A 72089-nucleotide genomic window follows, 5' to 3' on the forward strand; every position below is an offset into this window, starting at 1 on the left:
ATTCTCTGTAAGTTTAGGGTAGTTCACCAGGGGGGTTGCTTTAAATTTGACCAAGATATTTTGTTCCTGCTGTGCCATCTCTAATCATAACGTTGACTATTACATTTTAATCACAAATAAAATTCTATGACGCTGGATATTTAAGCATGTTTACGATATCCGTAACCAATTATTACATTAATATCGTAATAAAACAAGCAAGATATAAGGATATGTTTTAAGGTTTATCAAAATGCAAGCCACTGCGAACACCAATCAATGGCCATCCTACCTCCCGGGGCCACCACGACTTACATATTAAACAGAACACGTGCTAAACTGTTATAATCCTTATCTTATGTATTGTAAGGTTCAAAGTAGAATTTTAATAAACTTAAAATTATTTCAGACAGTTGAAATTTGAGTTCTTATTTCTATACGTATAAAATTCACTTTTGAATAAGAAAAACGCGTGCTAGTGCATTGCTCCTGGACACCAATGCATTTAAAATATCTACGAGATTTGAATTCGCTTGATGAGATGTTCTTTTATTTCAAGTTGTCTTTCTCGTTTCTTTTGTCACGTAGATTTAATGGTTTCTTGGTTATTTTATACATTATAAGCGTTGCTAGGGATTTTTCTCAATTGTCCATGCTTTTATAGCAGTTTGGTGGCACAGGGAAGGAATATATTATCATTCATTTTTATTTCTTGTTCACCACTGTCACATAGAAGAGAATATGCAAAATATAAAACTAAAATGTGTATTCCTAAACCTCTACAATTAATATTTAAATATATTTTAAACGAAAAAGGTCAATATTATATTAAAAAATATAGACGTTTCACAAACACTAACGTAACGTTAATATTAATATCGTAATTACTTGATATCTGTATGTAAATTAAATAAAGGTGTTTTTCTATGAATGTATGTGATTTATAGGAAGTTTAAATCGTCTGCAACAGACGGACTAAGGCCAATGAGAAACGTTTACGAATAATAATATCTTGATTCGTTTGACTTTATTTTATTTTTCAGTTCAAAACTCTCTAATAGGACTAATAGAGAGAGTAGGAGAGTGAGAATGAATTTGGTGAAATAGGACGTTAATCTTAAAATACAGAGCACCTAAAATATATGCTTATCGCCGTTTGTAAGTACTTACTTCATGTAGACAATTGCTACGCGTGTATTATGTACATATGATACAAAAGTAATAAGACAAATTATAAAAAAATTATGTGGTGTCATTGGACACCAGGTAGGAACGAAGTTCCTTCGGATAGTATAGAAGCAACACGATTTGAAAAAAAAAAATGTTGGATTTTGGATATACTTATTTTCTAGTTCTTGATTTTTTTTAATTTATTTGTTTGGTCTTTTATAGTAGTGTTTTATATTTTTATATTATGAATATTTCTGAATATCAATTTCAGCCTGAATACTTTTAACGCTATCCCATTTAATATAAAATAACTTTGCCTTTTTATAAAGATTCTCGATTATTTATTTATTTCTTTCGTAATTCTGTACCTCTGCTAATTATTAAAAAAAATATTCAACATATTATCATGTTTTGAAATAATTTCAACAATATTTGAATATAAAATGAATCTTACTCTCATCTATGTATTAGTTCATTCATTTGCTATTTGTGTCACTTTACTATTACACTATCTTATTTTCTGTGGTCGACTTCCGTACTTACGCCATATTTGTTTACCATTTAGGAGACTTTTAAAAAAGGAATATACAAATAGACAGTACACCCCAACGATAGCTATTTTAATTCATTATTATACCAAATAATTGTATTTGCTCGCAAACGAAAAAAAAAACCGACTTCAATTACATCGACGAGTAACACAACGTAGATCGACGAAAAAACAGTCAAGTAACTACGCGTTATCAAAGATTACTCAAAAAGTAGTTAACAGATCTCGATAAAATTTATATGTGACCACATGATAAATATCAGCTTTCGATTAAATCAAAAATTATCAAAATCGGTATACCTAGTAAAAAGTTCTTGCGGATTTTCGAGAGTTTCCCTCGATTTCTCTGGGATCCCATCATCAGATCCTGGTTTCCTTATCATAGTACTAAACTAAGGATATCTCGTTTCTCACAAAAAAAGATCAGATAAAGAAGAGGAAGAGAAAAGAAGACAAAAGAAGAAGAAGAGATATTAAAATCGGTACATCTAGTAGAAAGTTATGCTGTATAATACAACGTAGGTCGACGAAAAAAGCGTCAAGTAAAAACGCATTATTAGATATAACTCGAAAAGTAGTTGTTAGATCTCAAATTAATTTAAATGGGACCAATTGACACACATCACCTTTCGATTAAAACAAAATTTGTCGAAATCGGTCCACCCGGTCAAAAGTTCAGATGTAACATACATTTAAAAAAAAAATACAGTCGAATTGAGAACCTCCTCCTTTTTTGGAAATCGGTTAAAAACGCCAAACATTTATAGCGTTAATGTTAAATAAGTTCGGTTTTACATACGTCATATTATACAGTTGTGTGACTGATATTACGTCACTGCCGTTATATATTTTTCTTACGGTTTTAGTCTCACATTTTTTTCAGTTCGGTTGCCCAGCCAAATTTCAAGCCTGCCGTAAGGAACTTCGGTCCAATTATATTTTGCAAATATGTATATCGTCGTATAAATAACAAGTTGTTTACACAAAGTATGATTTAATCTTGCTTCAAAACTTTGTTTTAAGTCATTAAAATATCTCGTATAATACGAGGTTAAAACAAAAAGTATGCAGGCTGAAACCCGTAACGATCTTAGGAGACTTTACTGACTCGCGTCGGGATCTTAAGTCATGTTCACACTTTTAAAACTTCACACAGACATTATTGCCATATTTTATGGACTTTTTTTAATCAATTAGAATTTTGTTTATTTAGATTAGCATTGATAACACTTTAAATAATCATTTGGCAGAGTATGTATTATTGTATGTATGTATGAGTATGTATTATGTATATATTATTTAATAAATCATTTATATTAAATGTAAGACTTTCGCCTACGGAATGTAGTTTTTGTTGAAAAGAGTCGTTCATCATTTCCGATTTTCTGATTTCTGCTGTGTGGCTACGGCACTAAAGAATTTAGCCACCCCCTCTCTTCCCGTGGGTGTCGTAAGAGGCGACTAAGGGATAACAAGGTTCCACAACCACCTTGAAACTTAAGAAGCCGACCGATGGCGGGATAACCGTCCAACTGCTGGCTTTGAAATACTCAGGCCGAAGACGGGCAGCAGCGTCTTCGGTGCGACAAAGCCAGTACTGCGGTCACCAACCCGCCTGCCCAGCGTGGTGACTACGGGCAAAACACATGAGTTCACGTTATTTTTGGCGTAAACTTGTGGAGACCTATGTCCAGCAGTGGACTGTATAGGCTGTAATGATTGATTGATGATTGATTGATTGATGATTGATTGATTATCTGTCATATACAAAGGTTATTTTTATAAGAATTTTCTCTCTAAGTTTTTAGTATTTTAATGTATTTATAAGTAATACCTTGTGGATAATGATGATGATGATGATAATCATCTCTAAGACCAAACCGAAAATCAACCTGTTTTAACCGACTTCAAAAGAAGAAGGATGTTCTTAATTCGAATGTATTTTGTTTTATGTGTGTTAACTTATAACTTCATACTGGGTGGACTGATTTTGGGGTTTTACTTAATCAAAAGGTGGTGCATGCCATGTTGTTCCATTTAAATTCGATCAAGAATTGATAAGTACTTTTTAAGCTATCTCTAATAATGCATATATTTACTTGATTACGTTTTTGTCGACCTACGTTGACCCTCGACCGTTGATACCTCATAACTTTTTACTCGGTGCACGGATTTTGATTATTCTTTTTTTAATCAAAAATCTGGTGTGTGTCATGCAGTTTCATTTTAATTTGAGCGATATCCAATAAGAACTTATTGTGTTATACTTAATAATGCCTATTTTTTACTTTTTCTTCTACCCACATTGTTACTTTTCGATGTAATTTGCGATCAATTAAAATTATACTTTACATATATTTAAGTTAACTCACGTGTAATATATGTGTGTGCGTAACACGTAAATTGTGATATTTAGTAAAATACTGAGATAAATAAAAATAAAGGTGTACGACACCAAGTATATATGTAGTCTGGTCTATAATACAATAGAACGCTCACACATATGTATGTGCTAGTAAGAACTTAGGAACAATATCAAATATTAAGACAAATCTAATAATTAATAAACGTAACGAATTTTCCACACACATTTCTCTCAACCCCTTTATTAAGTAAAACTTAATATTCATGCAAAGACGCCGTTTTAATTACAGCAATGTGAAAGCACCTTTACTGGAGCGTTACAGGCGCACGGTGTAGTCCTGATGAGGTTTTAATCGACTCTCAGATTTAATAAGTATGTACGCGTTAATTATTTCTTATAAATATTAATATTGTAAAATATTTTTTTTTTATTTCGCTAATAATGAGCACAGAATGAAATGTATTGTTTAAATATTAAACTGCTGGAGATTGGTGTAAAGTCGGCAAAGTGCTTGCGATGCTTCTGCTATTGCAGGCGTCTATAAGCTACGGTAATCGCTTACATGGCATGTTTGCCGACCCAGTTGTATAAAAAGAATAAACTTTTTAATGCACAGTATGACGAACATAAACGAAGAAATAATCCATAAAGCTAAAACGGCTAAAACCGCATGGTTTGGCTTGTATATAAATCTTTAATACCTAAAAACATAATGTCCCAATTATATCAAACTCGATCACTTCAAGCAAAATTGCACCCTAATCAGTGATTATAGCATACAATTTACATTATGTAGCCTGCAGTCCATTTATAAAATTCATTAATCACCTAATATAATGGCCGTATCTGAGGGATAACAATAATGCAACCTTTAGCGACCCCTCCAAGGGTACACGTGATACATTTCATCGAATGGTACAATCGGGTATAAAAGTCTTTTTGTGTTATTTTCAGTCATTTTTTTTAATTATTGACATTTTAAAATCACATTTGAGTTGTATCCTGATGTTCACATCCACACCAGTAAGAACCGATTGTTTTGTTCGCGGGTTTCCTCGTTGACAATTATTGTTTGTATTGACCATGGATATGTTACATGGTTTGATTTTCCACATCTTCGACACAAAATTCACATCTGGAATGTACACGTTGTACACGTTTAATTAAAAAGGTAATTTATTGTAAATAATGTTCATTCATATAAAATATAATATGCAAATCGAATCAGGGGTTAAAAAATGTTATACAATTTTTACAAACATAAAACTCCACAACGCGACTGTACTCATATTTGCAACAATGTTCCGGTATAACACCGGAACATTGTTGCAAATATGAGTATGACTCCGGCGATGTATTACGATAAATAATGTAATACAATTTATATGAAAAACCATTTATACTGAGTTATTTCCAATCGCAACAGATGATCGAATAGTGAAGAGATTCTTATGTAGCTGTATTGGATAACTTGCTATAACTGTTTCTTGTGTAGATGTAGAAATGCACAGCTGCATGTTAGAACTCACACCAAGCCACGTCTACTCCTGGCCTATCTTGCGTATCTATCACAGAATTCGGCTTTTGACTAATAACGGTACAATCAATTTATAAATGTTAAAGCTTAACACCGTAGACCGTTGAAGAGTAACGTTTTGTAACCGTTATTGTACGCGAAAACCTGATCAAACTGAAACCAGATCCTCAGTTTCCAATCCAAATACTTATTCTGAAGAGATAGAGGTTCATATAAGAAATGATTAGAGTAGCGGTGTTAAGTGCCGTGGGTTATGGCCAGTTAACACCATTTCCCGACTTAAGCTACATCTGACGCATACACATACAAATAGACAAATCCACGACGTTGCTTATACAAGAGCTGAAAAACGTAGTAAGATGGTATTTATGGGCTATAAGAAACTCACAGAGTTGAATGATACCAGAACTTTACAGTCAAGCTATTGTATGTAGGCACTACAGAGTAAGAGACAAATCAGCGCAAGACGCTAATTGGTACAAGACAATCTACGACAATGTTCAAAATAAACGGGAAGCGCTTTCTTGAAGAAATAAACCCTAACAAAAGCAGCTATGTTTTGACGGAGTTCTGACACAATTTGTCAATTTTTTAAAATCTATCTTTAATAAAATGTATCTTGCCTAAATTAATATACAATTCTAATTTAAGATAAAATAAAATGTATGATTGACAAATCACAAGTACCCGCTAGTATTGTTTCTGTTTATGGTTGAAGGTTAGAAGAAATTTTCACTATGAAATTTCCTGTCACATCCATTCAAGGATATCGTTACATCGGTCATTTGCCATTCCTTACGTTTTCAATGTTCTGCCGACGAAGAATCTAACATAACATAATGTATATTGTTCATTTTATATACATAGTCAAACAAACATATAAGATGTGGGTATGTTTGTATGACTATGTATGGACTGTGTGATAAAATGACAGATAGAATGCTTTATTTCTTTATATATATTCAACTTCTTTTTAATTTTAACGCCATTAAACATTACTCCATTAAACATTACACTCAATATGACAACTTATAAAGAAGTAGTCTAATTGACATACGTAGATAACCATTGAAAACCATAAAAAAAAATTATAAAATTAATCAAAAATAATCTAAAATTTATAAAAAGATAAAATATAGAAATGTATGAGAAACGTCTCGATCGGTCATAACTGGCAATTTCGAAGCGGAGCTATATATTATAACAATAAAGAGAGTCAGGTCTTGAGAGATCGGTGAGATAAATTACACTGTGTTGCGCGCCGGGGCGCCCGCGGACTAACGTTGCCTCTACGGATTCGTCGAATTAATAAAAATCTCAATATCTCTGGCATATAACCTGACCTTTGCCAATCAAGATCAATGTTATTAGGATTTCCAGAACCGGTCTATTTTTGAGAACAGGGATTTTCAGTTTTTGCACGGAACCGGGATTTCCCGATTGTTTCGGTCCTTATTATTATTTTAATTTTTATTATATAAAATAAGTGTTATTATTTATCGTTGTATCCATTTGTTATAAGTATTCTTTGACGGTTAGCAGGAAAGTGGACATAAGGTGCCAATCAAACCACTAATTGCAAATTCATGCGACGTTTCGATCCTTTATTGGACCATCATCATCTTTCCTGCTAACCGTCAAAGAATAAGTGTTATTCTTCAAAACTACACTTAAACATGAATTGCATAATTAAATTAAAATTCTCGAAAGTGCCGAAAGAATTTTGACTGAAATTTAATTTCCCGGATCGTTTTGACTGACCGAAGAACTGGAAAATCCTGGTTCTTTCGGTACGGGGATTCTTGGTTCTGAACTCTATTTGTTACGTAGGTATATAATATAAATGAATGCCTATTATTTTTGATCATAACATAAGTAGAATCAAATAAATATGAATAAGAGTTTATTAATTTCATCCACCTTTTTTTAAAAGTTCTCTAATTGTTTCTGTTGAAGGTTCTTGTGTAACGAAAAATTTAAAAAATTGCGCACAAATTTTGAAAATTTTTCAAAAATAACGATTGTTAACTTCAGGCGATTGATTACGTTGTTAGGTTAGGTCAGCTGGTTCTACCCGTGATTCGGTCCGATATCCCTAATCTCTAATAATATTATAAATGTGAAAATTACTTAACCGATCATCATGAAACTTTGTACACATACTTTGAAGGTATTAGAAGTAACACAAGATTCTTTTATTATTTATATAGGATACTTTTATTATTTATATAGGATACTTTTATATTTTATCTTTATTTTATACTAGATAGGACTACTAGGAGAGGAGGAACTTCTGTTTTTCTACATATTTAGAATTAAAATATTCGCCTTAATTGCTATGAATAGAAACGCAGAAACTAAAAATAAATATCTAAATACCTGTATGTACAGCTGTGTAATAATAGTCTGGGTCAGTTTAGTTTAATTCAATTTATAAGATAAGGTCGAAGACAAGGCCGTGAACATTTATTGTACTAAGTGGATTTATCAGAAATAAAAGAATACTCATAGTACAATCAAAAAACTGCATCTTCATAACCAAAACACACGCAAAGTCGCGTGTATCTTCGCTTAAGCTAAATCTTTCAACTGTTTCATTGTTCTGAGAACAACGTTGTTTTTGTCGCTTGTAGTGAGTGGTCTAGAAATATGATTAAAGTTTTTATTTAAATGTACTGTTCATTTAATGAAATAATAATGAGATTACTAATATATTATATAAATGTATTTATTGAAACCCTAGACAATGAAGGCTTGACCTTTGAGTTTTGTTATTTTATACTACGAGCATTTCATTAAAATGTAAAAATATTTGCAGTAATATTGTAAGTATTGTATATGTTACCAAACAAAAAAAAAACCGCTAACAATTTACATCGACAAGTTATAAATTAGGAACATCATTAAATACGCGTAATTAGGACTATCTCAAAAAACTACTCGTCAAATCTCATTTGAATTTAAATAGAAATACAGGATAAACAACTGCTTTCGAATTAAAATATCATCGAAATAGGTACACCCGGTAAAAACTTATATGCTAACTCACATAAAAATACAATCGAATTGAGAAATTAATCCTTTTCTAAAGTCGGTTAAAAAATAGCAACAGATTTTAAAAAGCAGTCTCTTGTATTTAAAAGAAGGCTTCAAACATTTTTTTTGCGTTTCTATTTTCATTGCAAGGAATAACTTCACAAATTCAATGGAACGTTTACGTTTAAGCTCGTTTGTTTTGTGACTCGCGCCAGTAACTCACCCGACATTGTATTTAAAATCTGGAAATTGTGAGAGGCGGTGACTTTTAATTATTTCTGAACTATGGTTAAGATTTTAATGAGTGAAAATTAATGAGTCAAAGTTTAAATGTTCATAATATGGTTAATATTAACAAAGATAATTTTAATATGATTTATACAAATAAATAAAATTGGAGTGTCTGTTGGTTATACTAAAATAACCGCTTTGCACCAAATTCATATGTATACACGGTACATATACCAAAATAACATTTTTTTTATATAATTTTTGTCTGTCTGTCTGTCTGTTTGTTCTAGCTTATCTCTGAAACGGCTGGACCGGTTTTGACGGGACTTTCACTGACAGATAGCTGATGTAATAAGGAGTAACTTAGGCTACTTTTATTTTAGAAATTGAAATTCCACGCGGACGAGGTCGCGGGCACAGCTAGTGTTATATATTTACTTGACAATTTCGCATCGTTTCGTGTCGCGACGTGTCGTTTACGTTGCGTTATTTTACAAGCCCGTTGCCGTTATTTTACAAGCTTGCTGTGACCATGCCCCATACTACAGAGCTTGTAGGGTTCAATTCTCAGCCGAATTTGTCACTTTATTTATTTAAACATCTATTATTTACCACAAAAATATGTATATATATATACTGACTGTTACATAAAACACAGGTTAACTTAACTAGGCATTAAAATATTGTGTCTATTTTGAATATAATTTTATATTTTACCGTTTAAGCCAGTGTCGGTAGTATGAAAAATTTGAGCTTAATCCTACTCAACTGCGGATTGGCGGGTACACGTCTCGAAATTTCTCTAGAGATATGAAACTTTCGCAGAAGTTTTCGTTCACCGAACGCGTGATGAATTCTTAAACAAATTTGCACTTGAAAGTTTGGGAATTCAAATTTCATCTACCAGATCATATCGTACTATGAAGTGTACTTCTTAAAACATTTCTTGTTATATACATTGAACAATAAAGATAATGATTTAGCATAATTTTCGTTTATATTCCCGCAATGTATTTTTTGCAACAAATTCTACTCGGTTGAAGTGTATATCTCTATTGGTACACGTAAACTTGGACTCTTTATCTCAACTATTAAGATAGTAGGCATAAAACGCTACAGTCATTTCTTTATCGCGTTATTCTTTATAGGGCAATAATCCATCAATAAAAGTGAGAAATCACCGCTAACGCAAGATAGCAACCAGCAAACCCTTAGAGACAGGAGTTAAAGTTATTCATTCAATTCCCGGGGAGGATGTTACACAACAAGTAAGAAGTTGAGATTTTTAAGTAAAATTAAAAGGAGTGTAAAACAAAAAACTTGAACAAAAAATACTTGGGACTTAGGGGAACAGTTACGAGTACTTACTTACTTAAAATAGTATTTAATGAAAATACAACTTTTTCTACCAATCAGTACGTATACATAAATCATAGCAATATCGATTTTCAAATCTATACTAATATTATAAACTTGAAGAGTTTGTTTGTTTGTTTGAATGCGCTAATCTCAGGAACTCGCTACTGGTCCGATTTGAAAAATTCTTTCAGTGTTAGATAGCCCATTTATCGAGGATATATATCATCACGCCAGACCAATAGAAGCGGAGCACCATTGAAGAATGTTTCAAAATCGGGGTTTTTTTTCCGGTTCCCAGTTAGCTCAAAGAAACTGTTCCACGCGGCCGAAGTCGCAAGCAAGCTAGTTTCTTATTAGTTTTTCGCATACGTGCGTTGTAAACAAAATTTGATACGAAATGCGATAAACATAAAAACAAAACATAATGATATAATAATGAGTAGAAAGATTACTTAGATACCGCGTAATCTATCCAAATAATAAAATTGTTTGGTTGGTGTTTTTTACAGATTTTTTTTTGGGTATATGCTTCAGTCTATAATATCGCACTGCTGGGCATAGACCTCTTTTCCCATTTAGGCGAAGGATTTTTTTAAAGTATAGTAGAAGTAAATTATATTTTCAGAATTTTTCTACTTCTTGTTTATTTAACTCTGTTCCTACATTACGCTTAAACTGCTGCAAAAAATTAGACTCACAATTGCGTTCATAGAAGTCCTTCTTAAATCTGATGTACAGGTTCACCTTGACACACCACCTACAAGCGGAGTTATTAGGATATAAATGATTGTAGTGAAATAGTTAAGAACTCATTTTCTGAACAGACTCTATAACTCATTTCCTAAGCAACGCAGACGATGTCGTGGGTACACGCTAGTATGGGATATTGATTCTATTTGTGTATATTAACTTAAGAAGTTTGTATATACGAAAAAGAAAATGAAAACAAATAACTACTCGTATTACGGAGAACTATTTTCGAAATCAAAAGATCTCTAGGTACAGAAATAAGTTTCTAACAAAGCATAAAACTAAACGGCGCTACAAAAGCTATCTCCGAACTTTGTGGAAAAATCAAGTTGAATGCTTAGAAAAAAAATAAAACTAGAGATTGTTTCTTACTAAAAATAGAATGATATTCGATCTGGCCTTGTTTATGAAATGCCCCCTAGTAAATCTTTATGTAACTGATCATCCTTAGCAAATTCGAGTTATTGCTATGGATGGATACGTTTTTACACTTTTACGCCAAAAATTCAGAAGTGTTTTGTAATGAAAATTGGCACGTAGATGCTGGAGTTTCAGAATAACTTATAGGTTACTTGCTATCCCGATATTCCCTGGATGAAACCGTGAAACGTAGCAGTGAATGTGAGGCAATATTTATTATAAATAAATATAAAATTTCAACATAAAGATATAATCAGCAACAGAACGAATTTTAAGGGAAATTGTTCACTTTAAGGACTTTTACATAAATAATCTTAACCGAGTTCTAGAATTTGTCAGAAATAAAGGGGATGAAAGAATAAATCAAGCTGCGAAACCATTTGTAACGAACACTCGACTGCCAATAGATACGTCTAGATTAAAGCGACGATTAAAATAGGGAATGAATTGGACGTGGTAGTAAGCTAGAATCGGTGGGATTATACTGGTGCATAAGGAATATTCGGTAAGAAATGCATTCTAAAAAAATCTGTGTGTGTACTTATGTACGCATTTAAGAAGTTATACTTCATTGGCTAGCTAACTTCACGTAGCTAACTTCTTCTTCGTTGACTAGCTAACTACAGGGTGTCGGTTTTTTGTGAAGGTGTGCGCACGCATCGTAAAAAACTACTTTCTTAATTTTTCCCTAAAGCATCAAGAGAAGTATAACTTCAAAAATGTTGTTATCGTTAACAAATAAGGAACTTATTATCGCTCTTCGGATAGCCGGTTTTTATTCACTTCGTGAAAGAGAATTTTAAATACCAATTATTAGCTAATAACTACTTTACGAAAAGCTTTGAGCTGCAAACTTTTTCTGATCCTTAACTCAGTTTTTTAAAACAGTTTTGGTGAGTTTATTTATGGAAAAATTAACGTAAATATTTGTGCTGGCTTTACTTAGTTTGTTTGGCTACTTATCTTTTGCAATAAAGACTGACTATTTATTAAAAATGTTGATTGAAAAAATTAAAAAAAAGTACCACTTATTTAAATCATCATCATCATTTCAGCCTATTGCAGTCCACTGCTGGAAATAGGCCTCCACAAGTTCGCGCCAAAAATGTGTGAACTCATGTGTGTTGCCCATAGTCACCACGCTGGGCAGGCGGGTTGGTAACCGCAGAGCTGGCTTTGTCGCACCTAAGACGCTGCTGCTGAATAAAAACCGGTGAACGGCTACTTGAAGTTAGCTAGCCAATGAAGTATAACTTCTGCTGTACTGTGTGGCTACGGCACCAAAGAATATAGCTAGCCCTTCTCTTCCCGTAGGTGTCGTAAGAGGCGACTAAGGGATAACACAGTTCCACTACCACCTTGGAACTTAAGAAGCCGACCGATGGCGAGTAAACCATTTATCTGCTGGCTTTGAAACACACAGGCCGAAGACGGGCAGGAGCGTCTTATTTAAATATGTAATGTAAAAAGTAAGAAAATAATTGGAAGGATTAATTACTTACATTACCTACAAAGTATTTGCTATCCATAATTTAACAGAATTATATACAAAAAAAAAAAAAATACACACTCACACAGTTAAAATGGTATTGCGGTGATGAAGACAAAAATCTAATGTTTAAAGTAGAAGTTTAAATTTTTATAATTCTTAAGCTAATACTCCTACACACCCCCATCTATTATAACAGTCTACATCCTTACAAACTATGCCACAACTGGGTAAGGACATCGCCTAAAATGCTGCTCGCAGCATGCGGGTTGACGAATATAACTGTCTCAGAATTTCCTTTGAAATAAGCAAGTATCCTCTTAGATCTGGCAACCACGTATTGATATTCCTACTCGGGTACTCGGGACTTTCTGTTCTTAGCGTATGTTCTTGTGCATCTTACCATCGTGCCTCTGAGAGCACGTAAAGACCATTTACGGTTGCTACCACAAAAACAAGTGATCGTTACTCGTTGAGCAGAGTGGTCGAATAATTTTCAAGTCTTTTACATGGTGAATAGACTATGTTCGAACAACATTACATTTACAGACTAATTAAATCCACTTTTATTTACCTTGACGAAGCATGATATTAAATAAATTTAAATCTTATATTAATTTTAAATTCAAATCAAATCCTCTAAACAAAAAACACATCCTTCTTCATCATGACAGTTCTCGCTCAGTAACTGAACCCTAATGACCGTATAATGAGTTTTTTCTCATTCTCCAACCCTTACTTAGAATCCAGATTCTAGGAAACCGATTAGGCTCTTTTATGGTAAAAGGCGTAAATATTTATTGAAAAAGTGATTGACATCGCCTTTTTGTTTTAGTTAATCTTCTCGACTTTTAATGAAACAGTTATGTTTACGTATATTTAAAGATATTCTTTAATAATTAGTTTTGTAATTCGTCAAGACTTAACTAAATGATTAAAAATATATAATTATAGCAATTTATATTACCTGGGAACATAACTCCATGTAATAAACAATTGAAAACATATCTAAAGTTACTTCAATAGTTTTCATTAATATTATAACATGTTAAACTAGTTATTTGATTGAAAAATAACTAAACAATTAGTAACAAAATATTTTTCCATTCAACTATTAACATAAAAATACAAAACTACAAAAATCTAATCATATATCAACCCATACGCTTTTAATCTCACTAACTATCTACTAGTCTATCAACTGTAGACATAATTTGCATATTTCATCATTTTCATCCTTACCTCTCATCTCGTGTCGTGCTCGTCCCGTCGTCGGCACTATTAAGTAATTTACTTCAATAATAAGCGTGCCGCTTAAAATAACAGGGTATGTTCTACGTGAGCACACTTTTATGTTTTTGTTTTTTAAAAATTTGCCTGCTCAAAAACCCATGGTAGTGATTGACCTGATTGAAATGATTAATCTTTATATATTTTCGCTTCGCCTTACTTTACACTTTAATCTTAAATATTTTTATTTTATTTAACATTTCTAGAATCAAATTTATTTCAAGTTAAGCTTGTGTATTTGTGTTAGGAGTTTAGATAAATATTATGGTTACATACCAAATTGTCGTTTTATTGAATAGACCATTTTAATCTTAAATGTCTGCTGTTTCGTTAAAAATTCCAAATTCAAACTCATTTAAAATTTTACTAGTGTATTCTAGAGTATTTTACACCGTTCTGTACACAAAATGGAAAAATTAAAATAGTACTCTTATTACAAATATCATCTTGTTACCAGCGCCTAATCCTAATGTTTATATATTTAGAGACTAGAATTTTATAAACGGTTTGCACTCAACGCTTTATTACTATACAGATAAGCTGTTTCTATAGAAGGATTATTATTATTGGTTTCTAATTAGGATTTTTAAGTTAAAAATAACACAATTTTTCTAAACAAGAGCTTATCAGAGAAGTTTTTTTTGTACCTATAACGCAAAGCATATATCTATTCCTTTACCTAAAATTTTGTCAATAAAGCTTGTTTGGAAGACATCGCTATAAGTAATAAAGTCGCCTTTGCGAACTAACTTGTATATACATATTTTTACGATTCAACATTTTATATTTTAATATACACAATAGTTGAAATAAAATAAATTATCATTTATTAATAGTAATAGTATTTAACTTAATGAGGTACAATTTTAACGATACACATAGCAACCCCTGCGAATTTCAACGACCTTTAAATTTATGTGAATAAAAGCAAGGGTACGCATAATTTGAGAAACGAATTCCGTAAGAAATTTGGGATAAACGAAAGATCCTCAGCGCATGCGTACCGCCACCCCATAGTACATTCACCTCTGCGTCAGAGGGATGCGGCTGAAGGTCGCAAAACATAGCAATGTACTCTTTATTTATATTTTTCTATTCGATATTAACACGTATTTGACTAATGTTTTGCTTAATAAAGCTATAAAATTACTTGTTCTTTGTAAATAAGAGAAATAATGTTAAAAATGTTGTTTACCTTACTAAACAATTCAAAAAATTACTTTAATATGCTAAGCGTCTGTTCCATTAGTTGTGGACACTATTTGACGGATTACAGCACTTATTTATTTTATTTTATTTTTTAATTTATTATTTATTGGGAAACAAACAGCACACAACAATACAATTAATACACAAAACAATAAAAATGATTAAGTCAGCAAAGTTTCCACTTATATCTATAAACGTGAAATTATTACTTAAAACACCAACAAAAATATTACACAATACAATAAAATATAATTGTACATATGACATATATATAATATGAAAAAAAAATCAAATATACTCGTATATTATATAAATCGAACGTTACTACAAACTGACATTGGAAATAATTTTGAAAAAAGTTATCCGACAGTAAAAAGTTTTTGATTCATTATTCTTTTTACCAATCGAATTCTACTATATTTATGAGATATTTCTATACGCATACATTAATCTTAAAGCTGTCGTTTATTAATTGAGGAGAAACAGGTCCTACTGGCCTATTCTACCTCTCGCTGTTAAAGTCTATTTGTATCGTCATCCGTCAAAAAGCGTCCACATCCAAAAAATTGTGAACTACGCCCTTAGAATACCAGTAACATAATTGTTGAAATAACATTATTTGTAATTCAACGTTAGTATTAAAATATCGTCTGCGAATACGATACTTATACTAGGTTTGTTTATAATTGTCACATTTAATAAAAAATTAGGATTAAATACAAATATTATTTATATATATACACAAAAAGAAATAAGCAAATAATATTAAGATAACTAGAATATATAAATTTACAAAGACGGTATTGCAAGCTTTAGGCAAAGCAAATGAAGAGGGTAAACCGGAAAGAAGTTGCAAACACTTAATGTTTAGGCTTTCATTCATGAGAAGATTTATTATTACATATATTTTAAGTTAAAGTTTTATTGTATAAAGTTGCAACACAGTAAATTAGTTTTTTACAACTTGCAAGAAATTTGTTTGCGCTTACATGAATAATGAATATGAATAATGGATTAATTACTAGTAGACTATATCGACCTCCATTTTGATGGCTTCGATTCTCTCTTGCAAGTAAAGTGACGCCTGGGCAGGAACGGTGATACCAGTTGTAAAAAACTAATTTACTGTGTTGCAACTTTATACAATAAAACTTTAACTTAAAATATATGTAATAATAAATCTTCTCATGAATGAAAGCCTAAACATCCTCCCCCGCGTTGAAAGATTTCCTTTCAACAGATTCGTCGTCCAAAAGTGGGCAGATGCGGGTGAGGGGTCTTCTAAGGCAGCCCCTGGTTGTGTTAACATCAGCCACTCGTGCCACACCATCAGGTCCATGGTAGAGACGAGCAACTCGTCCGAGACGCCAGCATAAGGGAGGCAAGTTTTCCTCTTGAAGTAGGACCAAATCTCCAATCTTCAAAGCTGGTCCATACTTTGTTCGCCACTTGGAACGTTGTTGCAGTTCCGAGATGTATTCTTTGTGCCAGCGCTGCCAGAAATGTTGCCTTATTTGTTCAAGACGAGCATATCGTTGGAGTGCGGTCGTCTTCTGTTCCACTAGCTCAGGTGCAGGTAATGCAGTGATTGGTCGTCCAATAAGAAAGTGCCCTGGAGAGAGGGGAAGAAAATCGTTAGGACTAGAGGATAAAGGACACAACGGGCGACTGTTAAGGATACCTTCCACTTGTGCAAATAGTGTGCTTATCTCTTCGAAAGTTAAGTGGGTGTTACCCATAACACGTTTAACATGGTATTTAGCTGATTTTACGCCGGCCTCCCAGACACCGCCGAAATGAGGAGCATAAGATGGTGAGAATTTGAATTTTATTTCCTCTCCAATCGCAAAATCTAACACTGAATCAGAATAGGATTTTAAAAAAATAGCAATTTCTTTAGCTGCTCCTACAAAATTGCGACCATTGTCACAAAATATTTCCAGCGGCTTACCACGCCTAGCAATAAAACGGCGTAAAGTCATTATGAATGCGTCTTTGGTTAAATCGCTGACGGCTTCTAAATGTATGCATTTGTAGCGAAGGCAAATGAATAGACACAAATAACATTTTACAAGCCGAGCTCCGCGACCCCGTCTATTTAGTATCATGAATGGACCCGCGAAGTCGATGCCTACAGTACGAAACGGAAAATCGACTGTAACACGTTGTGATGGCAAAGTTCCCATGAATGGACTTAGAGTTTTACCTCGCAGCCGTCTGCATGTGATGCACTTTTGAACTGTGCTTCTAGCTAAGCGTCGACCATTGATAGGCCATATCTGATCCCGTACAGAAGCGAGCAGTAATTGTGGGCCTGCGTGTAAATTTCGTAAATGACAATCTTCAAAAATGAGCTTGGTAAGATGATGAGAGGCATGTAAAAGTATTGGGTGCTTTCTATCATAGCTTAAATTAGAAGCATCCATACGACCACCGACTCTAATTAAACCGTTTGCATCAATAAATGGAGACAAAGATAAAATGGTTGACTTAGAATTTATAAATTTGTTTTTAGTTAACGAATCATATTCCTGTGGAAATAGCTGTTTTTGAGCTGTTATACATAAATAATAAAATGAACCATTCAATTCCTCAATTGTAAGTTTACTGACTATTTTATTTTTAGGATTTTTTATGTTATAAAGAAATCGCTTTACATATGCTACTACGCGTTTTAATTTATTAAGCTTAGAGTAATTTTCTATATTTATGACAGGATCCACTGAATTTATTGTAGCTGTATGTGATTTTATTTCCGGTAAAGTAGAATCTGAATTTTTAATTAATTGTGGCCATTCACACTCTGGTTTTAAAAGAAATGAAGGCCCTGACCACCACAATGACATATTAACAATTTCATTGGGTTGTACTCCTCTTGATATAAGATCAGCAGGGTTCTCAGAGGATGGAACATAACGCCAAGAATTAGCATCTGTTAACTCGCAAATTTCAACAATTCGGTTGGCTACGAAAGTTTTTAAGTTACTGAAGTTGGCTCGGAGCCACCCAAGGACAACACTAGAGTCACACCAATGAATAAGACGTACATTTTGATATCTTAAAGAATCAATAGTTGTTTTTACCAGTCTTGCAGACAATAAGGCGGCGCACAGCTCAAGCCGTGGTATTGTCATTGGTTTTATTGGGGCCACTTTGGACTTTCCACATAACAAAGAAACGGTAACATTACCTAGAGAGTCAAGGGATCGCATATATAGGCACGCCCCATATGCAGACTGAGATGCGTCGCTGAAAGAATGCAGTTCAATGGATGATGGTGAATCACAAAGTGTGCGTCTAGGTATGTCTAGTGATTTTAAACAATGCAAATTATCAGCAAATATTTTCCATTCGAAATTAATATGATCGGAGACTGGTTCGTCCCAAGTTAGTTTTTCAGTCCATAAAAGTTGTAATAATAATTTAGGTTTGATTATGCATGGACTCAATAACCCAAGAGGATCAAAAATTTTAAATGATGAAGATAATATGAATCTTTTGGTTAACACATTACTTGAAGGTATCTGTATAGAAACATGCAAATTATCTGTATTGGAATTCCAACCTAACCCTAACGTATTTAATGAATTACTAATGCTTAAATTATCCTTTGAATCGACTACATCAGACTGATAAATTGCCTTTGAATTTGATCTATATTTTCTTAAATTAAAACACCCTCTCCTTAGTGCTTCAACTACGAACTTCTGTATATAGAGAAGAGTGTCTTCTTCATCTGCACCAGTTATTAGGTCATCAACGTAAAAGTCGTGTTGAATAATTGTTTTTATGAGATCGTCATCGCATTCCTCCCCCAGTTGCCAAAGGCACCGAGTACTCAAATAGCTGGCACTTTTAAACCCGTAAGTGACAGTATTTAATCGATACGTTTCTAAAGGTTTTGACTCATCTTCTCTCCACAGTATGAGCTGCAGATTACGATCCTCTTCATGAAGGAGAATCTGGCGGTACATTTTTTCTATGTGATAGACTTGATTCCCCTGTCAAGAGATATTTATACTGTCGGGCTCTAATCAAAATGGAAAAGAGAGAGTCTTGAATATTTGGGCCCTTTAACTGTATGTCATTTACAGATAGACCTGAGGAAGTGCGTGCCGATCCATCAAAAATTTTTTTAAAATCCTATTCTGATTGAGTGTTAGATTTTGCGATTGGAGAGGAAATAAAATTCAAATTCTCACCATCTTATGCTCCTCATTTCGGCGGTGTCTGGGAGGCCGGCGTAAAATCGGCTAAATACCATGTTAAACGTGTTATGGGTAACACCCACTTAACTTTCGAAGAGATAAGCACACTATTTGCACAAGTGGAAGGTATCCTTAACAGTCGCCCGTTGTGTCCTTTATCCTCTAGTCCTAACGATTTTCTTCCCCTCTCTCCAGGGCACTTTCTTATTGGACGACCAATCACTGCATTACCTGCACCTGAGCTAGTGGAACAGAAGACGACCGCACTCCAACGATATGCTCGTCTTGAACAAATAAGGCAACATTTCTGGCAGCGCTGGCACAAAGAATACATCTCGGAACTGCAACAACGCTCCAAGTGGCGAACAAAGTATGGACCAGCTTTGAAGATTGGAGATTTGGTCCTACTTCAAGAGGAAAACTTGCCTCCCTTATGCTGGCGTCTTGGACGAGTTGCTCGTCTCTACCATGGACCTGATAGTGTGGCACGAGTGGCTGATGTTAACACAACCAGGGGCTGCCTTAGAAGACCCCTCACCCGCATCTGCCCAAAAGTGTTTAAAAAAGTGTTTTATCTACCTACATCCATTTTGTTAAAAGTTATATTACGTATTAATTTCATTAAAAACAGTTATGAATCAACATTTTTAGACGTAAAATATTTAATTATTTAATAAAGCCATAGTAAAACTAACAAAGAATTATTCAATAAAGTAAATTTAATCTTTAAGTTGCAGTAAAAAGTTACTTATTATAACAATAGATGAACAGTATTGTATTTTTGTTATTTTTATATACGAGTTATACGAATTAATGTAAAATTATAATACGAATTAACGTAATAGTGTTGACGGGAAATCATATTAATTTATTCGCCGAATACTTCAGGATTTTTGAATGCTGCGCGCTACGCTTGACGCCGGCCGACCGGTGCAGCTAGTGGATCAGCTGAGCGGTAACCAGTGCTTGCTGCGAACACTTTTTTTGTTTACGAGCGGTGCGAACGCGGAGTCCTGAGCATCGTCGAATTGAGGAGCGTGAGACATTATTATTATTTTTTAACTACCTACTTAATTTACTTTCGATTTGCCTATTCACTTCTTTGCATTTAGGTATATTTTTTTATTTTATTTTTTATAATCACTTTACTTTATTTGAATTAAGTATTTGTATTAATTTTGTAATAGTTATAAATTTAAATAACCACAATGACCGAAGCTAGTAGTGTCTCAACAGTTAATGCAAAGGAGTTGAAGGATCTATGTGTAAGACGTAGTTCTGTAAAAGGCCGCATTACTAAATTTAAAACTTATTTGAATTCTATTTCCTCGATTAGTTTGACGTCGCTTCAGATAGGCGAATTACAATTGAAGGTAGATAAAATTAAAAAACTGTCAGATGATTTTGATATGCTACAATCACGAATAGAAGTACTTAATTTTGAGAATATGACCAGTGAGCTTATCGAGCGTGATAATATTGAACAGGATTTTTGTATTACTATTGCAACGGGGTTACAAATAATTCAGAATAATCAGAAAGACACAAGTAACACTAGCTCGCCGCGCGAAGATCAAACTATTCTTGAACATTCTTGTTGTAATCATGATCGTCACGAGGTCAACTTTAAGCTTCCACAAATTCAGATTGCCAAATTTGATGGCTCTTATTTCAGATGGTTAGATTTTCGGGATTCATTTTTATCACTAGTACATAATAATGATAGACTTCAGTCAATTCATAAATTTCATTATTTGGTATCATATTTGGAGGGGGATGCTGCACGTATAGTTTCTAATATTGAAATATCCGAGGCAAATTATAACGATGCTTGGCTTTTGCTTTGTGAACGTTATGATAACAAAAAACAACTTATAACTCATCATCTCAGTGCTCTTTTTAACATAAATACAGTGGCTCGTGAATCAGAAAGATCACTTCGATTTTTGGTAGATCATGTAACAAAAAACCTTCGTGCTTTAGCTACTTTAGGCGAACCTACTGACAAGTGGGACACGCTCATTATTCATATGGTATCATCAAAATTAGACAATGTTACTATGGTTAAGTGGCAGGAATATCGTAATACATTGGATGATGTACCCACACTTAAACAATTTCATAAATTCTTATCCGATCGTTCAGATGTTCTCGAAAGTTTAAATCGAAATAAACCAGATAAAATATTGTCTCAGTCACGACCTGCAATTCCATTAATTCGTAAAAATAATTTTGGTGAACGACAATTGAAATCTTTTGCAGCCACAAGTCAAATAAATTATCGCTGTGTTCTATGCAAAGGAGATCACCGAATATATAATTGTCCTATATTTTTAAGCAAAAATGTTGAAGAACGCAAAATTGAAGTTTCTAAGTTAAACTTGTGTCCTAATTGCTTAAGATTTGGGCATTCAATTCGTGAATGCCACTTAGGACCTTGCCGTGAGTGTAATAAGAGACACAATACTCTTTTGCACATCACCAAAAACAAAACTAGTTCTAAAATTCCTACAGTAGAAAACGATACTAATCTCAGTAATAATCATTCATTAGCAAATTTTTCTAAACAAAACTTTAATCAAATCATATTGTCTACAGCATTAATCAATGTAACAAATCCTAATACAAATCAAAGCAAAACAGTCCGCGCACTGCTGGACTGCGGCAGCCAATCTTCATTTATTACTCAATCTCTTAAACAATCATTGTCGCTAGATTCAAATCCAATCCATACAATCAACGTTATAGGCATAGGCAACAACTCTTGTGATAAAGTCACAGAGTCATGCAATTTGAAATTCAATTCATTAGTTAACAAAGATTTTAGTATTTCACTTTCATGTTTAGTACTAAAGAATCTTTCAGGAGAAATCCCTATTCAATCCATCAATATTCAGCAATTCAAATTACCAAAAAACATTCAGTTAGCAGACCCGACCTTTGATCAACCCGCACCAGTAGAAATCATTATTGGTGCCGATGTATTTTGGGACATCTTAGGCTCTGAGCAGAGATCTCTGGGCCCTAATAATCCTAAACTAAGAAGTTCCAAGCTAGGGTGGCTGATCGGAGGCCCTATCTCTACCTCTACTAATAATATTCATAAAAGCAATTATAATCAGTGTCTGTCTAACCTATCTTACTTCAACAAAATTGATTCACAATTATCTAAATTTTGGGAATTAGAATCAGTTCCCCAAGACCCAATATTATCTGATGCAGATAAAGAATGCGAAAACCATTTTATTCGTCATACATACCGTCTTCCCACGGGTAGATTCTGTGTTAGGCTCCCATTAGCTAATACACCCGATGTGTTGGGCGATTCTTATACACTAGCGAAAAGGCGCTTCCTTAATTTAAAAAGCGATTAAACAAGAAACCAGAAATGAAATCACAATATAGCAATTTTATTAATGAATATGCACAGTTAGGCCATTTGGAAAAAATATCAACGTCAAATCTAGGTACATCATATTTTTTATACCATCATGCTGTATTCAAAGCTAACAGTGAATCAACAAAATTACGCGTAGTTTTTGATGGGTCGGCACGCACTTCCTCAGGTCTATCTGTAAATGACATACAGTTAAAGGGCCCAAATATTCAAGACTCTCTTTTTTCCATTTTGATTAGAGCCCGACAGTATAAATATCTCTTGACAGGGGACATAGAAAAAATGTACCGCCAGATTCTCCTTCATGAAGAGGATCGTAATCTGCAGCTCATACTGTGGAGAGAAGATGAGTCAAAACCTTTAGAAACGTATCGATTAAATACTGTCACTTACGGGTTTAAAAGTGCCAGCTATTTGAGTACTCGGTGCCTTTGGCAACTGGGGGAGGAATGCGATGACGATCTCATAAAAACAATTATTCAACACGACTTTTACGTTGATGACCTAATAACTGGTGCAGATGAAGAAGACACCCTTCTCTATATACAGAAGTTCGTAGTTGAAGCACTTAGGAAGGGATGTTTTAATTTAAGAAAATTTAGATCAAATTCAAAGGCAATTTATCAGTCTGATGTAGTCGATTCAAAGGATAATTTAAGCATTAGTAATTCATTAAATACGTTAGGGTTAGGTTGGAATTCCAACACAGATAATTTGCATGTTTCTATACAGATACCTTCAAGTAATGTGTTAACCAAAAGATTCATATTATCTTCATCATTTAAAATTTTTGATCCTCTTGGGTTATTGAGTCCATGCATAATCAAACCTAAATTATTATTACAACTTTTATGGACTGAAAAACTAACTTGGGATGAACCAGTCTCTGATCATATTAATTTCGAATGGAAAAAATTTGCTGATAATTTGCATTGTTTAAAATCACTAGACATACCTAGACGCACACTTTGTGATTCACCATCATCCATTGAACTGCATTCTTTCAGCGATGCATCTCAGTCTGCATATGGGGCGTGTCTATATATGCGATCCCTTGACTCTCTAGGTAATGTTACCGTTTCTTTGTTATGTGGAAAGTCCAAAGTGGCGCCAATAAAACCAATGACAATACCACGGCTTGAGCTGTGCGCCGCTTTATTGTCTGCGAGATTGGTAAAAACAACTATTGATTCTTTAAGATATCAAAATGTACGTCTTATTCATTGGTGTGACTCTAGTGTTGTCCTTGGGTGGCTCCGAGCCAACTTCAGTACTTTAAAAACTTTCGTAGCCAACCGAATTGTTGAAATTTGCGAGTTAACAGATGCTAATTCTTGGCGTTATGTTCCATCCTCTGAGAACCCTGCTGATCTTATATCAAGAGGAGTACAACCCAATGAAATTGTTAATATGTCATTGTGGTGGTCAGGGCCTTCATTTCTTTTAAAACCAGAGTGTGAATGGCCACAATTAATTAAAAATTCAGATTCTACTTTACCGGAAATAAAATCACATACAGCTACAATAAATTCAATGGATTCTGTCATAAATATAGAAAATTACTCTAAGCTTAATAAATTAAAACGCATAGTTGCATATGTAAAGCGATTTCTTTATAACATAAAAAATCCTAAAAATAAAATAGTCAGTAAACTTACAATTGAAGAATTGAATGATTCATTTTATTATTTATGTATAACAGCTCAAAAACAGCTATTTCCACAAGAATATGATTCGTTAACTAAAAATAAATTTATAAATTCTAAGTCAAACATTTTATCTTTGTCTCCATTTATTGATGCAAACTGTTTAATTAGAGTCGGTGGTCGTATAGATGCTTCTAATTTAAGTTATGATAGAAAGCACCCGATACTTTTACATGCCTCTCATCATCTTACCAAGCTCATTTTTGAAGATTGTCATTTACGAAATTTACACGCAGGCCCACAATTACTGCTCGCTTCTGTACGGGATCAGATATGGCCTATCAATGGTCGACGCTTAGCTAGAAGCACAGTTCAAAAGTGCATCACATGCAGACGGCTGCGAGGTAAAACTCTAAGTCCATTCATGGGAACTTTGCCATCACAACGTGTTACAGTCGATTTTCCGTTTCGTACTGTAGGCATCGACTTCGCGGGTCCATTCATGATACTAAATAGACGGGGTCGCGGAGCTCGGCTTGTAAAATGTTATTTGTGTCTATTCATTTGCCTTCGCTACAAATGCATACATTTAGAAGCCGTCAGCGATTTAACCAAAGACGCATTCATAATGACTTTACGCCGTTTTATTGCTAGGCGTGGTAAGCCGCTGGAAATATTTTGTGACAATGGTCGCAATTTTGTAGGAGCAGCTAAAGAAATTGCTATTTTTTTAAAATCCTATTCTGATTCAGTGTTAGATTTTGCGATTGGAGAGGAAATAAAATTCAAATTCTCACCATCTTATGCTCCTCATTTCGGCGGTGTCTGGGAGGCCGGCGTAAAATCAGCTAAATACCATGTTAAACGTGTTATGGGTAACACCCACTTAACTTTCGAAGAGATAAGCACACTATTTGCACAAGTGGAAGGTATCCTTAACAGTCGCCCGTTGTGTCCTTTATCCTCTAGTCCTAACGATTTTCTTCCCCTCTCTCCAGGGCACTTTCTTATTGGACGACCAATCACTGCATTACCTGCACCTGAGCTAGTGGAACAGAAGACGACCGCACTCCAACGATATGCTCGTCTTGAACAAATAAGGCAACATTTCTGGCAGCGCTGGCACAAAGAATACATCTCGGAACTGCAACAACGTTCCAAGTGGCGAACAAAGTATGGACCAGCTTTGAAGATTGGAGATTTGGTCCTACTTCAAGAGGAAAACTTGCCTCCCTTATGCTGGCGTCTCGGACGAGTTGCTCGTCTCTACCATGGACCTGATGGTGTGGCACGAGTGGCTGATGTTAACACAACCAGGGGCTGCCTTAGAAGACCCCTCACCCGCATCTGCCCACTTTTGGACGACGAATCTGTTGAAAGGAAATCTTTCAACGCGGGGGAGGATGTTTAGGCTTTCATTCATGAGAAGATTTATTATTACATATATTTTAAGTTAAAGTTTTATTGTATAAAGTTGCAACACAGTAAATTAGTTTCTTACAACTGGTATCACCGTTCCTGCCCAGGCGTCACTTTACTTGCAAGAGAGAATCGAAGCCATCAAAATGGAGGTCGATATAGTCTACTAGTAATTAATCCATTATTCATATTCATTATTCATGTAAGCGCAAACACTTGATATAATAATACGTACGTATAATTAATAAATATAAAATATAAATAATTGCATTATTTTAATGAATTCTAAAGCTGTTACAAAACATAATTTTGTCCTTTTTAGATGTTTTCGGAGCAATATTAAAGAAATTTTTTTCTTTCCTCAGTTTACGGATTATTATACGATATATTACTAACATTAGATATAAGTTGTTTTTGTAATACTAACATTAAGATATGGACTACTTATGTCTGAAACAAAATAAATAAATAAATAAAAAAAATTATTATAATTATAAACGCTAAATTTACTTTACATTCAAACACATACTTTTAACGAATACTCTTTGAAACTTTAGGTACATTTTAGATATCCAAACATTTTTTTATCGTTTTTCATAACATTAAATTCAGAATTTTCACACACAAAAATACGCTTTAAGCAAAATATTGTGACATGCGCAGACAAATGGATAAAAGGAAGTTTTAGAAAATTAAATATAAACATATTATATTCTGAGATTAGATAAACTTCATTCATACAAAGATTGGATTGTTTCCTTAATCTAGTGCTACAACGCTTTTTATCTGATTTATTTTTTTCTTAACATTTTTTACTAAAATGAAAAAAATTAAAAAAAAAATCATCAATTTGTTGTATTATAAGAAACAAAGTTATATTAAAAGATCGCTCGACTAGCAATAACACCGTCTTTGTACATCTTTTTTACTTGTTACAATTGCTTTTCTTGCTTCTATTGCTATTATATCAAAGCAGTAAAATAGCTTGAAACAGCGCGTTATATTGAACGGGGAGTTAACTGGTGAATGCGTGATGAGAGCGTTACAAAAAATGGGATCGAGCGAGGCGAACGGAAGTTGAGATTGAGATATAAGTCCGATCATCAGTTCAGCCTATCCCAGTCCAGTGCTGGACATAGGCCTCCACAAGGTCGCGCCAAAAATGGCATGAACTCGTGTGTTTTACCCATAGCACCACGCTGGGCAGGCGGGTTTGTGACCGCAAGGCTGGCTTTGCGCACCAAAGACGCTGCTGCCCGTCTTCCCGCCTGTGTATTTCAAAGCCAGCAGTTGGATGGTTATCCCGCCATCGGTTGACTTTTTAAGTTCCAAGGTGATAGTGGAACTGTGTTATCCCTTAGTCGCCATTTACGACACCCACGGGAAGAGAGGGGGTGGCTATATTCTTTACTGCCGTAACCGACCAGCTTATAAGTTAGATGGAGCTAATGAAGTTTTACTTCAGTCGTGTGGTCAAAAGCACACTCGTTTTTTTTCCTAATCAATTTGAAAACATGTACATGTTTACAATTATATTATAAAATTAATTTATAATAAATTACAAATATTACCATTTTCTAGACCAAAGTATAACAAATAATAACGGCTGCCAATTTAATGTCAATAATAACAGTAAATGAAACAAAATTCAATCTAAATCTATTTACAGAGTCCTCAGGGCCTTCTGAATTCAGAGAATTTCAGATAATAAATATTTTATTTACGATCATTGTAAAACTAACTAATTAATCTCTTCAGACATTCTATTCTTGGAATTTTCGGGCTTAACTTGAAATCTAATTACTTACTTTTTTTGTATTTTTTGTCAATTAATTTTTCTGGACTTCCAAGATCCATTCAATTTAATCAATTTGACAAGTTTCGATATTCTATTTCGTTTGTGTTCATTTATATAACAACTAGCTGTGCCCGCAACTTCGTCTGCGTGGAATTAAAAAATATATATTCTTCAGTGCGGAGAGTATTTAGCTGTGATCTTCTGTAAGGTTGAGATACTTTCCCAGTCGTGCAGCTCAAAACTTAAAGCATGATATTTCTTGCTTTGCCCTAACTCATTACACTATATTTAATTAATAGGCTACATTTTTATTTATTTTAATTAAAGGTCTTCAAAATTGCCAATATGATCATGAGATGATGATGAGATGCACTTATGGTCGCTGAAATTAATATTTACTAACTCAACTCTAAATTTAAACTTCCAGTATTCTAATTAGGGTACCACATAGCTCTTATAAATACTAAGTCAACATTTACAAAATTTGTTTAACTTGTCAGTAGCTTATCAAAACCGTAGTTAATATTTAGTCAGTTACTCCTAACTTAATTAACTTAAAGTTTCCACGTAATCTGCCATTTTTAACATTGTAAAAATACTCGCAAAATCTGCATTCCGAACCGGTGATAGGTTCCATTTTAAAAATAATTAAAATTTTAATTTGTAAAATGACGATTTGAAGGAGCTTTTGAAAACTATTTTATTTCAGATATTTTTATTTTTATTTAAGTTATAGGAATATTTATTAAATTTGGTAAAATAAATATGTGTTAACGTAAAGGTCGTTAAAGGTCGTTTTTGTGTTCGGTTTAGTTCATATTAAATTATATTTCCTGTATTGTTTATATGTCAAACCCGAAGCCTTTCACACTGAACGTCAGTTAAAAAAAGTCTATATTAATAAAGATATACGATATTATAAGTTAAGGTTTACATTTTTTTTTCGCTTGTAATCGATTATCTGAAAAACTACTGGATAAATTTTCAAAAATGTAGTTATCAGGAGACTGCTACAATTTTACTGAGCGACATAGGGTTTATTTTAACGGATGATAATTGAACAGCCAAAACCATGTGATCCACGCCGTCAAAACCGGCAAACCGGCGTACGTCAGACGAAACCACAAATAAACGTTATTTCAATTTCAACAGAGTTATATTCGTCTCTTGTGACTTATCAGGTAATTGAGCTAACACAAAATGAAAAAATACATAAATAAAATTTGACTCGTGTAAGATTACGATCACGTTATAAGAACTGCCGGTGTGAAATCAAATTAGATCAAAACAAAAAAATTCCGCGTAGGCTTCACAAATACATTTGAAGCTTACAACTTTCCGGAAAACTATAACCTGGGGATCTTAAGTCGCGAGTGAATAGATTACTTCTAGGTAAGCGTGCTCCATCTTAGACCGCATTTTCACTTATCATCAGGTGATGGACAAACGCAAGCCTATCATTGTATAAAAAAAATGTAATATTCTTTATTTAATTAATTATAATTGATTGTAATTTGATATGTATATTATGAACTTCATATCTATTCATACATTCGTTATTCGTTTAATCTATTACCTAATAATATATGTTTTTTTTTTGGTTTTCGATGTTTAAGTACTTCTTAAAAACTTATTAAAACTTGTAACAAAATTTTTCAAATAACTATTCAAAATACACATTTTGAATAGTTATTTGAAAATACACAGGCCGAAGACGGGCAGCAGCGTCTTCGGTGCGACAAAGCCAGCCCTGCGGTCACCAACCCGCCTGGCCAGCGTGGTGACTATGGGCAAAACACATGAGTTCACGCCATTTTTGCCGTAAACTTGTCCAGCAGTGGACTGTGATAGGCTGTAATGATGATGAATGATGATTCAAAAACGTTACATATTATTATGATAGGGTCGTTAGAGAATCGCTTTACAAGCTTAGAAACTAAGAGTCATATTAATACAAATCCAAGACCAACTATGCTGTGTGGCTACGGCATCAAAGAATATAGCCACCCCCTCTCTTACCGTGGGTGTCATAAGAGACGACTAAGGGATAACACATTTCCACTACCACCATGAAACTTAAAAAGCCGACTGATGGCGGGATAACCATCCAACTGCTGGCTTTGAAATACACAGGCCGAAGACGGGCAGAAGCGTCTTCGGTGCGACAAAGCCGTGCGGTCACCAACCTGCCTGCCCAGCGTGGTGACTATGGGCAGAACACATGAGTTCGAGCCATATTTGGCGCGAACTTGTGGACGTCTATGTCCGGCAGTGGACTGCGATGGGCTGAAATGATGATGATGATGAAGACCAACTGCCACCAATAGTCTTAAGATTTTACATTTTAAGACATTTTTCGCCAAAGAAACAAAAAGTTCGTATGTCATACATACTTGAAACAATTTATTTGTATACAAAATCAAACGAGCCAATCAAACGAACAATGAATACTTTTTAAATTATTTAATAAGTATTAATTCTTTAATCATCTACGTAAGATTGTCGGTGGTGGCTGGATGAGGATTGCGGAAAACCGGGATGTTTGACGTGAGCTTGAGGAGGCCTATATTCAGCAGTGGACTGCGATAGGCTGAAGTAAATATGAAGTGAATATAAATCATTTAACTCCTCTATTTACGATCAAGATCAATATTAAACAAAATACTACATAATAATGATAAAGTGCCGTTTTATTATAAATCTAAAGTAAACACAAGATGGATCCTTTACGAACATCCGCAGTTATACAATGATAATAAAAAAGCTATTCATACAACAACAATAACTTTGAAAAGCGTTGGATATACCGAGTCTGCGAGCCAACTTCCTTTTCAGTGAAATAGGTGTAGCGTAGACTTTATTTGTTATATATAAATTGATGGTATATTTTTCAATTAATTTCTATTTTGCATTTTCTTAATAACTGCATGATATGTTTAGTAGTTTAGTAACTAAATATTGCTTAAAACGCAACAATCACAGTAAAGTATCTAGTGTATTGTATCTAGTGTATTGTATCTAGTGTATTGTATCTAGTTTACTGTATCTAGTGTATTGTATCTAGTGCCCGGAACCAGGCCGACATACAACAGAGAAACACAGAAATTTCTATGATTAGTACGACTATGTGTTATTAATAGGAAAATGAACTTGGGCCAATTGGTGCTACGATGCTGTGACAACTATTACTACTTGAAGTCATTATTTCGTAAACCTCGCACTTTTTAGTCTCATCATTTATTTTTCAAATTTTATTAGAATGTTTTTTTTTTATTTCACCCATATTCAGCGAAATAATTGCATATTTAAAAGATAATACTTTTATAACTATACTTATTTAAATAAAAATGTTGAGGTATCAAACTGTACGTAACGTGCATGTTTTTTTTAAAGCAATTATTTACAAACATTTTTAAATAATGGTGATAGTTACTTATTAAAAAACATGTATATCTTATAATAATTAACAATTTAATGATTTGCAACAGACTGTAATACATACATACTGTAAGCCAATAATTTTCTCAACATGTAGACATATCCAAACATGTAGTAGTGTAAAACTTTATCATCTATGAGATCACAAATTAAGCAGGAATGACAATAACTAGTCTTAAATCCATAATAAACTAAGGATCAACTAAAGGGTATGAAAATGGCTTAGTCAATGTACATAAGTGATACATATGACTATCACCGAATCCGCAACGTTCAAACCTTCGACCCTTCGACCCTTAATAACAATCGATAGACCCTACAATGTAGGAGCATATGTATGTGACTATCAGGTACTGTAAATGTACTTGAAGACTTGATAGTCCAAGTATGTAGTTGATGATTGAAGATTCGACAAAAAGTAGTTTTTAACCGATTTCAAAAAAGGAGGTTTCTCAATTCGACCGTATACATATATTTATTTTATTTTATGTATGTTCGGAGATAACTTCGTCGTTTATAAACCTCCTTTTTTTTGTTGGAAAGGACATATCCCTGGTGTGGTATGATGATAAGGAAACCAGGATCTGATGATAGGATCCCAGAGAAATCGAGGGAAACTCAAAAATCCGCATAACTTTTTACTGAGTGTACCGATTTTGATAATTTTTAATTTAATTGAAAGCCGATGTTAATCATGTAGTCACATTTAAATTTTATTGAGATCTGATTACAACTTTTAGAGTAATCTTTGATAATGCGTATTTACTTGACTAATTTTTTGTCTACCTATGTTGTATTACTTGTCGATATAATTGAAGTCGGTATTTTTCGTTTGCCTGCAAATACAATTATACATTATATCTTCACGATTGGGCAAAGGCCAAATTACATAAAGGTTATTGAGTCCAAAATCGTTGGCAAAGATCCCAAAGTTACTGTAGGACTATTTTTTTTGTACATTACGAGATATGTTGACTAAAACTTTTATTGCGAAGAAAGTTCGTGATCAAAAATTTGTCAATGTTAGTGGAGATCTTGTAAAGTTTTAGTTAAGCTAAAATATATTGCTTATCTAAAGCTGTTTGCTTATCTAAAGCTGTTTGCTTAATTATCTTAACTTATCATGCAGCTAATACCATCCTATTGATTGCATCGTATAGTGCAATCATGCAATGTCAAAGGCTGATCTCGCTGACCACGCAATAAACTTTTGCAACTACAGATATTACGTTCAGCCTCTCACCCTTCTGTTCAAATTATCTAAATACAAAGTGCCTATTGAGCATTCTCGTCTTTTTCACTGAACACAATACAAAGACACACTATTGAGCAACCCCTGTTAGTTTAGACCCAGCTATTTACATACAAATTTTTACTCACCCCCCAATAACACAGCCTCCGTTTCAACTGAAAAACTCACCACAAATTCATACAAAACACATCACGTTTGTTACATAACACTTCAACCGGTGTGTATAAAACTTCGGTGCATCAAATTGGAGTGTTTATTTTTGTTTTCGATAGGTTCTATTGTAGGCGCGAACCGCCGCGCGCGAATCAGACCAGCGACTGCCCGGTATCGAGCGAACGGCCGCCACTCCCCCGCGCCTCTCTAAACCAATTTATAATACATACGGCGACGCAGCATCCCTACAAATACACCCCATTCGAATAACGACCTTGGGCCGAAGGTGTAGGGTTCAAAGTTCTCTAGAAAGCTATTGCCGCAGAGGCAAAAACGTCGGTAGTTTTTACAGAATCGCGAAGGGTGCGAATTGTACGTATTCGGTTTCCGACATTCATTATTGAAATCATCTCTGAATGCAAAGGAGTAATAAACGCATCCACCTTACCTGTAAATATCCGGTCGCTTCACTTATTATAATTTCACCGCATTTAATCTATAATTTATAGTCACATGCAAACTATTAAGACTATAACTTTAGTTTCATTTTAATGTAAATATCGTCAAAATTGCATCGCTGAGAGACAGTGGAATAGAAATATGAGAGATTAGATCACACATAAAGGCTCATATTTTAGGTAGGTTAAGCGAATTTTTGCTCCACTGGTAAGCTATTTGGCAAGTGTTCAAGATTCATCGCTGCATATTGTGGCCCGGTCGAAATTGATTGCTGAGTTGCACTCGAATGACTTTTGCCAAATTTAATGTCACACAAAATAAAGTTAAAGAGCTATGAGTGAAAAAAAAATTTGCAGATATATCTAAAAATAAAAATCTGCTAATAAACCATAAAAGGAATACATGAATTCCTAAATTGCCGAATAAATGTTAATTATGTCTCCAAATTAGTCTTTAAAAGAATTCCTACTCGCATTTTTGTTTTTATCTTCTAAAAGCCGTTCAGACGTAAGCTCATAAAATTGGATTCAAAAGGAATATACATTTAACTTACTTGTCCAACTTTCGGAATTTAATTCTCGCAGAAACCGCTACACTTCGTCGCTTTGTTCCCCTCGGCAGTGCCTGTGACATAGTCTTTGATGGTAACGCGGGGGCTAAAATCTGACAAAAATAATTCTGAAGATCCTTTTATTCTCTGTTGAAGCTGTGCTGTATTTTTAAAATTTAAGAATGTAGCTAGGACGAACAGGTAGCAGTCCTTTAACATCAATATAATATTGAATAAAAAATGTATTTATTACATATTTTAAACGTGATTTGCTTTCAAACACAAAAAACTTATTTCAGTTATAATTCTCCCAATAGATTCATCAATTTGTTCAAAGTCCTTTCTAAGCAATATATTTACAAAAATTATAAACTTTATGTTATTTATTCGATATTATAATTATTTTTATATGATCTCTCGATAATCGTAATTTACTCAACAAATTATTATTTTGCACTAATACAATTTATATGTCGATACGATACACTTGTCAATATATTAATGAACTATTATTATTTTTTTAAACGTTGAAAAATAATAATTAACTCTAATCTTCTAAAAGTAATAAAAAAATCAGAACATATACTTTTTAAATGAAGTTAAATTGTTACAAAAAAAAAACAAACATTTCACGAGCTTGTAAGTCTAGATAATAAGGATTCCACTCCATTACTAAGATCTTAATCTAATTCCAACAACTCGTATCAGATTACAAGTGTATGAACACAGTGACTTATCTCTACCTCACTCTATTACACCTATAAACCATTGTTAGAGGGAGATAGAATAATTACATGTAACAATACGTTTTCTACACATGTTTTCTTGTCCTATTCAGTAAACTTACTTACAGTGACTTACCGAAATGACAGCTTGTTGATTCGTGAAAAATTAAAGTAATTAATTTGATGCGTATGTATGTACTAGCTGTGCCCGCGGCTCCGCCCGCGTTGAAATCAGTGTGACACAAAGTTTTTCAGGCAAACTTCCAGTGAAACTCTCATCATAGTCGGCTTAGCCGTTCCATAAGCCTTCCTCTTAAAGCCCTCTCTCCATTGATGAAACTGCATGAAAATCCGTTCCGTAGATTTTGAGGGAATCGATCACATACACTTTTGGGGACTTTGTTTTATAATACACAAACTGTTGCCCGCGACTACGTGTGCGTGAAGCGCGCGTCGCGTTTAACAAAATGGTTCGTTGAATTCGTCAGAATTGTGGTATGAAATAATGTATTAATAATATATAGTGTAAATATGTTTAAATATACTGCATGCAATTTAGTTTTTAATATGGTTCTACGTAACTATACGTCACAGAATAGCGTAACGCACGCTTCTCCTAGACTCCGTGAAGACAGGGGTAAATAAAAAGTATTCTAGTAACGTAAAGGTTAGAAAAATATATTTTTTTGTACTACTTATAAGTGATCAATATAAATGTTTCTTGAACACATAGGGTTACAACGCGGTTATTTTGCTTTAAACCGACCCTGCTGTATAAGTTTCATACAAACTATCAACCCCAATTAAACCCCCTTAGCGGTGGAATATCGCAAAATTCGTTCTTAGCGGACGTCTATTAATTATAATCTACCTCCCTGCCAAATCTCATCTTTGTCCATCCTGGATGAATGGACCATCCAGCAGTTTTTGAGTTCTCGTGATGAGTGAGTCAGCGATCTTTCTCTTTTTTTTATATATAGATTACGATGCATTATTTGAACACCTTCTTACCATGTATAGAGCATACATTTTAAATTTCAAGTCTCTTACTTCAAAAACATAGGACTTTTATATAAACTTCCAAGCCCCGTTTTACCCTTTTAAGGGTCGAGTTTCGTAAAATTAGTTCTTAGCAGATGTCTACGCCTTATAAGAATCCTACCTGACAAATTTAAAGTTTCTAACTGTTATAGTTTCGGAGATTTAGTGATAAGTGAGTCAACCTACCATCCCCCGTTTTAACCCCAAAAAGGAGTTGATTTCTAAAGATACATTATTTGGATACCTTTTTACTATCTATCCATACATTTTCAATTTAAAATCTCTTACTTCAAAAACATAGGACTTTCATACAAAGTTCCAACCCCGTTTTACCCCTTTAAGGGTCGAGTTACGTTAAATCAGTTTTTAGCATATGACTACGCTTTATATGGAACCTACCTGCCAAATGTCAAATTTGTAGCTGTTATAGTTTTGGAGATTTCGTGATGAGTGGGTCAACGTAACATCCCCCGTTTTAACCCCAAAAGGGAGTTGATTTCTAAGAAACATTATTTGGACACCTTGTTACCATATAAAGAGCATACATTTTAAATTTCAAGTCGCTTACTTCAAAAACATGGGACTTTCGTACAAACTTGCAACCCCCGTTTTACCCCCTTAGGGGTCGAGTTTGGTCAAATCCATTCTTAACAATAGATTACGCCTTATAAGGAGCCTATCTGCTAAATTTCAAGTTTGTAAGCATTATAGTTTCGGAGATTTCGTGATTAGTGAGTCAACGTAACATCCCCCGTTTTAACCCCAAAAGGGAGTTGATTTCTAAAGATACATTATTTGAACACCTTCTTACCATCTATAGAGCATATATTTTAAATTTCAAGTCTCTTACGTCAAAAACATGGGACTCTCATACAAACTTCCAACCCCCATTTTACCCCCTTAGGGGTTGAGTTTCGTAAAATCCGTTCTTAGCGGATGTCTACTTCCTATAAGGAGCCTACCTGCCAAATTTCAAGTTTGTAGGTGTTATAGTTTCGGAGATTTCGTGATGAATGACCTTTCGCGTTTATATATATTATAGATAGATATACGTTGATAAATTATAAAAACAATTTTGTTTGCTAACAAACAAAAAAAAATACTTCAATTACATCGACAAGTGATACAGCGTAAGTGGACGAGAAAAATAAACAAACGCACTAGTCGCCACTACGGTTTACGAAGATTTCCCTCGATTTCTCTGAGATTCCATCATAAGATCCTGGTTTCCTTATCATGGTACCATCCTTGGAATATCTTTTTTCTAACAAAAAAAGAATCAGCAAAATCGGGTCATAGAAAAACGAATTTATCAAGCAACCCCCTCTTTTTTTGAAGTCGATTAAAAAAATCATTTTTGGTTGAAGTAAAACAGTAAAGTTCCTAATAATTAAGTTATACAACACAAAAATCGTATTTCATAAACTACAACGCTCTGAAATCCTTTGAAATCCTGATTGTTAAAATTTGTTTTGCAGTAGAGTTCCCATTGTGCAAGTTTATAGGTTATAAAAAGTCGCGATGTATGAGATAGGTGTTTAAAGCTAACAATAAATGCGAGTGACATCGCATGAGTCCTTTATTACTCATACATTTTAACGATAGTAAATAGCTTAAGGTATTAAAAGAACGAAATAAAAACCTTTTAATCTTCTTACTTAAACCAAACGTAACCATCATCTTCCTGCCCTTATCCCACTTATGTAGGGTCGGCACAACATGTTTTCCTCTTCCATTACTCTCTATTATTCGTCAATTCAGCGCTTACTCCTTTCTTCTTCATATCCTCACTCACACAATCCATCCATCGCTTTTTTGGTCTGCCGATCGCGCTTCGTCCTTCGACATTCAACCTAACATTCTTTTACCAACATAGCGTTCATCCCTCTTCATTACATGCCCATACCACGCTAACCTATTGCTCCTCATTTTCTACGTCACGGGCGCTACTTTCAAACTTTCCCTTATATATTTATTTCTAATCCGATATTTCCTCATCACTCCACACACCAAAACCTTAAACAAAACTTAACCTAAGTTCTATTTACTTACAAAACGAAGCACAATAATCCCATTAGTACAACCTTTTAACTATATTTTTCTTTCTCGTAAAATTTATTTTATAAATTATTAAGCTCGCAGTAAATATGTACCTCCCTAAAAGCTATTTGTAGTTCAACTTTTAATTAAGTGTGCTCTTACACACAGTCCTAGTATCATTTTACACTTATAGAACATTAATATTGATTTAAAATAGACTTTAATACCTTGATAGATGGTTCGTTTTCAAATGTGAAGATGTAAAGGGTTAACAGCGTGATCTACGTGGCTATCGTATCAGAGGCAGTCTTTTTTGCCTAATTAAAAATACAATTCGATTTGTTCGCCGGTACGTTTTTATTGAAAAAAAAAAAAACCCGCCCGATTGAAAAAGGATGCAAAAAGTCAGTATTTTCTCTACTTCGCAACGAATATTTGAAAATAAATAGAAGCGTCATTTGCATTTGCATTTTAAATCGACTACTTTAAAAATTGTTAATATATGTCGAATACATCTTTTACACAAGCTTAGCATGTTCTATATCTTAAAGAATCAATTTGGTGCTTATTGGCGATCTTACTTAAGTATTTAACTCCCGTAGAAGAAGTTGCAAAGAACACGAAGACGGGCAGCAGCGTCTTCGGTGCGACAAAGCCCTGCGGTCACCAACCCGCCTGCCCAGCGTGGTGACTATGGGCAAAACACATGAGTTCACGTTATTTTTGGCGTAAACTTGTGGAGGCCTATGTCCAGCAGTGGACTGTATAGGCTGTAATGAATGAATTCATTGTTACGAGCTGTGAGTTAGTGCAGACATCATACTATACAATCGCTAAACGTATCACAAGCAAGTCAATCAAGTATTGTTTACTTTTTCATATCATCATATTATAAAACCTTCCCACTAATTATGTTCAGTTGTTTTCAATTCCTGCTTGTCCATAAAACTCGCCAGTATCTTACTGTCGTTCTGGTGTGTTGTAGGCGCCTAAACACCGAAGGATCGAATCGAACATAACACAAATACTTAAATTCCACAGCCTTTATGTATAATGAGAAGGATAATAATCTTAAAATTTGATTTCACAAATCACAATCATAAATCTTATTTTATTTTATTTTATTTATTCAGAAAACCAACAGCTTCTTATGTACTATTCTTATCAAAAAGCATATAACAAATAATATAGCCAATAACAGGTTTCCCTAAAGTTAACAAATTGGTATTATGGAGATATCGTTGACAAAAAAAACAACAGTCACAATCACATTCTGATACACAAAAAATGCTTATAAGAGAATTTAGAATTTTGACTTGCTCTCTAAAACAGTATGATCAACACATCAGGGTCTTTTTCTGTAAATTTAAGATATATGAGAAAAAATATTATAGGGACCTTTATCAACGCAAATAGCACCCAAATCAATGATTGTTAGAATTTTTGTCTGTCTGTCTGTGCGTTTGTGCACGCTAACCTCAGAAACGGCTTATTCGATTTAGAGGTGGTTTTTACTAATATATTGTGGCAAGCTTAACTTAACATTTAGTGTTTTTTTTATGTCAACCGGTTCATGAATAAAAAAGTTATGCCAATTTAAAGAAATACGTTGAACATGTAAAGTAACTATTCAACGCGGACGAAGTCGCGAGCACAGCAAGTTATTAAATATAGTTTGTACGTTAAAAAAGAAGACTAAACATGACCGCATCAATGCGTAATAATACAATCGGAGCTGTTATCTCTCTTCCGTCAAGGCGGACGTGCGAACGCATGAATAATTGAAAGTGCACACACTCCGTGAAAGGGAATACTCGATAACGTGGCGCGCGATTTGACTAAAGAGCCGACCGGATACGATAAATCGTATTCAAATGCGATGCTAAATAGCTTCTATTGTGTGAAAAGGGTAAGTGACCTTGGGTCGAGGCAATTAAAGAATAATACACCACATGAATTAACGCCAATAGATTATGAAAACCTTAGCGTTTGAGGAAAACGTGTACATTTCCAATTCCTAAAAATAAAATGCATGCATAATGTACACGGCTTGTTGGTTATAGCTGGTCACCTGTGTCGCAGGACCGAAGGCCGCTGGAGCAGATGTGTCCTGGACCACTACACTCCCGCCCGCTGGACCGATGATCTATGTAAAATCGCCGGTGAGGGCTGAATGAGAACTGTGAAGAACTGAGAAGTTTGGAGCGAACTCGGGGAAGCCTAAATCCAGTAGTTGATTGTGATAGACTGATGTGATGATGGCGTGATGACAATGTACACGTACATTGAATTATGACTGAAATAGATATCTAAATTCTCCTGAATGTGGTGCGCAGCAGGAAATATTACGTCTAAAACTTGGAGCAGCTCGGCTGAAAGTGTACTGAGCCTTACAGAAGATCACAGCCGAATAATACAGCTCTTTTCAAGAAGTATTATTTTCCTGGGATATGTAAAATAAATAGGTTGTGTAAACACTAATTCCTTTATTTTACGATAATCCTAAGACTTAACTTAATTTGTAACAAACAATGACTCAAATGTGTTTAACAGTAACATTTCGGGGTGTAGTAGATATTTCATATTGTCTCTTCATATTCGCAAACTTTAACTTTAGTAACTGTAAGTGGAATGATTGCACCCCAAAGCGTAGTTTGAGCGACAACTTCGTGTATTGATACTTTCGAAAATGAGATAAAATACATAAAACATAATTTTTGTTTTATTTTACGTAGAGATAGATATAAACTTTATTGCAGTACTTTTACGATAAACAATAAGGAAATTAAAATACAAAAACATACAATAACCTCAGTGCGCAAAGGTTGCACCTTCAGTCAGGGATGTCAGACAACTTTTTATGATAATAAATAAATAAAGTGTATTATTTTAAAACTGTAACAGTCTGAAAACGTCCTACTATGTATAAGGAAAATTCTTTTTTGGTCCGATTGGGGTGGGGCTTAATCCCTCACGTTTCAGGTAAATGCTCTAGTTACTACAATGTAGTATGATACAGATATTATACATATTTTACTATAAAAATATTCATTAAATTATTTGGTTGTGAGAAGGTGTCCGTTATTTGTATCATAATAATGTATCGATGTTTAATCTAAAATAAATAATAATAAATGTTGCTAAGCGCATAACTCGAGAATGGCTCGATAAATTCGGCTAATATATATTTTTTTATGTTCTTTAAGGCCCACGGAAGGTTTTAATAGTATAAAAAATTAAAAAAAAAAATATTTACTATTAACTTTTGACAGAACTAAGTCTGTGCGGGCAGCTAGTTATGAATAAAAGCCGATTAATTCCTTTATAAAATATTTTAATATTATTATAATGATTAATAATTTTTAAATTTTTATTGATAACATTACTACAAAAAAAATTCTGAACACAGTTTAACTTTACATTTATATATACAATACTTATTTCGGATCCGGCACTTGTTATACAACTTTTTCCTTTACTAGCAACAATGAAATTAAATTTGTCAATTAAAAAAAAAATCAGCGACGCTGCTATATAAACTCATCTCAACATTTAGTCCGTGAAAACAAATTCAGACCAAGCTCCTAAAATACCTATCACATACGAACACAAGGGTATTATAATTCAAAATATATAACAGGCAATTATGGCGCCGAAGGAAGGGTCCTTATTGAAGCGGAAAATTCGAAGATGGCGTGCGATGAAGACCTCGGGCGAACGTTTCGATTTATTTACGAAAATATGTCTTGTCGTTCGTATTAAAATATTTTTATTACGTGATGAAACACGTGATGGAGCTTCGTAAATAAGAAAAAGAGAATGTACTAACTGTATAACTGATTTTCCTTGTAATTTTTACCTATTGACATCCAAAAGAACATACGCTAGGACTTGAAACAAATATTTATTCAAAGACAAATATCTGACATGAACGGAAATCGAATCCGCGACCTTTGTAATTAAGAACAATATTCGCATTTCTACATCATAATGGACATCAAGACTTATTTGTATGCGCTATTGTAGCTTGTCTTTGATGTATAATGAAATACACCTAATAACTTACTTAAGCATTTATGATTTTGTTCTACAGTTTGAACAATGATCATGTATCACCAGAGCACGAACAACCTTCCATACTACATAGCATACTTACACATACAATGCCGTTTATATATATTTATATATATAATATATATATATATATATATATATATAAATATATTTATATATATATATATATATATATATATATATATATATATATATATATATATATATATATATATATATATATATATATATATATATATATATATATAGCTTATCGTTCGGTATTAGCTAATATTTACAGAAATATTAATGAATCTACTATCTAAGCATTATTTTATATATTTATATAAATGTATATAAACGGTAACGGTATTGTATGTGTAAGTGTATATACCAAAATTTTATCCAAATAACTTTCGCGATTGCGGTCGCCAATTCGATTGCTTATTCAAATGTCTTTCTCAATATTATAGAAGTCTGAGCCGACGATGCGTAACTTTGTTACGAAATATACTTTACATATTTTTATATAGATATAATATTTTTCCTGCTCAAAAAACAAAAAGGAAATTGATGTTGAGAAGACTTCATCTACCTATTCTGGCGTTTCCAGTTATGTTCTATTACATTCACCACGATTCGTATAAAAAAGTATATCAGAAAAAAGTACTTTTTAAATTCTTTCTTATTGAAGTCTTACAACGAGCGGTCAAAGTATTTTAAAATACCGTCTTTGACCGAAAGATTTGAATACATAGATTTTAACTTCATCCAGAAGCTAATTAATAATAAAATAGATTGTCCGCTACTGTTACAAAAAAAAATAATTTTAGAGTCCCTCGTAGGTGCCTACGAAAACCTATAACACCCCTCTGCCTTCCACTTCGGCGTACAGTCCTAGGAGCTAACTCCGCTATCCCTAGACTCTGTAGAATAGTCAACCATTATAGCACTAGTATTGACATATTCAGCACGAATTTTAGTCACGTGGAGAGCTTGTTTTATTTGACCAAGTTTCACCAATAGTGACTATTAGCTTTTAGTGAAAGCATACAGTGACAGATAGGTACTGACTGATATTCGGAAAACCGTTAAATTTATTATTATTATTATTATTTTTTATACTTGCATGCTGTGTTTACCTTTAATTGTTTTTTTATTTAGTGTTAGTTTTTAATTTTTTTTAATTTTATGAATGTATTAGTACAAACACTGTTGGTAAACCTTTTAATTAAATAAATAAATAAATAAATTGCAACAACTTTCAAAATATGATAAGCAAACTAGCGATTAAAAAAGCGATTGTGCTTCTAACCACACGACTGAAGTAAAACTTCTTTAGCTTAATCTATATGTATATGTCTCACCTCTATGTGTATCTTCCGTTCGCCTCGATCGACAACACTTTTTGTAACGCCCTCTACACGCATTCACCAGCTTACTCCTAAAGTCAAACGTGCGTAAAGAGGTTTTACTTCAATAATCTTTTCGATTAACGTAACTAACATAATCCGTCGGACTCTGTCGCAATTGGTTAAAATCAAATAGACATTGCACAGAAATACAAAACACGAGGATAGAGAAGTAAAGAGAACGACAGCAAAAAATAAACATCACCAAAGACAAATTCGATTTTATTTATTGTTTATAGTTCACAATAATGTAATAATAAATAATTTTACATATCTGTTTGAAGATGTGTATGTTATAAGGCATATCAGTCGGCTGCTACTTAAACGCAGGCCTTAAGTTCCTCACCTTAGAATAGCTAAGGAATTATTTGTTTCTTACAGAGTGCATAAATTTCGTTATAAAAGTTGAGTAACACAAGTTAGCTTATCAGTACATCACATGCTGGCTGTTGTACGTATTCAATCGCTAAGCTAAAATGTGATAATTAGTCAGGTGACCACATTTAGTTACACGCAACCGTCAACTGCGGAAAATCCGTAACCGCCGATGTCCGCCTATAGTTGACTCTCTATAACTCACTTAAGTGTATACTACTGTTACTTATGAGTAGTCATTTATTTTATCATTTAACCTGCATAGTAGATTAAAGTTATAAATACTTTGTGAATAACTTAAGTTGTGGATAAAATTTTTGTTGACTCTTATTGACTCGAACTAAATTCAAGTAACCGCCCACTTACGCTTCAATTAAAAATTTTATTTTTAACAAGATTCCATTCATTCTTTTAACCTTTTAATGATAGCTTCCCGTATCTCGATTATGATGAATATGTTAGACATTTAGTAAAGCAGAACATGTTATTTATTATTCAATACGGACTAATCATTTTTTAATAAACACACACATACTTCTGGTGGATGTATTCGTACTTTTAATTACAATAATGTATAAAATTATAAAAAGATACATTTTATAAAAACTCACGACAAGAAATAAATACACACAACGTCGTCTGATGATCCTAAGCTAAACGATTTTGTTTATGTAATAAGTAACAGCCGACTGATACAGCTACGTATTTTTATTGATAAATATACATTTAAAAAATACTTATATAAATAAATATACATTTTACACCAACACTCGGACACCACGAGCAAAAAAAAGGTACTAGAAACTACGCCAACGGGCTAGTCAAAAGAGTATTTGTTAAACAAAACAGCGCGGCTTCTCTGCTCTCTACAAACCCAAATCACGTCGATATTGTCATTTCGTATTCACACGTCACCGACATGTACATTCAACATTTATAAGAGGGGTGAGAATATTTACGTCAAATGATTTTAGTGCCTGTTTTTCCGGATGCTAATAAAGTTACTACCATATAAGTGACTGATGGGTTTTGTAACCATGAAGTAAGAAACAAGAGTGGTTTTATAAGTTGAAAATAAAAATATCTAACGAATAAGCTTGAAGGTTAAAACGTAACATAGATTATTATCTGTTAGATATCGATATACATCAGATAACTTTACAACCAGTCAAGACACATCGAATCGTCAACAATCAATGATTATTAAATCAATATAATCAAACACAATAATTATAAAAACAAATGTTACTGACAATTAAAAAAAAATCTTACTATGTTAACACAAAAGTAAGCACTACATTTTAAAGCACTGTCTGCAATTAAATTGTAGTAACGAAAAATGTTATCATAGCCGCATATTGTATCAAAAGTGTGTCAATAAATGGCTAATATACAACATTGTCAGTATGTCATACAGACAATTTGTGTGTATTTCAAAGCCAGTAGTTGGATGATTATCCCGCCACCGGTCGGCTTTTTAAGTTCCAAGGTGGTAGCGGAACTGTGTTATCCCTTAGTCGCCTCTTACGACACCCACGGGAAGAGAGGGGGTGGCTATATTCTTTAGTACCGTAGCCACACAGTACAAACTTCTTAAAAAGTATATACACAATCGTAATTATACATGACCTTAACTTTTGCATTGTCGCTCTTTCATACAATGTAGTCACATGATCATTTTATACGCAGATAATTGGCTCTCAGATTATAACCTGTCCTTACCGGTCGACGTAAATCCTTATCACTCACCGGGTTTCAGTGACTGACTGACCCAGTTGGACGCTTAAACCTAATAGGTTTGACTTTTATGAAATTATAATTCTTACTTTTTATAAATATTCGTGATAATTTTTTTAGTTAAACTAATCTTCAAATTAATATAAAAGCATTATTAACGTGACTAAGTGATTAAGTTTTTAAGTGTTGCGTTTAAAACGTGTATAATACCTATTGAAATTCTTTAGCGAATGGTTTTTTGTTGCCAATTGATATGTACCAATATAATTATTTATAAAGATTTTATGTACCTACATCATTTATAAAAATTAATATTGATCCCAGACTCGATGACGGAATCTAAACCCACACAAGACAACAATTGAAATTATTTGATAAATTAAAAAATTCAAAAATTCAATTAATTAATTAAATTGAATTATATTTAAAATAAAACTAATTTACCAAGTTATTTAATTATTATTCGCGGATTAACCACGACACGTCATTATTGATAATTAAATAAATAGGTATATAATTTTCAACCAGTTATTAAAATTCAATTATTAAATGTACACAATTTTATTCAAAGGTTTGCTGAATTATCAAACTTTTCTAATTTTCAGATAAAAAATTAATATTTTAATTATTTCTTTTTTGTAAACTAACATATAAAACTCTAGAAATTTTTTTCAATTTACATTCAAGAAACTCTTTCATAATATATTCAATAATCACAGTTTTCTGAGTACTACGCAAAGACTAGCGATCCCTATGAATATTAATATCACTTCGAATCTATTGCTACATAAAATGATTCTCTTTGTTTATTCATTTCACTATTTCATTCCTTCGGTAGAAAAGTTCATCGATTAAAGTTAATTTTATTTTCAAATATCTCCTCTTTAATAACAATAAACAAGATAATGGCACATTTGAAGCAATATTGTACATGTAAATACTAGATCGTTCAATAAGTCCCGAGACTAACCTGGAAATGGCGCATATATTAAAAAATCTTTTGATTTTTAAAAAGTACTGGCTATCAATACAAGAATATGTGTCAAATTTTTAAAAATGGAACAATAAAATTATTGATTTTGAAACATTTAAGTGACGCTACGGTTGTAATTTCGATACAATGGAAAAAAACGAGTTTCGCGTGTTGATAAAACATTGTTTTTTAATGGGAAAAAATACCGTTGAAGCACAGCAATGGCTTATAAAATGTTATGCAGGATCAGCTCCCTCTAAAGCAACCATTTGTCGGTGGTATGCCGACTTCAAACGCGGTCGCATGGACACCAATGATGGGGAACGCTCAGGTCGTCCAAATGAAGCAGTGACTCAACAAAATATTAACCAAGTCCTCAAAATCGTATTGGAAGATCGGAAGGTAAAAGTGCGAGAGATAGCCGAGATAGTGAAGATTTCAGCTGGTAGTGTTTTCACTATTTTACATAAAAATTTGGCCATGAAAAAGCTTTTTTCTAAGTGGGTGCCGCGTTTGCTTACAACTAATCAAAAGGAACAACGTATCAATGATTCAGAGCGATGTTTGGCGCTGATGAATCATAATAAAAAGGATTTTTTACGTCGGTATGTAACAATGGATGAAACCTGGATATACCATTTCACTCCGGAATCCAATCGGCAGGCAGCGGAGTGGAGAGCGGCTGGTGAAAGCCGCCCGAAGCGTCCAAAGACTTAGAAATCGGCCGGTGAGGTTATGGCGTCTATATTTTGGGATGCGCATGGAATACTTTTCATCGACTACCTTGAAAAGGGGCAAAATATAAATAGTGACTATTACATGTGCTTGTTGGAGCGATTGAAGTACGAAATTGCGGATAAACGGCCTCACATGAACAAAAAGAAAGTGGTGTTTCACCAGGACAACGCGCCTTGTCACAAGTCCGTGAGAACGATGGCCAAAATTAACGAATTGGGCTTCGAATTGCTTCCTCATCCCCCTTATTCGCCAGACTTAGCCCCCAGTGATTACTGGCTGTTTGCAGACCTCAAAAAAATGCTTCAGGGTAAGAAATTTGACTCAAATAGTGAAGTTATCGCAGCAACGGAGGCTTATTTTGAAGCCAAAGACAAATCGTTCTACACACATGGGATAGAAAAGTTAGAAAAGCGTTGGAGGGACTGTATCGCTCTTGGAGGAGACTATGTTGATGAATAAAAATTAATTTTATAAAAAAGACCTTTTTTTAGTACTTAGTCTCCGGACTTATTGAACCACGTGTTAGTATTCTTTAATAAATTGTGTCATTCGGTTGCTAACCATGTCCTATTTTTATTTTATATGACTACAACCTCTAAATTTCCCATGTCTCTTATTAAAAATCATGCATTAATACAAGCATATAATATATAAAATATAAGCATAATTAGAATTATCCTTACGTATCGAAGACGAATTTAGGATGGACGTTTCGTAAGTTTTACTTCAGTTGTGATTCAAAGCACACTCGTTTTTTTGTCCGGATATGTGTTATAATATAAGCTTTCTTTGTTCTTCTAACTCTATTTACCCAAACTATTTGATATACATCATTCTACTAAAGATCCATACAAGCACAATACAAAATAATTCATTCATTAAAATGTTGCCCTAAATATTGAATATAATAAAGTTTTCAAACGAACTTTAGCCTTTTAATAGCGCAGGATTAAATGCCGCGTCGTGGCCAGGAAATAACACTTTACCACATTTTGCAGTATTTCTCTTTGTATTGAAAAGTAGGGTAGCGTAGTTTGCAAGTAGTTTTAACAGGTAACAAAAAATGTATAATTATGCAGGAATATTTTAAAAAAATATCCTTCAATTCAGAGAATGTTTTAAGAGAGTTTTAAATTACAGTATTTCTTTTGTGTTTTGTTACACTGTTTTGAAAAGGAGAAGATTCAAGCCACTGGATTTTCCTTACCAATAACTTTTCATAAATTATAATTTTCTACAAGGCACATCTAGGCACTCTGAATAAGTTTCCAGAATACGGCAATTAATACGATTCAGTGATTTCTGTCATATCAGCATTACATAATCGATATTGTCGACACACGTTTATTCAGCAAAAATCACACGATAATCGTCGAGTATAACATCTATGACTATTATTATAACATATTATAATCAGGAATTATCGCGTGTTTTGGATATCATTATGTTTATATGCCCATTACAATAATAGCTATATTTATTTATGTAAAATTGTTGGTTGTATGATGTGGCCAGTGGCCAGTTCATAAGCGAACTCTTATACTGCATCAATACTTTTACTATAACTAACTAAGCAATGACAAAGAAAGATGGGTAGACCGTTTCGGCGTACTCCCGCAATGACATCAAATTGCAGCTCCTCACTCATCAACGTCACCAAAATATTAACAATTTCAGAATATGCTACGATTTGAAACTACATAAACTTCATAAATAAAACCTATATTTAGCATAACAAAGTTGTGACAAAGACCGAAACAGCGAGCTTATTCGATTATTTAAAATAAATAAAATTAAAATATTTTTTATATTTTGAAATTTATTATATTGTGACAACAGCGATTGGGAATCGCTGTTGTCACAATATAATAAATTTCTAGGATCAAAACTGCTTCGATGAGAAGATTAAAATAATGTTTAAATTTACATTTTATATCTAAGAACGTAATGCATTTTTCTTAATTCTACAATGAATAATGGAGAGTTTGCACAACGAAGTGCTATTCAGATAAATCCCAGCGTAAAAAGTATGACAAGCTATTTTTTTTAATCAAAAGATTATATTTTTTAAATCGTTCAATTGATAACTTTTTTGATCCTTTAAGATTATTTTTAAATTCATAATAGATTTATCGAATGATCGTCAATCACCTTCTCGCATTTTACATATCTAGCTGCACTATTCTTTTTTTTTGATTTATTGTTATTCAATGAGATTTGAGCGTGCACACTGATGATTTTATTTAAAATGCATTTTCTAATAAATAAAACCATTCATCCGTATTTAGAAATATGGGTCGTAACCCGCCTACTAATGAAAGATTTTTTTTAATAAAAGGTATTGCTTTGTAACATTTGAAAAAATGTGCGCTTTCATATTATTAATATTTAAAATAGTCAAATTCAAATAAGTCAGGAAGTTCATACCGTAGTAAATTAACTAGAAAAAAAAACAACAGACGTCATCCAAATTTTTCAAAATATAACAAAATAAAAGAATGCCAATATAATAATAAAAATAATCAACCAAATATTAATAATAAAAATAAGCTAAAGTTATTTCATCTATTTATAACATTTCAATTGATTGAATATAGATTTTTCGAGAATGTTCTTTCGTTAGTTGCATTTAGGGCTGTCATGCGTCCGAGTTTTCCTAGATTTGTCTTAGTTCGAAGCATTTAGTACAGTGCAGACTGTCGTATTGTCAGAAAAATAAAAATACGCTAGTACAAAGCCATTATTGCTTTTTAATTAATTATTTTTTAGGAGATTAATAAAAAAAACTTTATGGGATAATTACCTTGATGGGGCTTGAGAGGGCTTGATGTGATGGCAATCCTACTCACAGTTAGCTCGAAAGGAGCAGTGTCTCTAGAAACTCGCTTCCGGTAGTCAAGAAAATGAAATATTGTTTATCTATTCATTTATCTCTTTGAAATGCGCTTTTGACTTGAATTACAGTTTCACAAAGAATAGTCTTAAAAAGGAAATTTTACAGTTTAATTAAAATATATCATCCATCATCCATTCCCTCATCTTAAAGTTAATATTGTATACAAATATCTTATATTCACATTTCACAAAACTTCAATAAAATTTTATACCATTAATATTGCTTTAAAATATAATTTATACGAATTTTTTTCTCACCATTCCTTAAATTTTTTATTCTTTAAATTAATTATATAAAAAAATCATTTACGAATATTTATTTTTCACAATGTTCTTGTATATCAAGAACTCAACATTAAAAAAGCTTAAGACTTAGGTCTTAAAAACAGGCGTTAATACTGACCCACGTTCGAGTGGGCGTTGAATATAAAAGTTCAGTTTCTCTTATATCCCTGAGAAACCTTTTTATTTCGAAGGAAAGGTACGTAATCCCTTATGATCAACGTCATACGTGGAAAGAAAAATAAATATTTAATACTCAAGTCAGTACAGAGGTTACATAGTACTCTCTGTACCAGATACATTTTAGTTCCTTATCAGATACACACACACACACACACAAATAACTATTGACTAAAGTAACATGTAATGACATATAATAAAGTTCTTACATTTAACCTACCTCGTTAAGAAAATGTTGGAGGTCCGGAAACAGACACAACACTTTAAATATCAGATTTTTGCAGAAATTGTACAAAAGTCTGATTAAAAAAAATGTAACCGCGATAGTAAGCCTATCGGTACACTACTGAAGATCGTGGCGCTATCAGCAGTGTTGAAATAGGAGAAACTCAGGAGGACTAACGGCAAAAATTTTATTTACCTAGTTTTAATTCTGAACAAGAGTTCATTCGTTCAATTGGCATGCTGTTATTGTTGAAAGTTCTCAATAGCTTGCCGAAATTCTACTTCGATAGTCCATACCTTCATCATGTCTTAACAATATAATATGTTCATTTTACGTGTGTTTTAAACATTACACGAAATAAATATCTGGTCTAAACAAGTTAATGAGATATCTCCGAGATTTGAAGCCATTTTGCATTCTACCATACCTCTTACAATTATGCCCACTAACACTAACATTCGGCTTACAGTTATATTTTAATATAAATTATGCCATTCTTTCAGTTGATAATTATTTAATCTGTTCTCAATAAGAGAACATAGACTTACTCTATACGTTTGAAATGCACTAAGTAATAAAGTGTAAATAATAAACTAAAGAAAAAATAAATAAATCAGAATGCAAAACATTTAAACTCAGCGTTAAAAACAAAAATAAAACAAAGTACATCTCCAAACATCGGTCCTCGTGCCAGATTTACAGCGTCGCATATTGGATTCAATTTATTCAATTCAACACCGCAAAGCGAACGAAAACGTTTCCTAACTTTATAGCTGTTTCTTACAAGACGCTCTCCCATTTGTCAACAGCGCTGAAATAAGTATTGTAACTGAACTTTCGTTTTGTATTGTAATTGTTTTTAAATAATATTTGCGCATTTCGGTTCAGGTGACTTTTGTCATACGTGATTATTCCTATAAACTTTTATGTTAGATTTAAGAATTATGTAAAATATGAATTGTGATATAAATACATTTTTCACCATAAAATACTTTATAAAATAATCAGTAAAAATAATTGAAAATCATGCAAGTAACAGGTGGTTTTATGATTAACTATATTTTCTTTCAAATAATCCAAATGTAAACAGCCAATTTATTGATGTTAATTTATTACAATAGTTCACGTATTTTAGATTGTAAACTGAAATTACTTCAATATTATGTGTACATAATATTGATATGTATTAATAAATGTTTATCAATTAATTTATTTTAATTTTATTTTTAAGCTGTTATTATTTATTACTATACGAAATCGAATTACTATTTTGTATTTTATTATGTATAGGTAATTATAAAGCAATTTGAAGTAAATTATACTTATTATTAGATTTATTAACATCGTAGACTACTTTAGAAATGAAAATTAACTAAACAAAAACGTATGGATAACTTTTTCTTTCTAAAAAAGAAGTGAAACCTGCGGTCGTCTCATCTCAGAGAGACACATTGAAAGAGCTTTTGTAAATAAACGACCTTGTTGCCCTTTGGCCTATACATTTCCCACATGGACAGGAAAATATATAAAACAAACCTCTTTAATTTCCGACTTAAATTGAAGTTGCGTTGTATCTGAAGCGAAATAAACACTTTCTTCTTGATGATATATTTAGAAAATATATTTAAAATCCATCTATAATGCAGTCATAATAACCATGCATTAGAAATTACTAAAAAATCGAGCGTGCTTTAGACGACACGACTGAAGTAAAACTTCTTTAGCTCCTACAGTCATGTACGAAACGTAATTCTCTCTTTCCCTCTCTTTCTATCTTCACTAACTTATAACTCCCTCTCAACTTCCGTTCACCTCGCCCGATCACATTTTTCGCTACGCTCTCGTCACACATTCACCAGCTTACTAAGTCAAGCGTGCGTAAAGAAATTTGACTTCAAAAGTAAAAAGAAAAAAATATATATTGAAATTTAATTTATCCCTCGTAAACAAATCAGGAAATTGAAATTGTAAATGTCGCACGGCCTCGACGCGAGTCGCTTCGTCGGCTGATGCATTTTGCTACAATTTCCGTAAAGGAGTTAGCTTGTGAAAACTCTATTCGGGAAATTATTGCCATTTCCCGGAACGCCCGGAGACATAAAGCCTACTGATAGTTCAGACGTGGCCTAATAGGAACACGATGTCTTGACAGTCTCAAACGTGATTACTGAAGATTACGCCAGAAACGAATTTTTATTTTTACTAGTTTTTTTATTATTTTTTTATTTTTATTAGTTACTAGCTGACCACAGCCATACTTTTTGTCGTGAATATTTATTTTTATTTTTATGCAATCCAATGCAGTTTAGCAAGAAACAGGAATACGTGGAAATGTTTAGATGAGGCCTTCGCCAACAACGCCAAGATCTTCAGTTAATCGTAAAATTGTGATGACAAATCTCGGTTGACAACTTGTGGACTATAGAATCAGCCGATAGTTTATTAAATATTCATGATTACTGTAACTGAAATCAGTAAATACTAAATATATTTAAATTTGTTTTCACAGTAAAAATTTCATATCGTGAAGAGTTGGTTCATTCGAAACGATTTCATCACTGAATGCTAGTCTCGTTTTTAAAATACTTTGACATTGAAGATTATGTTTAATTTAAAAAAAAACAACTGTAAAACATCAAACTATGATTTTTAAAAGTGTATAAATATGTAGTCAACAATAACTATATATTTATATATTTAATTCTAACGTTTCACACTATGTTGTAAAATACTGATTTAAAAGAAAAATATAAATAAATGTTGTAATTAATACTAGAGATTTTATTCATTGCTATATCACAAGATCATCTGCGTTAGTCAAGTACTTGCATATCATTAGGAAGGGAGTTTAACAAGCACACACTTGTTATTAATAAATAAAAGCCCTATAACAAAACAAAATCAGGAATCAAACGTATATTTACATAATAATGTATTAAAATAACCGCTATTTACTAAATGCATATGGATGTGTACACGATACATATACCTAAATAACATTTTTTTTTGTATGTCTGTCTGTTTTTTCCGGTTAATCTCTGACACGGCTGGACCGATATTGACGGGACTTTCACTGGCAGATAGCTGATATAGTAAGGAGTAACTTAGTCTACTTTTATTTTTGGAATTTATTTATTTTATAACTCTGCGAAATTAACAATAACTTTTTTGTTAAATTCCACGCGGACGAAGTCGCGGGCACAGCTAGTGATTTATAAATAATAACCCATGAGTGCAAGTCTGAGTCAGAATGTTTAATCAGAGTAAGTGTACAATCTTTATTCAGTATTCTGCTAAACTTATACTAAAGACGAAACTCATACGAAATTTATATTAAAATCGGGCATATTCCAAAAGTATGAAAATTTGCAAACTGATGATCGCTTCATAATTCATAGACTTTTGTGGCGCTTAAGATTTCGACAGTTGCTACATAACATCATGTACCTATTGGCATGACGCTACCGATATGTAAATCGCAAATGTCAACTTATAATATTCATCATATTTAGAACGAAGTCACACATGTCGAATTATGTCAAAAATGTGGCGAAGCGTATGACAATAGCTGACTATTCTATGCAAATGAGTGAATTAATCGACTTTTCACGCCCCGTGGGCGGACACATTCTCATTAATTTGTAGCTCATGTAGACACGCTCTAGTAGAACCTTGGCTGAGCATTGTTCGCTTTATATTGATTTGTTTTGAATATTACGACTTAAGAGCCATTTCACAATTTTACGCTCTGCAAGTTTAGGTAAATTTGGTCGCATCGCGCGAGTCGTACGAGCCGCGCGATCTTTGTGCTAGTACGTATAGTGTGACAACCAAAAGACCATCGTGATCATTTTCTGATGTATAATAAAAATTATAACTATGGTATAAAATGTTTTTTACATAATTAATTTGTTAAAAATTTCAAGTATGTTATATAACAACAGTCAATAAATTTAAAATAAAATTAAAAAAATCAATTTTATGAAACAATTTTTTTAAATTGATTTAGTTTTTTCAGTTTACGAATGAATCTAATATTTACGATATGAATAAAAAAGCATTTAATGACATCGACACCGACAAACATATTAATTAACAAATAACAAGACAAACAGATTGAAATGCCTATTTGTATTGATAGTGTGAGAAAAGAAAATTAAATTATACATTTGTTTACAGAAATTATCATTATATTATTTTACAGTCATTTTCGTAATATGTTTATTTTATTTATATTTTATTATGAAAGTATCAAATGCGTTTTATCCGCTATAACAACAGGCGCTTGGCGCGTGTGAGCGAAAGAGACGGCTGCGCAGAATTTGGCGTGGACCTTACCTCTAAGAGCGCTAGCGCTCGACTGATTTACCGGGCTTGATGCGTGGCAATATATACTATCTTTTTATTATTTAATATAAAATGTATTAAAAATAATTACATCTTTTAATTATTTTTTTTGTATTCCTTAATGATGTAAGTTTACTTTGATGAAGATAGTTCGTTAAAATTTCTTATTTTTCTAAGAGAAATATCGCTTTTAAAATTGTACTTATTTGGAAAATATTCGTAACTTTAAATTTTTTTTATCGTTTAATAGAGATACAAATGGAATAAAAATCTATGATAGTGGACAACAAAATTATATTCCACATATTATGATATTTTTTTAAAATGGTTTCAACGTAGAGGTTATTGAAAAGTAGGACTTCAAAGTATACATTGCGACCGTTTACCCAGGGAGGAGGCTGATGAAAAGGTTAATAATTTTATACACATAATATAAATCAAAATTCTGATCTGACTATGGACTACAACAAAGGTTGCTCTATTATATTTCAAGAATATAAATTACATTATTGCATCCAACACTGAGATTAACGACGTCAAAATATTACAATTTCGCGGATTGTTACCGATTTTTGTGAAATGGCTCTTAATATCACGCACAGTCATGTTTTCTTTTAGTTGACTCTTGTTACTGGACAACATTCCTCGTCATCAGCCACTATCAAAACAACCTTATGAAATATATTGGTTGCGGAAATAGATAAAGCACACACCGCAGGGATATTATTGAGTTTACGTGTAACGATTTTTTTTTTCTGAAAGTGTCTATAAGACCTTGAATAGAGGTCATAGTCATCACATAAACATCAACGGCCTCTACATCTCTCACTTTCTTTTTACTGACGATATCGTCATCTTTGCGGAGACTTTCTACTTTAATGGGGTGATTTTCTTCTTTTTTTTTAATTATTAGGGGACAGAAAATAGTATTTGTACCTACTTAAGTTACAATAAATTTCTGTTTACAAAAAAAAATGTTAATAATTAGCAGTTTTCTTACGAGATCATCAACATGCCTAAAAATACTCTCAATGAAATAGCGAACTAGCAGACCACGGTCGTTTATTTACTGCGGTTGTGAGGCATTTATGCGCGATAATTGCTTATCTGCTTCGGGGACTCTAAAGTCCCTTATGTACTTACGCCAGTACGTGTATTGCATCGACACACCATCCTAGACCTAGGTAGTAGACTAGGTAGGTAAGGTAGGACACTAGATAGTATCAATATAAATTAATATTGATAATGATAATTTATAATCAGTATGAATATATAAATATATACTTTTTTTGTTAAATATACGAATTGTTTGAAAATAATTAAATTTAATTTACAGAGACGTACCTAACTAGCATATCGTAAGACCTATATAATTTGGTGTGAGATTTTTAGTATATTCGTTATAGGTTTTTAAGCTTTCTCGGTTACTACGCATACTTTTGATTCTTCGGGACTTACCGTGATTATATTTCTTAAAACAACTAAAAAAACTTTTTATAAAACTTTTTTTTAACTAAACTTTTTATAAACTTTTTAGAATTTTCAAATCAGTACTGTTAATCCGATTAGCGTGTTAAAAAATTACTAAATCTTTTTAGTTTCATATTGGTATATGTAGATAAACAAATAAATCCTATACAATGCCTAAGCACACTTTAAGGTCGCAAACCGTTTAAATATTAATCTCTCCAAGAATCCAAACGCAAATCTAATAAAGTCACAGCATTAAACCTCTCCTAGGTTAAGGGAAGAATTCTAAAGCGGATTGTGTTAATACGATTACTGGTATCATATAATTTTAGTTTATGGTCGAGAGTAAACTATGTAAATATTGAAAGAAATTACGTTTGTGTGAGTTTTACGTTTACGTGTGTTGTGTGGAAACTGGGATTTATATTTTTTCATTCGATTCATTAAAAATGTTACCTTATTTATTAGTGCAAATTTTTATTTAACACAGTTAGAATTATTTTACCATACTTAAACATTTCGTAAACTAGTTACTCTTCGAACATTTTCAGTCTTTGTAATTTTGCCTTATACTAAAACCTCGCTAGAATACACCCACAGCTACTAAATAACATAAATGTAAATTTGACTGCTTTTCGAAATAAGCATTTCAGTTATTTTAATATATTATAAACCCGCGAACTAATGAACTGTGAAAATGCCACGTTTGCATAAATTACTAACGAACCGAAGGAAAATGTTTACGTCGTCTGTATTCGATATTACCAAGATTTTTGCAAGCTTGTTTTTGTTGACTTATTATTTTTCAGTGTTTGTTTTTTCTATTTCATTATATGTGTAATAAAAAAATATTCTAGAAAAATAAATAAGAAATATATTTTAAACAGTAATGATTGTGCTTCTGAAACCTTACTAAAAATATTAGATTGATAGATAATAATTAATAAAATAAAGCATGCAAAAAATACTGCTACGTATGTACAAAAATAGCTAATAGGTACACAAACTTTACATTAGCTTACGTTATTCAAATTACTTTTCTTTTACCATATTTTCTTTGTATTGTTAAACTAAACGTAGGCAAGCAAACTTACAAGGAGGTGTATGTTAATAATTAATTAAAAGAACACTATTTAAATATACATGTAGATTGTTTAGTATTTACCATTAATAAAATCTATCATAACAAGAATAACATAAACAACAATACATGAAAATAAAAAAAAATCATGTACAGGTGCAAGTTGCGATCTTTCTTCTACATGGAGAAAAAGTCCTTGATAATAGAGTGGGATGAAGGCAGAGTCGTATACAGACAGTTGCAAGCCTACAAATAATTATTTATTATTAGCTAACAGCTGTGACTTTGTCTACGTTGCTTTATGTTTTAAAATTATGTTTTAAATGAAGATAATGAAAAAAAAATAGTGGACGTAATATTTTGGTAAAAAAGCTTTATATTAAGTTGTTTTTAAACAAATTGTTTCTTAAGAGTTTAATAACTTTATATTAAATTAACTATATTCCTGACTTTGTTCGCACTGAACATTGTTAATATTTCAAGTTTTAAGTGGCTATTAAAGTAAATCATACACCAGTTTTAAGGTTATACAACTGCGAAACATTCAAATTTATTCCGACTTTTCGCGTGATGTAAAAATAAACATAGGGATAGAAATACAAAAGAAAAAATCGTATTAATAATATATAAGTAATAATTTTATCATCTGTTTTCCTAAATTTTCTAGCCCTAAATTTTCCACACAAAACACACGTCCCTCACGGATTCAACTGTCTCAAATTTCAACACATGTTACATTGGTTGACTTCTGTGGCTGGAGCCGCTCTATACTAGTAATATTTCATGTAATTTATGTGAAGTTTATATATATATATATTAGTTCCGTTTTCAATATAATAATCCGGTTCAAAACCCTCACTAATCAAATATTTGTTTAGGTCCTACTTAAGCTTTAGACAAGCTGGGCTTTAGTGCTCGAGAGAGTTTTGCGTGTATCCGGAAATAAAACTCAGATCCTACTGTAAGTTGAATATAAGACATTTATTTATTTCCCCATCCAAAATAAATTTATTATCAGATCTTTTATTTTATAGCTTTTAAAGAAATGAGAATGGTTTTTTTTTATTCTATTAGGTATACTTATTACTTACGTATACGTATAAAAGTGGGCATATGCATTGTGTATGAAAATTAAATAATCGATAATTATATAGTAGAAAATTTGATCTAAAACACAAACGAGAAAATGACACCCAAAATATAATATTTTATTAGTTGCAATAATCGTAGTAAGTTTCACGGTAGCGGCGCTGTCACGTCGTAGATTCTCGATAAGGTGACAAATTAACCCCCGCTAGTTACCCTCAGCCCGGGAGGGTATCGATTGATGCAGCGTTACCTAGCAACGACGGAGGCATCGTGACGCCGTCCAAACTAACATGATAAAGTGATACGCATGTTAGAGCTTAGTGAGTTTTAAGTATTAACATGTGGCCAATTTTCTTTAAAAAATTAGTATGCTAAATTGGTAAACAAGCGTATAGCTGTCCGCTTGATAGTAAGAGGTTACCGTAGACTTTGACCAGTAGTTCCTTACTTTTTAGTAATGAGGGGACCATTTGTCAAAATGTATGTTTTGCCAGGGCCACCAACTGCTTAGTAGGAAAATATGGAGTACTTTGTCATCCGTAATTAGTTGTAGGCCAGTAGGTACTTAGTTAAAGCGTAGTGATATACACTCACTTTACTTTCGCGGACCACTTCGTGTACGGCCAGGAACCACCAGTTGTCCGCGGGTCACTGGGTAAGAACTACTACTTTAGACGTTTAAAAATACTAGAAGTTTTGTTAATTTTATTTGATGTATGGTATCAAGATGAAGTCTACGTGAGATTTACGATTATACCTCTAATTCCGTGCGACTTCGATTTCGTATTAAAACAAACGCACCTGCTGGATGACTGTGTCAAATATATCTAAAAATTTCCAGAGCACGGTTCATTTTATGGTCATCTGAAGGTAATTTGTTTTATAATGCTAATAAGAAGCTTTTGATAATAATTATCGACGTGTGGAACAGGATGTCATCTGTAAATGACGAGCGTGTTGTATCTTTTGAGTCTCCTTTATTCTTTTTTTTTTATATATTTCTATTAACTTTTCTCGAGTCGATAACAAAAACAATTTAATAAAATTTATTCTTTTCATATATTTTTAAGTAGCTGTTTATATATTAAAATACATACCGAAATTTACTGCCTCTAGGAATACGCCTGTAATATCATATATTGAAATATGAAAGATTCTATCGGATATCTGAAATAAAAATTAACCGTAACCGAATCACATACATGAATATAGTGGTAAAACTATTTTATATAACTATTTTTATATGTCCGTATCTGTATTCAAATCTATAATTTTATATACATAAAATCCCTACAGAATGTACTGAAAACGACTGCTATAGATTGACCAATTTGTTTAATTAATTAAATTTACCAAAATAGAAAAGCAATTCAAAGCAACACAACAATGTAACACAATGTGTGTGTATTTCATTTTACTAATTAACATCTATGTGTACGCTCCTGACATTTTATTTATGAGCTTGATTTATTTCGAGGCAATAAAATTGAATTTTTCGGAAGGCTATTTGTTTTTAATTTTGGATACAAGTTACTTAACTATTTATGTTTCCTGGTACTAATTGACAGCAACTCTTATTGAAGTAATTCTTAAAAATTCCGCTTATTTAACCTGTTATTAACTAAATATCGAATCACTAACTACAATTTATTATAACACAAACATTGCAAGTAACAATTCTTTCATTTTTCATTGTTTAACGATTGCAATTAACAAATATCATTCCCATCATAGTACATCATTAATTTGTTGCACCCTCGCAGGCATATCGCTGCAATTGACAGGAAACAGGGACCGTTTTTAATACGCAATTAAAGCTTGTTTCGTGTTTATCACGGTGTTAAGAATATCTTAGCATACACTTGATACTGTTACAATACTGGCCACAATTATAAATACAAGAAAGAAAATGTAATGTAATATTATTGTTAGGTTTAGGGTACTTTTAATGAGTAACGGTCAACCACAAATATTAGTTTTATTGTTAGTTATCTATGCTAATATAATTATGACATATAAAAGCAAATTGATTGCAATAAAAACGCTAAGAGTTACAAACAGATAATAAAATATCGTAAAAATCATGTCAGCGTAAAAAGATGGCCGAATTTACGAAGAGTATACCGTTAAATCCAACCATTGAATTTTTTGGGCAAAAAATTTACCATATTTCGTATCAATGGATTCTACTAGTCATAGGGTTTTAACTCACCGTTACCGTTACTCATAGTAGGAAATATATCCGCCAACCCGCATTAGAGCAGCGTGGTGGATTAAGCTCTGATCCTTCTCCTACATGGGGAAAGACCTATGCCCAGCAGTGGAACATTACATACTGAAGCGCTATTTATTTTAGCAGCGTATATATAAGCGTTTAAAAATCAAACATTAAGACATTTATTAGCTTCTTTAACAATCAAATCTACTTTGATTGTAAGTCGATTACAATCACAATAGGTTGTTTTACTCATCCTATTAAACTCAGTTATGCGTAAAGGCGTGTATTTGTAAGAAATGGAGATGAGGAAGAAAAATTTAAAGTAAATAAGTATATAAGGGAAAATATTTACATCAAAGTACGTATGATGTCGTATATGAGATACGTTTTTCATATTTTCTCGTTCGGTGTTTCCGACAGGGTATGGAAATCTCCTCGCGTTTGTCGAGTCGAATATTTTGCTTTACTATGAGTTTTAGAACTAAAGCTAAAAATATTATAAATTGAATGTTACATTTATAAAAATGTTGGTTTTGTAGTGTACTGTTTCAGGCATGACAAGAAAGTTTGTAATAATTCACGGTTTTTTAAAGAGTGACTTTGAAATTTCTTCTCAAGAAAATCCACGCCGTATCCGTGGTAGGCTCATATTTACAATAATAGTGCTATTAAAGAATACAACAATTTGCAAAATGCTAATTCAAAAGAGCTATGATAACCACTTAAATGAAGAAATTTTGATTCTTATTTTTAAAGAAGTCAAAATTTATTTTCCCTAATGCTTTACCTTTTCCAGTGATGTACTTAAGTTAAGCTACCGTGCGGTATTGCCATTAAAATAAACGCAAAAATCACTCACAGCGCCTTGTTCATTAACAAGTACCTTCAACTGCTTAATAACAATAATATTTTATTGACTAACCAAAAGTTATTATTACTACAATTTAAGCTTGCAGATTTTTTTATGCAGTCGTTATATTTTTCATCTTATACGGGCATAGTAGACAACTTTTTGCAATAAGTAAGAGGTTTTTTTAACTGTAGTGAATAAAATCTACTAGCACTAATTATTGCAGATTGCAGTAAACTTAACTAGTAATGGGTATGCTCAATGACATTAAAAATGAAGTCTCTTTAATCTCACATATGGTTTAAAGTTTTTCGTAAAACTGTGGTAAGGGTGCATGTTACGAGGATTATTTTTGATAGAACGTTCCCTCCCCATTGGGAACTTAGGGCTCGGGGCTGATTTTAAACGAGCGCTGTTATATTACGTATTTATGTTAATCGTTAGGGGAAATACGAGATTGGCGTTTGTTCTTAACCCCTTTGTTATTGGTTAATTTTTTATGTTCCTTTATAACACAACTCCGGTGTGAATATGGGAATTATGAATGCGATGATCAAATATGAAAACGGTATGAAGATACTTGTCATATTTTTTTTTAACTTTATTAAAATAATGAAATTATTTTATTATTCATAATTTATATTCGGATACAGATTGTTTTTTAGCACATAAATATTTTTAAGACTACCACTAAGACATACCATTAAATTTATTTTAATATTAATTAAAATGCTTATTAAATCGTTTTATTTAATTATGAGCTTTTCTTAACCGATTATTATGATACTTTTAAACGCATCTTGAACGCATCTTGAATTATTGTTATGAGGGAAATAGATGACTACTATTACTACTACAATATAGGCATTTGTAAATACTTTAGTACCTTTATATAAATATACGAATTTACAACATATTTCATTAAAAGTTAACTATGGCTATATGTTGCTTTTTATTTATTTCATATATCATTATTCTTATGCAATCATACATATGACGTTCTCTCGTGTATTCTTACTCTACTGGTATACAATATCTCTTCCAATTAACATACCCTCGATAGGCAGAGCTCTGAATGCTCAAAAAATTAATTTGTTCTTTTGTACGTAATCCCTAATGATTATGCATTTCATTTTTAAAAATAAATAACACACAACTCATTCATTAATTTATAAACACATTTTCGAATAGAATAAAAATTTAATTTTTTTTATGACAACAATACATATTTGTGAAATGTTTACAAAAAACAAAACTAGAAACTAAGAGCTTAAAAAAATTTAAGAAGGCTTTGATAATTCTAATGATCATGACAAATTTTGAAATGGTGTCTATAATATGACAATTATAATACATACATAACTCTACATACAAATGCAAACAACAACAACTTACAAACTATTCTGAATACATTTTTTAATAGTGGGGATACTCCTCATAGATTCTTACTGACGAAAACCCCATGGTGTACCGTCGCAGCGCAATTAGCGGGATTATGGATACGCTTTCGAATTCTTCCACAGTCCCGCCTGCTATCATTCGAGATTGAACTCCTCAGCTACCCAAGTCTAGTCATTCTATGTCGACAAACGTGCCAGCTAAAATTTAAATTCGTCGTTTCTTCTCACGAGGCCTTGCGCGTTCGAATTATGGAGGCAAGAAATTGTCGTTATATCACCCCGTCTCGGACCTCTCGGACTCTTGCGGCGAATAAGTACCTCTGCAACATCGGACTCTCAGTTTTTCTGCCTCCCCATTTTGTCGGATAACAGAACACTAACTTTTTTTTCTTTTCTTTCATTTAAGAACAAATAGTTGTATACAATGTAAAAAAAATACAGTCATGATAATTAATAATTTTAAGCCTAATTACTACTTACAAAAACTTACAAATGACATGCATTATTTGCTGAAATCTCTCACTGTCGACCATTTTTTTTAAATATTTTACTAATTTTAGGCACACGCAATTAACACGCACAAAATTTTTTAAACAAAAATACTTCAATTACTAAAATCTAGTTACATAAATCAAACAAAGGATAATTTATAAAAATCAAAAATCATCCTAGCAGATTCTGATAAGGGATCCGATAGAATACTTTGCACCGCCCCAACATCGAACACTTTCGACCATAGATTAAATAAGACCGGCAGCGAGCGATCGGAATCCACAACACCAAACAATACTATATACATACCTCAACTTATAAGTATAAAAGCACAACCTCAGCACATCATGATTGTATTACTTAACCCAATATTACACATAAATATTCAAGATACAATTTAAGTTCGCATATCTAACGGTAAACCTTATAAATAATAAATAATTTCCCAGTCTTATCGTGAGTTAGGATAATACCTGAACATTGTTTAACTGCCTGTAGTAACTGATACGGAATCAACATAACTTTAAGACACGATTATTTGATTTAATTTTGTTCTTACATTTCAATTCACTAATCGTAACTGTGTATCACTTTGTGAAATATATGTATTAAATTAATGTAACATTAAGGAGATCGCTTGTTAATCTTTTACTAGTACTTATAGATTACATAAAGTATTTACCACAATTGGTACGAGCTTTAATGAAAAAAATAAAATAAAAATACATGACCATTACAGCTCCATTATTCAAATATATTATTAACATTTTTTTGTTATAAAGTTGGCAAAGAAGCGTACGGCTCGCATGATGTTATGCCGATACCGTAGCTTATGGAACAACGCAAGGCCAGGAGCATTATTAGCGCGTTGCCGACCCTATTTCTAATCCTCCTCAGGAGCTATGCCTATCTTACTTACCACATGAAGACAGCAACAGCAAAACCCTCAGCGAATATACAAGAAATAAATACATTCATAAAATACATACACTAAAGAATTTAGCCACCCCCTCTCTTCCAGTGGGTGTCATAAGAGGCGACTAAGGGATAACAAGGTTCCACAACCACCTTGGAACTTAAGAAGCCGACCGATGGCGGGATAACCATCCAACTGCTGGCTTTGAAATACACAGGCCGAAGACGGGCAGCAGCGTCTTCGGTGCGACAAAGCCAGTACTGCGATCACCAACCCGCCTGCCCAGCGTGGTGACTATGGGCAAAACACATGAGTTCACGTTATTTTTGGCGTAAACTTGTGGAGGCCTATGTCCAGCAGTGGACTGTATAGGCTGTAATGATGATGATGATGATGATGATGATAAAATACATAGATGAACCAAGAACGAATAGGACCACTGTATTAAAGTCGATAAAAATTTGTATTGTATTTTACAAACGCCTAACTGAACTGTTTATCAATAGGGAGCAAGAATTTATGGTCTAGCGTCATAGTCTGTTTACATTTAATCATTTATTTTGACTCGTTAAAAAAAATGCATTTTATCGTCTACTTAACAGAGGTAAAATGCTTTTAAAAGTAATGTAACAAAGCAAAATATATCGTATAAACGAAGGTAAGGTAACCACGAAAGGGATCGTAGCTTAATCTGTCAGATGACATCTGTCACCGAATTCTTTCGAAAATCCCTTAAACCCACTATTTCCCCTCACTGGCAAGTACAAGATCAAAGCTCGAATTTTATTTAAGTTTTTTATTTAACAGTTCGTCTGAGTCTTTAGAAAAATATGAATTTGAGAATAATAATTCATCAAGTAGCCTTGTAAAAAACTAAGACAGTATTAAAAGTATACAATGATCTAAAATACCTTTTTATTCATTTAAAACTTTATATAGATTTGGGCTGTGCGTTGCGTAAGGACATAATTACAACATGTATGGACTCAAGGACTAAACAATGGGACGAAATGTATTGAAATAAATGTTTTAAAAAAAAAAACCTTAATCATCAATTTTAACAAACTTGTTATCGACGCAGACAAACACATCGGCTGCAGGCGTGAGGTCCGCTGTGCGCCGGTGTCGAGTTACTGGACATTTCTGTTGTTGCGACATTGTCGAATTGTATCAGCTATGCGAAATTCAACACCCCGCCGCAGTCACGTTGCACCTGAGAACTTATAACGATTATCGAACATTCGAACTATTGTCGAACTATTTACTTTGGATTAAGAGATTAAATTTACCCTAATGGTCAAATCGACTAAGTACCTACTCTATTTTATACGTTTAATAGGAATATTTATATTACTTTTTTATTAAATTTCTATACTTTTAATATTTATTAAATTGAATGGTTGAAAATATTTTACGTGGATGAAATTAAGATGATTAAAAAAAAAGAGAAGCCGAATGGCGCAAAATAATGTTACAAAGTCGCATTTGAATTTTTAAGCGATGAGTGACTGTTCCTTGAATCAAACGGTACATTTAAGACTAAATTTGAAATGAAAAAAGGATAGAAACCCGCTATACATATATACAATGAAGTAGTCTATATAATTCTCGAATGCTTCTTTATAATTATGACCGGACTAAAATTTGTTCTAGAAGGTATTAAGATGATGTACCATAAGTCCCTCCGTACCGTTGATCCAACGGAAGTATCGGTCCCGGCTGTTATCATGAATGCCTGATAGCGATCGTTACTCATAGTAGCGAATATACCCGCCATACTCACAGTGGAGCAGCGTGGTGAATTAAGCTCCGACACTTCTTCTACATGAAGAAAAAGAGCTACGCCCAGCAGGGTAACATTAGAGTCTAAATCAATTTATCAATCAACGATGTACAATAATTTAAGAATGAATTTTAATTTACCTCGGGATCCTACCGCATTATCACAATAATTGGGCGGTATAACTCAATGGAGGAGTCAGCTCTCTTCATCACTTCAGCCTATCGCAGTCCACTGTTGGACATAGTCCTCCACAAGATCACGCCAAAAACGGCGTGAACTCGTGTGTTTTGTACATAGTCACCACGCTGGGCAGGCGGGTTGGTGACCGCAGGGCTGGCTTTGTTACACCGAAGATGCTGCTGCCCGTCTTCGGCCTGTGTATTTCAAAGGCAGCAGTTGGATGGTTATTCCGCCATCAGTCGGCTTTTCAAGTTCCAAGGTGACAGTGAAAGTGTGTTATCCCTTAGTCGCCTTTTACGATACCCACGAGAAGAGAGGGTGTGGCTATATTCTTTACGGCCGTAACCACACAGTCACCTCTCTTGTCCTAATACAATTAACACAACAAAACACCAAATATCCATGAAATATAAATAAAAACAAACTCTCTCTTCTCTCACTTCAACCTGTAATATCCCACTGCTGGGCTATCCATGCTAAATAAATATGAAAATAATAATCTATAATTAATAAATAAAGTTAAACAAACCAATAAACAATAATTAGTTAAATCCATAAAACTAACCACCAGCTGTAAGTACGGTATATGTTAATATATAAATCTTAATCGTAATAATTAATTTATAAAAATATAAAAAATTGAAACGTCAGAACAAAATCTAAATTCTTCTTTGTTCAATTCTGTAGCCAGTCCAGGTCGAGACTTCCACTACGTCACATCACACGTTGTACCACCGAGACCACGTGACTGTGAGGTAATGGCCATTTCAACCCTGAACGATTCTTCTTCTATGTTCTTAATTTCAAATTTCTTCTTGTTCTTTCTCTTAGGATTAGCTTATTTGCATAATAATAACATACATTGAAATAATTACATATATAGGTGATCGATTCTTATATATAAATATATATCTCGTAGCTTTTGTAGATCACGTACCGCGCGAAAAAAAGTTCTAACCCTTTTTTAAATTTTACTTTGTCTTAATATACCAGATACTCTGGCAACGTACTTCTGCATAACCGCTAAATACTATTATTCTTAGCCCTGAAAAACGTCGATAAAATGAAATATTAATACTAACTGCTGCAAACCAATAAAGAACCGCAAATGGAAACGAATTGTTCTTCAGTTTTTTATTGTAAATTATAGCCGTGTTCACGCGAACACACAGTCTATCAAAGTAGCTCGTCTTTTAAAAAAAGTCAAATTTAAAGATGGGCTAGGATTTTTTTCCACGGGAAACGCGATCTCTTACATTCATAGAATGCCCCATTTAAAGGAACATAGTAAGGAGTCGAACACGAACTTATGTATAAAAATATTGGCATGTTCAATACTAAAAAACTGAGATATAGTTATATACCATTTAGCAACAACAAAAACATTAACACAAAAGTATATAAATGAATTTAAAAAATTAAAAAAAAAGTTAAGATTTTTTTTTAATTAAATCCTCAGATATTTGCATGATTATTTCTAATTTTCGTTCTCTAGTAATTTATGACAGCAAACTCAATTTACATAGTTGCCGGTACAAACGCGCCTTAAAAGTTTTTCTAAGAAAATTGTCTTACGAATTTGTGACGATAATACTAGCCATTTATACATTTACTTTGTTCAATGTATATAATAAATAATAACAACGTTTAATTATATATAATTACTTACCTACGGGATGCACCGCCGGCGGGCCGCGCAGGAGTGGACCCCGGCGGGACGCGCGTCGCTACCGGCGGTATGCTGACTATGCAACTTGCATTTCGCCAGAGATTGTTATACTTTTTATTACAGTCATTAGTAATTTATTTATTGAATTAATTTTATAATAAATTTTTTGACATATAAAACTAAAATCAAAAATACTTTTATAGAAAGATTTCGCTTCAGCCTGTAATATCCCACTGCTGGGCATAGCTTTCCCCATGTAGGAGACCACGCTGCTCCAATGCGGGTTGGCGGCTATTCGCAGAAGTAATGATCGCTATCAGGTGTCCATGATAACAACCAGTACCAACAGCTTAACGTGCTCTCCGAGGCACGGGGTGGAGACCCACAAGGACTAACAACCATACCGGTAATAAATATTTGTATTAACACAAATATCCACTCTGAGCTGGAATCGGACCCGCGACCCTCGGTGTCTAGGCGCCTCCGGCACGGCACACTCACCACTACAGAGGTGTCATCATATTTTTTTATTTAAGAAAATTTCGTTTCATATTACTTTGATGTTTACTTTAATTTACAATGATGATTCAAAAGTGATTTTGAAGCCTACTCGAATGAAGTAATTATTAATTTTTATTTCGATCTGGATTTTGCAATTCATTAAATAGATATAGATGAGGATAAGATAAGTACAAATCATACACATTGCTTAATATCCCGACTAACTTTAAGACGGCAAAAAAATACGATATGATTTTACATAATTATGTACTAACTGACCCCGGTTATTTTGCTATATATCGATGCCTAACAGCCAAAAAGGGTTAAGCGACATTTTTTGAGAAACTGAGTTATATATATAGTTTATATATATAGTTGTATTCGATTCTAACTATATATATAACTCAGTTTCTCAAAAAATGTCGCTTAACCCTTTTTGGCTGTTAGGCATCGATATGTTATAAGCCCCCCTTAATCCCCCTTCCCCCCTTATAACTTAGGGGAATGAAAAATAGATGTTGGCCGATTCCCAGACCTACCCGATATGCACACAAAATTTCATAAAAATCCAGCCGTTTCGGAGGAGTATAAATTGTAACTAGCTTTGTGACCCGAGAATTTTATATATAAAACATTTTATTTAGGTAGGTATTTGACGCCGATCATATAATCATCGTAACTAAAAAAATGTAAAAAAAAAAATGAAAATGGTATAACATAGTTTACAAATGAAAAATAACACATACTTGAAGAAAAACTAGTTTAAAATAAGTAATAATCCTTCCCACTGTCCTGCGTGCAGGATGGGTGACGAGTCACAGCGCGTGCTCAACAGGCGCTCTTGACACATGCGTCTTCCACGAAGGACCCCAATATCACTTTGTGTATTTTTAAATGGTTGTGACGTATTTCTTCTTATCTTAATATTAGTAATAAGGTAAGAGGAGATTGTTTGATTCTTTAAGCTATGTTATAGGTATTTGCTAACAGATATATAGCTGTCAATTACAAACCCTTTTTCATTGATTGGGCTCTACCAACTAGAGCAAAAATGTGAAAATGTTAAAAATAAAACAATAATATAGCTATGTTTAATATATTGTACAAATTTATCTTTTAATAAATTACTTATTTATATTTATTACCTAGTTATATTTACATTCATTTCGTCTAAACTTTGCGTTTAGGATAACATTTAATTTATAGAAGCTTAATTTACTTCAGATACGTAATTGAGTCAAAGCACGGCGTACCGAGGAGACCATCTGAGTGGCTAATCCATCTTGACTAGAGGATTCTCAGACTAATTCACTTCTAGAACTTTAAACTTAGGTATCTAAGGGTACTTCTCTTCCGAACTCAAACGTAAAGTGACAACTAAGACAACTTACGAGATTTTAAGATAGAACTTAGGCTAGGATCTGAGGGAGAAGCGGAGTAGTGAATGTCGTTAAAATCATATTTATAAATACAGTTGAAAAAAAAAACAGCTACATGACACAAACGCTAAAGAAAGAGAATTCTACTATTAGATAAGTTTGAACTTCGATAACTAAAAAGAATCGTAGATCGGGGTTTGATTGAAACTTTGTCAATGAGGAAATTTTCCAATGCAATAAATTTGCCAAATTTTTCTTGAGTTAGCCGTTTTAAGAAAAAAAAAAAATCTATGGATACATTTAATAGATATAGCGTTATAAATTAATTTAAGGAGTCAAACTCAAATGTAGTAACTTGCGCACTGCCCTTGTAAATTTCATATATCAAAAATTTTACTTACCCTTATTTTGTTATTCTTACATTAATTATAGCTCATGACAATTCCAATTATAATCTGTTTAAGTTTCTAAAAATTTCGTGATACAGATAACTATAACAAATTATATAGGTATATATTTCAAACATTTTGTTAGTAAATCGTTAAGTTATATTTTAAGTTCTCTGAAGATTTACCAGAATGGTTGATCCAGTCCATCCATGTTTTTATTTTATCGCGTAATGGAAAATAACAACTAACAACCGCTCTGGTGTAGTGTTGCGAGTAGTCGCCTCCATCGCCGGTTTGCGGGTTTGATTCCTGCTCGGAATTGATATTTATATTTATAATCGACTTCCAAAAAAGAAGGAGGTTCTGAATTCGATTGCAATGTCTGTTACCTCAGAACTTTTGACTGAGTTTTTTTAATCGAAAGGTGGCTGACATGTACTTTTCGAGTTATATATAATAATGTGTTTTAACTTTACTATTTTTTCGTCGACCTATATTGTATTATATATACCGCATAACTTTTCAGTTGGTGTACCGATTTTGGTAATTTTTTGTTTTAATTGAAAGCTGGTGCTTGTTTCGTGGGCCCATATATCCCATTTGAATGAGATCTGATGACTACTTTTTGAGTAATCTTTGATAACGCGTATTATTTGACTATTTTTTCGTCTATCAACGTTGTGTTACTTGTCGATGTAATTGAAGTCGGTTTTTTAGTTTTCTACCAAACACAACAGTACACACATTTCTTTCCGGTTTTGATGTGTCTGCCCACCGAGCCTCGGAGAGCACGTCAAGTCGTCGGTGTTGCAGGCGTCTATAAGCTACGGTAATCTCTTACCATCAGGTGAACCGTACGCTTGTTTGCCGACTTAGTGATATAAAAAAAATAACACTATAAAAATACCACTCTTTATATTCGTATGGAATCAAAAGTAACTAGGATAACCGCTAATTGCAACTCTAAGGTAGTACTTAGTGATTATTTTATAATTTAACAGGGGTAGGGCACAAAAAGCTCCTGGGGATTGGGGGTAAGGTCGGCAACGCGCTTGCGATGCTTCACGTGTAGCAGGCGTCTTTTATAAGCTACGGTAATCGCTTAGCCTAGTGTATATTAATATTATTTTAAATCACTGGATGAATGTCATTATTGTTTGTGAGTAATTGAAGTGGAACTTGAACCTTAAAGTAGGTACTTATATATTTTTTCTCATTTAAAACAAAATACAAACTATTAATTCTGAAGAAACGTTTTTGTTATTTTAATATTTTAGGTATTCATTATTTTTATATAGTTCATAATTGATTTTAATGGTACAAATTATTCTGTAAAATAGTTTTTACATTGATATATTTGCCTCCAGTATTCAATAAAAGTTAATAATTTTATATAATATGTATTTGTAATATTTGCGAGTCCCGGTTTAGCACACCTGACTTGCAGTGTGCAGCGGTATCGTATTGCCTTGTGAAACATTTATTGCTTGCATTCCCGGCGTAAAATTATAACTTCGCTTTATTGTAACTAATGCCATCGCACCGGCGAATAACAATGCGATCATATAGTTCAAAGAAATTGGAAACTTTACGTGAATCTGCCAACTCGGTTAAAAATTGACGTCATACTTTTAAAATATTCTAGAAACTGCTCGTAATATCACACATTCCTTGACTCGTGACTTCACTCGAACTGAACACTGAAACTTGTAACACATTTCATAACTTTTAAGGTTATCGATATACTTTACCTTCAAGTCATAATGTAATTGTGATCTGTTAGTTTCTTCTCGATATAGTCTCGCATTCAGCCTGTAATATCCCACTGCAGAAGTAAAGTCCTCTTTCTAAGTAGGAGAAGGATTAGAGCTTAATCCACCACGCTGCTCCACTGCGGGTAGGCAGATATGTTCCTACTATAAGTAACGATTGGTTTCAGGTAA

At 33.0% G+C, this 72089-nt stretch overlaps 5 protein-coding genes across 5 annotated transcripts; 3 read left to right on the forward strand and 2 right to left on the reverse strand.

The window, feature by feature from the left end:
• Positions 1–16506: 16506 nt before the first annotated feature.
• On the reverse strand, positions 16507–17490 carry LOC123669957. Its single transcript, XM_045603467.1, has one exon. It carries the CDS (start codon positions 17365–17367, stop codon positions 16585–16587), a length of 783 nt encoding a protein of 260 aa, XP_045459423.1. The 5' UTR covers positions 17368–17490; the 3' UTR covers positions 16507–16584.
• Positions 17491–17636: 146 nt separating this feature from the next.
• LOC123670435 lies at positions 17637–19359 on the reverse strand. Its single transcript, XM_045603930.1, has 2 exons — positions 18043–19359; positions 17637–17699 (listed from the first exon to the last, which is right to left on the reverse strand). The coding sequence occupies exons 1-2, from the start codon at positions 19357–19359 to the stop codon at positions 17637–17639; spliced, it is 1380 nt and encodes a 459-aa protein (XP_045459886.1).
• A 1442-nt stretch (positions 19360–20801) lies between these two features.
• Positions 20802–22967, forward strand: LOC123670436. The gene has a single exon (XM_045603932.1). The coding sequence runs from the start codon at positions 20802–20804 to the stop codon at positions 22965–22967; it is 2166 nt and encodes a 721-aa protein (XP_045459888.1).
• Positions 22968–23272: 305 nt separating this feature from the next.
• On the forward strand, positions 23273–24995 carry LOC123670437. The gene is made up of 2 exons (XM_045603933.1): positions 23273–24589; positions 24933–24995. The coding sequence occupies exons 1-2, from the start codon at positions 23273–23275 to the stop codon at positions 24993–24995; spliced, it is 1380 nt and encodes a 459-aa protein (XP_045459889.1).
• Positions 24996–25141: 146 nt separating this feature from the next.
• LOC123669958 lies at positions 25142–26139 on the forward strand. Its single transcript, XM_045603468.1, has one exon. It carries the CDS (start codon positions 25265–25267, stop codon positions 26045–26047), a length of 783 nt encoding a protein of 260 aa, XP_045459424.1. The 5' UTR covers positions 25142–25264; the 3' UTR covers positions 26048–26139.
• The last annotated feature ends 45950 nt before the right edge of the window (positions 26140–72089 follow it).

Source organism: Melitaea cinxia, chromosome 4 (genome assembly GCF_905220565.1).
Source record: "Melitaea cinxia chromosome 4, ilMelCinx1.1, whole genome shotgun sequence".
NCBI lineage: Eukaryota > Metazoa > Arthropoda > Insecta > Lepidoptera > Nymphalidae > Melitaea > Melitaea cinxia.

What these genes read in the sequence shown, in the direction of transcription:
- LOC123669958 (XM_045603468.1), top strand. Translation starts at nt 25,265, where the DNA reads ATGACTTTACGCCGTTTTATTGCTAGGCGTGGTAAGCCGCTGGAAATA.
- LOC123670435 (XM_045603930.1), bottom strand. Translation starts at nt 19,359, where the DNA reads ATGTACCGCCAGATTCTCCTTCATGAAGAGGATCGTAATCTGCAGCTC. An exon ending in TAAAACGCGTAGTAGCATAT is followed by an intron (nt 17,700 to 18,042) that starts GTAAAGCGATTT and finishes ATTTACACGCAG; the next exon opens with GCCCACAATTACTGCTCGCT.
- LOC123670437 (XM_045603933.1), top strand. Translation starts at nt 23,273, where the DNA reads ATGTACCGCCAGATTCTCCTTCATGAAGAGGATCGTAATCTGCAGCTC. An exon ending in TAAAACGCATAGTTGCATAT is followed by an intron (nt 24,590 to 24,932) that starts GTAAAGCGATTT and finishes ATTTACACGCAG; the next exon opens with GCCCACAATTACTGCTCGCT.
- LOC123669957 (XM_045603467.1), bottom strand. Translation starts at nt 17,367, where the DNA reads ATGACTTTACGCCGTTTTATTGCTAGGCGTGGTAAGCCGCTGGAAATA.
- LOC123670436 (XM_045603932.1), top strand. Translation starts at nt 20,802, where the DNA reads ATGACCGAAGCTAGTAGTGTCTCAACAGTTAATGCAAAGGAGTTGAAG.